Below are 70608 nucleotides of genomic sequence, written 5' to 3' on the forward strand. Positions count from 1 at the left end.
TACTTCACTGTAAACACCCACTTACATCCCATAACTTTCTTCTTGGGTGGTAAATCCGCAATTTCCCATGTCTGATTTTTTCTTAGTGCCTGCATCTCTTCAGTCATAGCATTTCTCCAATTCTCATTAGATAATGCCTGAGATAAAGTATTAAGAATAGGAATGGTATTTATGCTGACTAGAAAACTCCTATGTGATTGTGAGAATTTTCTAAATGACACAAAATTTGATAAAGGGTATAATGGGTGTTTAGTGCATTCTCTTGTGCCTTTCCTAATAGCAATAGGAATATCATGATCATGAGCTCATGGAGGAGAAATATCGGGACTTACCTCATTCTCAAGATCTGGAGTTGAAGCTGGAATTTGCTCAGGATTAGGGTTCAGATCTCTTCGTCTTGAGTAAACCTGCATAAATCTTCTAGAGTCATGAAATTCATCATTCTCTGTCACAATTTGAGATGGTTCAACAGGTATGGAAGTGGATTGGACAGATTCATGGGCTATGGAAGTGGATTGGACAGATTCAGGGGCTGAGTTTGAGGTTTGAGGAATTGAAGGATTCGATGGTAACTCAAGTAAAAACAAATCTCTATCCTTATCTTCAATGACCGACAATGTCTCCCCCTGAAGATAAGGCTGAGTAAAGTATGATTTTTGCTCCTCAAATGTGACATCAATAGAAACAAAGAACTTCCTGGTAGGTGGATGATAACACTTATACCCATTTTGGATTGATGAATACCCCACAAAAATACACTTAACTGCTCTTGGATCCAGTTTTCCTTTTTGATGGCTATGAATATGAACAATGGCCGTGCAACCAAAAATTCGTGGAATGAGATGATTTTTTATTCTTAGATCAGGATAAAACTGAGAAAGTGTCTCCATTGGTGTTTTAAACCCTAGCACCATTGATGGCAGTTGGTTGATGATATATGTAGCTGTGAGTACAGCCTCCCCCCAATAAGTTTTGGAACATTTTGATGGAAAAGGAAGGCTCGGGTTGTGGCTAGCAAATTATCATTCTTCCTTTCAGCATGCCATTTTGCTGTGGGGTATTAATGCAAGATGATTCATGGATAATACATTCTTTCTGAAAGTAAGGAGATAAGATACGATTGAAATAATCCTGTGCATTATCCGATCTAAATTTTTTTTATTTTAACACCAAACTGGTTTTGAACCATGTTATGAAAATTTGGGAGCACACTGCTTACATCAGATTTGGTTTTGAGGAGAAAGATCCAAGAGACTCTAGTGCAATCATCGATAAAAGAGACAAACCATCATGTACCTGAAACATTTGGAACTGTGGAGGGTCCCTATATGTCACTATGAATCAAAGCAAATGGAACTGAACTTCTCTCATTACTTATCGGAAAGGGTACACGTTTATGTTTCGCAAACTCACATACATCACAAAAAAAAGGTTCAGAATTCAGCCCTTTAAACAATGAAGAAACATAGTTTTTAAAACTCCAAATGATGGATGCCCTAGTCTAAAATGATGAAGCCAAATGGTGTCTCTATTGGATGATGATAACAGTGATAGAGATAATTTATTCCTGACAATATTTGATATGCCTGATTCCTCACGATAGTAGAGCCCGTCCTTCTCCCTAGCAAGTGCAGTCCTCTTCCCCGAATCCTGGTCCTAAAATACACAGTAAGAGGGATAGGAAACCACATTGCAATTAATATCTTGAGTTAGTTTTTGGATGGATACTAGGTTGGTGGATAATTTGGGGACATGAAGAACATTTTTTAGGATAAGAGATGGATTGACACGGATATCCCCTAGACCAGCTACTGTAGTGAGAGAACCATCGGCAATGGCTATTTTTCGATTGCTTGGGTATGGGGTATAAGTGTTAAAATGTCGTGAAGAGTGAGTCATATGATCTGTGGCTCCTAAGTCAATAACCCATAGATTCCTAATAGGTTTATCTAAGACATTTAACCCTTGGGAAATAGAGAACTCACCTGAGAGTGCAAGAGAACATGCACCAATAGGCTTCTCAAATGATCCCAAAAGTCCCCTGAATTTCTCAATCTCTTCCTTATTGAGCTCAACCAGATTTTGGGAATTTTCTTGATGTTGCTGATTTGTGGGTTGAGTCGTGGTGAAGTAGGCCTGGTTTGGATTCCTCTGTGATCCTCCTTGATAACCCCATTCTTTGCTTGGTGGTTTACCATTCAACTTCCAATAATTTTGTTTAGTATGTCGTGGTTTCTTGCAATAAGTGCACCAGAGGGCATCTTTGTTATCTCGTCCCGAGTTTCTCAATGGATCTCTCTTTATGTTCTCTCGTATTGGTTGCTGTTCTATTTTAGTCAACATGGTTGAACCTTCCAGAACTTGGGATTTCAGCATAACTCCCCTGCGACTTTCCTCAGCACGAATCAGAGAGATAGTCTCATTGAGAGATGGTACCTCTTCTTTGCCGAGAATTTGGACCCTGACCTGATTGAATTCTACGTTGAGTCCTGCGAGGAAGTCGTAGACTCGATCCTTTTCAATAAAACTTTTTAAGATGGCAGCATCTGATGCACATTTAGTCTCTATGCACCGGTAATGATCAAGTTCCTGCCACATATTTTTCAGCAAGTTGGCATATTCGGTTACAGTTTTACTTCCTTGTTTAGTTGCACTGGTCTTGACCTTGATCTTGTATACTTGAGTTGCATCACGGGCCTTCGAGTACGTCTGTTGAACTGCATCCCAGATTTCTTTAGTTGTGGATAAAAACATACAAGTGTAGCTAATCTCCGGGTTCATCGAATTCCATAACCATGACATAATCATGGAATCTGCTTCATCCCACGCATCATACCGTGGATTCCCTTCCTTTGGTCCAGTCCCTAGGAGATGGCTAAGCTTTCCCTTTCCCTTCAAATAGGTTCGAAAAAATTGAGATCACTTCAAGTAGTTCTTTCCGTTCAGCCTATATGCTGCCTGAATGTTTTGTAGGTCACCGGATGACTGATGTGAAAGGGCGTCCTCAAATTGTGCCATAGTATTGGATACTTTGATTTCAGACATTGATTCACGGCAATGAAAGCCAAGAATCCTAAAAAAGAGCCTAAAACTCTAATACCATGCGGGAAAAATGAATCAATCGTATTATTTTAATTGTAGCCTTTACACAGACTATATGTACTATTACATGGCTGATTTACAGAGCTAATTACAAGGAAATAAAATAGGAAACTTTCCTTCCTAAAACAGATTTCTATATCAGTGGGATTCCTTTATGGTTATCCCCTAATCCTAAGAAAGTCAAATATACAAATATATAGGTTTCCTAATATACCAAAGATTGAGGGAATCAATTATCTATTTTCAAACAAAAACTCATACCACAAATAAAAATTGGAGGACTCCAAAAAATTAGTAGTTAGTACTATTTGAAAGCCTTTACATCATATATTATCCATATGACATAACTTGATTTGAAAAATGTCATATGAATGGTGTGTGGTGTAAATATTTTTAAATACAATTATTCATGACTGGGAAATTAAACACGGAAGAAAAATAAACTACAACCTATTGGGCTTTCATTCAGATTGCTTTAAAAGATTTTTGAGGCGCCAAGTTGATTACTTTAAAAGGATAAAGCCCACTTGATGATTTAAACCCATCCCCAATCACTTATTTGGACATTTGGGACCAACCTATTGGTCCTTCATTCAAACCCAAAATACATGTTCGAGCAGGTTTCGTAACTGAGAGGGAGCTTCCATTAATGACCCAAACCCATATGGATTATGGACTAAGAAAGTTACCATGATTATTATTAGAAAAATACTATATAATATATTGTTTCGTCGATGAGACTTCAACCATTAACTCTTGGATTTACTATTTTAAAAAAATAATAGCTTATTTAATGGTTGATAGGCAAACTCTTGAATTTGTTATTTTAAAAAACCAAATAATTAAATGGTTGATGGACAGTATCATAACATTATAATGTTAAAAAAGAAGAAGATAAAATTGTAGTATATGTCATAATTTTTATTTTTACTTTTTCGTGAAAGTACTTGTTAGTACTGTTCATTCGGATTTCAGCCCGAGAACTCGATTATACCTGGACCGGAACTCGAGTTTCAAAACCAGACTGGAACCCAGACCGGGTTAGCTTAGGTCAAACCCGGATTGAAACTGGTTTTTAAAAACTTTTTTTTTTTTTTTGTTAAATCAAAGCCTACATGTTATGAATATGTTTTCATCAAAAAAATGTTAATGCAACATTCAAACTTTATTTATTTAATTTTTTAAATCAAAGCCTACACGTTCTTTGACCACCAATAAAAAGTCAAGTGGAGAAGAGAGTTAAAAAAAAAAAACCATAAAATGGAAGATTCATTAGATATAATATGTATTTTTCTTTTGAGTTTTTGTCCATTTAGTTGCTAGAAAGAAACAAAAAGAAAATCAAAACATTCAAATTGAGAAAAAAAAAAAAAAAACCGGTTACCAAGTGTATCCAAATTTTTCTATACAAGTACCGGCTTGGATTTGTTCCTGTCTGAAAAAAATCCGGTCTGGTTGAATAATACTCGTGCACATTTCACATATATGCACTTAAAAAAAATTAGGTAAAGACAATTGAGAGAGAGAGAGAGAGAGAGAGAGAGAGAGAGAGAGAGAGAGAGAGAGAGAGAGAGAGAGAGAGAGAGAGAGAGAGAGAGAGAGAGAGAGAGAGAGAGAGAGCATTAGAGAAGACATCTCATAACTCAAAAAACTTGAAGGTAAAAGATGGAAAAGAAGAGTTGGTAGAATGGGAAATGAATCATTAGTAGGTTGGTATCGCAAAAGCTTGTTTTGTTTTGGGGGAAGCATTAATGGATGGTGGTGGGCTCTAACCTCTAAAACATAGCCCAAAAAAATGTACCATTTTGAACAGTATAAACCATCTTTAACTTGAGAGGTCGATTGTGTTTGTCACTTCAAATGGACGAGTGTCCGATTGGGTTACTATTTGAGAGTCAACTAAATTTTCATATTTTTGAAGGCCATAATATTCTTATTTTCTTTGATTGCTAACAGTAGTTCCTAATTTCTTGACCCACACACTCAAAAACATGTTTGTCGTTATGGATGAATTTGGGAAATGAAGAGTTGGAAAAAGAAAAAGTATGTAAATTTGCTAGGAGTAGGTTGTATTTCTCATTTTTCAATGCATATTACATCATATATAATAAGTTTCGTTGTATTTGTAAGTAATTAGCGGCAACTTTGGGTACGTAGGTCCAAATGTATGATATGATCATGTTATTATAATTATAAGAGCACCTTGAAATCGATATAAAATATAAATTATGGCGGCCAATTGACTGTCATACTTTTTCCCATAAATTAGTGGATTAATGAATAATATATATTCATCCCAACATCCCCATAAATTAGTGGTCTGAAACCCTTCAAATTCTTCCAAAACTAGCAAAAAAACCTCAACTTCTAACTTAAACTAGCAAAAAAATCTCTACTTTAAACCCACACAAAGAGCAAGTCAAACGTTTCAAACAAACTCACACAAAGAGTCATACGGAGAGAACAATAGAAAAGGAGAAGACAAAACTTAGAGAAAGAGAAAGAGAAGACCAAACACAACGGACGGACGAAACATGAAAATGAAAAGCCACCCAGGCGTCCAAACAAACCCACGCCAGAGAAGGAGAAGACGAGAGAAAGAGAGAGAGAAGACCAAATGGAGAAAACGCAAAAATGAAAAGCACCCATCTAAACAAGCCCACCTAAATATCTACCTAATGAAAAGACAAAAAAACCCCCCATACACGGAAACAAACGGTAGAAATGCAAGGGTAAAAAAGACAAAACAGAACATGCACGGAAGGGAAAAAGGGAATGAAAAATTACTGTGGCACACTGTAGCACGCCAATTCCCACTTATATAATAACTATAGATATTAATTCACATGAAATATATAGATACTTCTAATTAAATATAAGAGTAATTCTACAGATCAGCTGCTGTAGACACCCCACATCCCACACCCCACACCTCCTACAAAACAATCCATCATTTCACTCTCTCTCCTCAACTCTCCTCAATCTCATGAGACCCCTCTCTCATCATGCGCTCTCTCTCTCCTCAAACTTTCTCTTATCTCATTGGACCCCTCATTCTCTCTCTTCAAATTCTTTTCAATTTTTTCTTTTCTCCTGGTAAGACTCCTCCTCTCTCTCTCATCATTTTTACCCATCATTTCACTCTATCTCATCTCATCGGACCCCCTATCTTCAAATTTTTTTCAATTTTTTCTTTTCTCCTCATCGGACCCCCTTCTCTTTCTCATCATTTCACTCTCTCTCATCTCATGGGACTCCTCTCTCTCATCAAGCTCTCTCTCATCTCATCGGATCCTTCTCTCATTTTTGTTAATAGGAAAATTAGATAGAAAGAAAAAAAAAAACAGAAAAAAAAAAAGGGAAGTCCACGAAAGGTGTGGGGGTATAGGAAGGGAATAGTGGCTAATCATGAGAGAGAATATTTCTTTGTTATCTGTAATGGCTTAATTTAGTACCGCTGGTCCTCTAGCGGGTGCAATTGCATGAGATGTTTTTTTATAGAATAATTATAACGAAACGACTTCAAATAATAATAAAAAAAAACATTAATAAAGAATATGGATGTGAAACTAATTAGTATAAGAACTTGATTTCTTCTTAGATGCCCATGATCATCATTTCTGAAACCTTATTCGTCCAAGTGTACTCTTTTTAGGATTTTCCGTCCACAGTCGGATCGATCTGAGGTCCAACGGCCTACGAGTGATGGATGAGTCAAATGTTTTCCTTCTGATCAACTCATGGCCATGGTGGATTGTCGTCCACAGGCAATCGGCCTGGAACTATGTCTGGGCCGGTGATCTGCAAAAAATCCAACTAATGACTCATACAAGATAATCTTGTAAAACTAAGAGACTGTTTTAGTAATCAATCCAAACATAAAAGAAAAGAAAGCACGCGTACAATTTGGTTTGTTTGTTTCGTTTTTATTTTTATTTTAATTAGTACCAGCTTCCACCGTAACTGCATGCTGGTTATAATTATAAGTCTTCCTGATCATGATGAAATATTAACATTTGTACGTAGATCGAAAGTCTAAAAACAGTGATTAGTAGTGGTGCAAACTCGGCCAAAACCAATTAGGCACAGGTCCTATCAATTATCTGTCATTGCTTGAGCCAGCTGCATGCTTTCGGGATATTCTTAGTAGCATGCAGGACGCACGAGGCTGATTACGACGGAGGAGGACCTACGCATGCAAAAGAATGGTGGAGAAAGGGATCAGCACTGACCATGGATGGAAATCAATAGTTTCAGTATGAACAGTGAGAAAATAGAGTACTGATGCTAGCCTGCTTGAGTGGGATACAACGTGTCTACATCATGATAAGAGATCGAACTTGAAAATTGGAGCACCTCCTGTACGTTTGCTTTAATAAGTCAGGAATTGCACTGTACGTGTAATATGGAGAAGTCCTTATACATTTCCCTTCTCTTTTCTGGCCTGAAAATACGTTCGACTTATCCATGGATTTTCACATTTTCTCGGAGAAAATCATGCATGGAAAATATTCAGTGGTTTGTGGGGGTGCATGACAGCTAGCTAGCTTGCTAACTTTTCAACTTTTAACTGATTAGTACCTTGTGTGCCCACATAATTAAGTCAATTTATTCCGATGTCTATATTCATGCACGATACGATCGATGTAATGATCTTTGACTGTGCAGATCTATATATATAATTAATATCAGTAGTACTGTCAGATCTGGGTTTGAATTTTTTCGTTCATCTATTAATTAATGATCAAAACTGAATTGAAAATGCAAATTAGAAAAGAAGGATGGCGCAGATTACAAATTGAAACTTTAATTTTGGCAGTCTGCTGGACTAATTTGGAGTAGCGCAAAGTAAAAAACAAGACTACGCGTACGTACGTACGTACGTACACGTTTGTGGGTGAAACCTATATTTTCCATCTAAAAATGGCTGGAATTAATTACTCTCTAAACTAATAGAAGCTTCAATTACGGTGTATATATATGACTCGTCTCATCGGGTACGCGCGCGGTAGATCTTAATTAAGTAAACGTACGTGTGAATTGAAAATTATAGATATATAGCTTAAATATTGCATGAGATCTTAATTGACAGATATATATATAGCTCGATACTAGCTGGGTGCTTTCTTAAATAAATATATTTAATTTCTCATGTATTTAAATGGAAATACATGATATTTTATTTATTGTTTCCTAATTTTTAATTGTTTAAGTAGTACTAGTACTATTAATTAATTTAATTTTTTCCGGCACTAGTCAATTAATTTGAGCTTCTCACTAGTTATATATACTTTATGTTAACGAATGTATAACTCATTTATATTTCAAGCGAATTCGAGCACGTTCTCGAACTAGTTAATTTTAACAAAATATTATATTCTAATAATTTATACTATACTTGTAATTTTATCTACAACATTTTACATAAAAATTATGAACTAATTTTGTAAATATGATGGATTGAAACAATATGAGGAATATGCTTTCCCGCTTTCTTTTTAAAAACGTGTTTTGAGTTTTTTTAAAAATATATTTATATAGTTTATAACAGATAGCTTATACGAGTTGAATCAAGCTAGCTTTAAACGCATTGTACCGTCCTTTAATAATTGATTATGATGAATTTGTATTCATAAACAACTCATTTAATATATGGATTACCCCGGTTTAGATTGAAAACTCACCTCAATTCATCTCATCTCATCATTACAACATTTTCAAATTTTCACACAAAATATAATAAACAATTCAATTTTTTCAAATCTCAAAACAATAATAATATTAAAAAATAATATTTTAATAATATTTTATTCTATAATTCAAAAACCATCTCAACTCATCTCAGAATCTAGACGGGGCCTAAAGTTTGATCGAGTTTGACTAATCATTTTATCTTGAGTTACTTATCGAGTAATCTTACTAATTTACCTTCACTTTATATGTGTCATGTGTGTATAATATCCTAGCTAGTTGAAGCATCGGATTTTTTTTTTCAAGGATAAAACGAATGGAATTAGGAATCTTCACTTTCAAAACGCAAATATACGTGCATTTTTATGGATCGATGTTTCTGCATGCAGAATGTACAAGATTACAATTTCACTCACATATTAACAAACCTAATTAAGAAAGTAACGCTCTAATTGGTGCATCCCCGTACATATGTGCAGGCACCACGAGCTAGCTAGCTTTGTGCATGGGTACGTAAAACTCTAAGAGAATAAAGAAGAAATTAAATTAACCAGTAAATTATGAACCTTATGATCTGATCCCTGTCAGCTGTACACCAAAGATCCTAATACCTTTTTCATCCATATTCAGACGTACCTTCTGATCATCTTCCTTCGAATATGATCCTTTGTCATCCTTATAATCTACTTTGTACCCAACATTTTTTCCCAAATTTAACTCTAATTCCACCTGCAATGATGACTGATCATCACCGATCATCCCCTGATATTCAGCCAAACAATTCTTGCTCTGATGATCACCCCCATTATAAATCACGTCTATAAAACAAAATGTCTCACCATCTTTTCCCTTTTCACCACTTTCACATGTGTAGAATGTGATAATATCAAGAGCATTCAATTTTTTTTCCTTCACAAATTTATTCCAACCTCTTGTGAATACGAAACTTTGGCTACTCCTCCAATAACAGTACCGGAATTTCCACTGCTTCATATGCTTGTCATAGAATACTAACTCAACGTCATCTACATGAGCGGTACCTGATAATCCAGTAGTAGTAGTACTTTTGCTTTCCAAACTTTCACAAATGTAAGGAAAATATCTGACGGCATATTTTTTCGGAATGACAAGTCTATTAAGCTTTCCTACGTCGCTTGGTGTCAACTCCTTTTGAAAAAGTTGGCTGCATGAAAAGTGTCCATCGCCATGCACTATCCTTGTTTGTTTCAGAATGCAGATTCCAATATTTTCGTTGTTTTGAGATTGTGTACGAAGAAAAGCAGCGAACTTTGATGGATAGGAGCCATCCCTAATCATGTTTAAGACAGCTTCTGTACTGTAATGGTTCTGGAATGTAGGCTCTTGAGCAGTCCGGTCTGTACTTGGAAAGTTTCTATATTGTGAATCCCCACTGCGAAGCTTGATTGCTGCGCTATCATAAGCCATGGCTGCTTCCTTTTCAGATCTGAATGTCCCAAGCCATATCCTCTGGTGGTTGGCATATATCTGTGAACCCCAATGTCCATTTTGCTGAGGCACAACCCCTTTGAATTTTGCCGTTGCTGTTGTTGAGGGGGCATTAATAGTAATGACCGCGTTGTCGTGTCTCATGCGCTTGCTTGCCGGCAACGTGTAGTAATTATTACTATTGTTAGAATCTGAAGTTTTTGCAGGCATATTCAATATCTTGGCACATGAAATCGTGCAGCTTGAAGCATCGTATTCCATTCAAAATGCAGAAAAACTTCGAATATGTACCGAAGAAAGAAATGGTAGATCGATCAGTACTGCAAAGGAAAAGTTTTGAAACTGGGAGAAGAGAATGACGAAGGTGCGATTTTAAAGAGAGGGTAAGAGAAGGATTTGAACATTCGACACGTTACCGTATTTTGGGAGAGATTGAAGGAAGCAATCTGCCAATAGAGGTATTCTGTTGCATGAAAATGGTAGGACGTTTTGTATTTGGAAGGTGGAAAAGTTTAAAAAATAAACTAAATCAGGTACAATTAACAGCCAAGTTAAAAAAACCAAATCATTCTAGAGAAAAAGGAAATATTCTACTATTGAACATATACGAAATATATATATATATATATATATATAGTTAGTAACAATCATGAAGTGGATTTTGCTTAATTAATATAGGCTAATTATAGTTAACATTATCGAGTCGATCATCAAGAAACTACATGGGATCATCGAGTAAACCCTAATTTCTTTCTGGCATTTTTCTTTTTAAATCCACGTATATCAGGTAAATATATATATATATATATATATATATATATATATGTTTGTTTTATCCTCATGCAGGGTTCATGTCACCCCTAACAAATTAAAATGCGTAATGGTGAAGTACTCATAGCTGAACTCAAAACTGATCATCAATCTCTTTTGGTGGTCGAGTTCTAGTACTGTCAACGTACGAGCCTTAAAGATTTTATTGACTCAAAAAAACATTACTGCACGTACATATTAATCTTATTGATCACGACAGTTTCATCATGTCCTACTAAACCTAATTACTAAGATTTTATCTTAGAAGCATATATCAAATCGAATAATGCTAAATATAGTCGTAAGGTATGTAATTTTCAAACATTTATTTTGAAGAAAAATGAAGTCCACTATTAAAAAAAACGATTGTTTCATTTGTACTCTTATTTATATAGGTCTCGGATTTATCAATTTTTTTAAAAAAAGAATATATGCAAGACTTTACACACTATAAAACTATAAGTATCATTTTTTAATCAAACCAAACACAAAAAGATGATTAATTATTGGCAATTAGAAGAAATGACATTATAATTATAAAGCGGTTACAATATTTTATTTAATATATACATTTGTTAAAAAAAAAAAAAGAGGAAATTTATAATTCAAATATAAATATAAATATATTATATTGTTGATCAAGATTCTTGGTTTAATTTAACTAATCTCACCTAATACAGGAAAGATGGAGTTATTGTTGGCATAAATTTCTCTATTACTTCAACTTCCTAACTGAGTAATAGATTTCTGCAGGCCTGCCATGATCACCATGAGTATGTTATACGTACTGTCTGACTGTCTGCCAAGTTGTGTACGCGGTGCGAGTGTATAGCGCTGCTCATTTAGATTTGGTTCGGAATTATCGATAAGCTATCCAGCCTGTCTACTCGTTCTAGCTTCTATCTTATGAATACCACGTCACGTCGCTAGAACCGCATGCAGAAGGTTCCCTGCTAAGCGCAGATAGTTGCCGAAAATCATGGCGCCATTTGATCAAGAGACAAAATTCTTGTTATCTAGGCATGCTGTTTTTCTTATATTTTAGAAGCAGAAGATCAATCCACGTTAATTTAAGGAAATTAATGCATTCCAAGAGATGAAATAGACCGATGAAAGCAACCGATGCTTTACTATTATTTTTTTAATTTTTTTAATGATTAAGTAATTATATTAGTGAGTTTGTATTTTTTTTTAAATGTTTCAAAATATTTTAAAAAAATTTAGAAGAATAAAAAATTGCAGTTACAATAATCGGTCCATTTTATCATTCCAGTAATTGCATGATCCTCTGCTTAATTTAAAGTTTTTCATTGCTTAATGAGTCTAAATAATTAAGGAGTACTACCTGCGTACTCCTGTTTACACACGGAAACTAAGGCATGAAAGACTCAATTTTCATTATCTTATATAAGATATAACATGATCACATGATTTTATATAATTCGTACGTGCAATATAAGGCATTATATATAGTTATAGAGATTTGGGTCATAGCATAATGAATTAATTAATTTGTAACGTATCTAGTCATGAGACAGGGACAATCAATAGGTACAGATAATATTGATCTCCTTATCTCCCTCTCATTGGGAAAAACTCAACTCACATAAATAAATACTTAGGGAGTTTTCAAGGCAATAAAATTCATGGAATGATAATTTATTTCGTTGATCTTTAGAAGATATATTATTATTTGAATATATAAATGTCAAGTTCTTGTGAGGGGAGTTTGGCCCACAAGGTCCGAGGGCAAGGGATGGGCTGGACCAGGAGGCTCGGGGGGAGAAGCAGGCAGACAACATGCACACGTAAGGTCAAGGACTGTCCCTGTCCCTGAACCCCGACGTCTGGACAAGTCCAAGGCTAGGCACGCCACGATGTGCCTCCTAGGTTGTCAGTGGTCGCTACGATCAAGTCTGGCAAGTTTGTTGCATGGTAAGGAGCTGACAGGGACACACTACCTGAGTATGGAGCGACACCTATAAGGATCGCTCCTGACCAAGTATATATACCTCCTCCCTCAACTAGGGGAGGGGTTCAAACACTTTTTTATACTTAAGATTGCATAATTCTCTCAAGGAAATCGCATACTGACTTTGGCATAAGAGGTGTCCCCCACCATCCCGAAATCCTCATTTATGATCCATAGCTGCAGGTGGACAAACTAGGCTCCCGTGGAGTTGGTTGGGCTGCGAAAAACGACATCAACAGTTCCTGCAACCTAAATAATTCTTATTACTTGATTCTAGAAAAAGGAAAAACCTTAAAATTAATACATGTTCTGATGGAAAATGGAAATTGCCATTTGGTTAACAATAATTTAATTGGCCGGGTTTACATTTCCCAGGTTCATCTTCTGCTAACTTAATGAAATTGTAGAAGTACTACAGCCTAAAGCGGAGAACGGGGAAAATCTTGTTTCTAAAATAAAATCCAAAGAAAAATAAAACTATTAATTGTGGTTATTTAACCTTAGTACTAGAGATCAGAGTATATATTGTCTCTAATTATAGAACGTACGGCCAGCTCCAGTCTAATTTATTTGGATCGATGGCATAGACCTTGTCAACATAATTAATAATATATAAAAGTTGGAAAAAATGTTATGTATATTTACATAATCATGTGTTGATATGTGATCAGCTATTGAAAATAATGAAAAAATTTGAAATTGAAATTAAAAAAAAAATACTGATGAAAAATGCATGCCACTATACACTATAAGAAAACTGCTTATTTGTAACCAGTTAATTTCAGCGAAATGATAGTTTACAGCTAAAATAAATCTGTTTTGATCACAAATAATCTTTTCGTCGCAAACAAATAGTCACAAATATCCGTTTTTCTTGTAGTAATATAAGATATATTTGATAGTTTAATTGTAAAAAGAAAAAAGAAAAGAAAAAACAAATATTTGATAGAAATAATTAAACCAAACTTCTAACCCTCATTAATCTCACTTGGACATGCATCGATAATGCATGCATGTACAGTAGAACATGATATATATAGTAGTGTGGATAAGTACTTACATTATGCATGCATGATCAGGACCGTGTAATTAGTTTGGACGTTGAGCAAAAGAAGGAGCGCTTAATTAGGAATTAGTTGTAATATAGAGCAGAATTAATGCATATATGGTTACTGACTGAGTAATATCAATTCTATCAGTCACTAAACTTTCGTTCTATCTGTCTTATATACATATATCGTTACAGTCTCACCGCATGCATGCATGCATGCTCTTTCTCTTCTCTTCATTTCTAGCCGGCCTGCCTGGAGCTAGCTTTTCGAATCGTAAGATCATATTCATGATCATCGATTTCTACGTGATCCTGTTATACGTACGTATCGTGTGTGATATTATTAATTAAGGGTTTGCAAAGGCGAACTCTCAAGGTTTTTGGGAACGAAGGACTTTTGATCTGGTGAAGTTTTGGTTCCCCTTTCCACCATAAATGACAAAAGGGTTCAACGGATCATCATCTTCTAGTTTTCCGGCAAAACGAGTGATTCCACGGGTTGCATTGCCTTTTGTGATTCTCATCAACACGTACTGTTCTCTACCTTCGCCGGAGTTTGGTAAATTCCGGAAGAAGTAACGTCTTATAAATTGGAAGCGACGACGTCCAAGTACTTGTTCTGTAAAAGGTTACTTAATTTGTGAGGTTTAGTAATTTAATTTATTTCGTATCGATCGCCTTTTTATGTCTTAATTATATGTCATATATAAATTACTGATCTGGTTGTTTTTTTACTTGGCCAGATAGATTAGGACAAAGGCAAATCGTGTACTAGGATCTTGTCACAGCTAGCTGTCATAATTTAGATCAGGAAAAAACAACAAAAAGAAAAGGAAAAAACACGAAATACATACGTACATATATACCTCATGATCAGCAGCCTACTCTAAATTTGTATTTATACATATAAAATGGGTACGACGTAGGATTAATATTATTCGTGAAACTATTTAATTACATCGATCCATGCCAAATTACTGGATAAGGGCTGGGACAGTTTTTCTTGGGCGTACCTAAAAATACTGTTCAGTGTTTAGTAAACTGCCCCTTGTGGCGTATTGATGAAATCATGTAGTACTGCACGTTCACAGTAAGAACAATTACCGAGTAAATTATCAAAAAGTGGCATTGAGGAATACTTATCAATATATATGAGTACTGAAAACCAGGCCAAGTAGTGATCGATCTTGGATAATATAGAAAGATAGATCGAGTCTTCGAGAGACAATCGATCATGTCATTGTCACGTCCACTGACAAAACATAATTCATGGAAAAAATGACCCAATTTGTGGCACATGCTCTTCCAAACTGACCTTTCTTTCTCCTTATTCCACTAGCTGATATATACTTTTACCCTTTTTTTTTTTTTCAAATAAAAGAGATAATTTCGTTTGCAGTGCCAATGACATATATAGTCAGGTTGAGAATCACATTTCCATCCCATCCATACGATTTCCTACTCTCTACTTTCCTATATATATTGAACTCTTTCAACCCCCACTCTATTCAATCCTCTCCTTGGCAACCACTTCTCCTATTTGGAAATTTCTCCTTCTTGTTCTTCTTCATATTTATATTTATCTGCTAATTACTATCTGGTAATTAAGATCATTCTCCTATGGGCATTCGTTTTTATAAGCTATACAGGGTTTGATACGTAATTTGCAAGTACTCTCGTATATATGTTTTTCACCATAATCCAATAGAAATGATTTTAGTAAAATGCTAAAATCATGGAAACCTTTTAAGTACGCTACCGAGTTCAATTGTTTAGTTCCAATAACTTTCTGATACTTATAGCCATCTGTAATTGTTTTTTGATATGTTGCAGGAGGAACCTCGAAAGGCCGGTATGGCTAATTCGCTGATCAACTTCTCCAACGAGATTGCAGTAAAGGTTAAGAAACTACTAAAGCAAGTTCAATTTTATTGAAGAACTACTTGACATTTTGACAGTGTTATATATATATAATGATCAAACTTTTAAAACAATAAATGGTTTTCTTTAATATAAAACAAGTGGCCGGATTCGTTAGATTATATATATGTCTGCCTGTTTTTGGGTCAAGTACTTACGGATAATTTCATAAGCTGCTTGGTCAAGTATGAAGATTTGTATCTTTTATAATCTTAACCTTTGAAATCCTGAGTTTTCATTCATTCATTCATCAAAATGAAAATGATTAATTATAATCATCATTAATTTCCCTCTAGCAGATCAGTGATGAAGATGCACAAGCTGAGAACAGAAACTGCAATAAGAATGGACTGGAGGCGACCAACCCAAGGATGGATTCCCGTATTAAAAAGGGCACAGGAGGATGGAAATATGCAACTTTCGTGCTAGGTACGAATGAATTAACCTTCATAGTTGTATTTATGTGGTACAACATCTCTCTCTCTCTCTCTCTCTCTGTTTTCTTCAGTTTTTATGATCGATGTGGCAGTTGATTATATTTGTTATTTTCCTTTTAATATTCCACCCCGTATTGGTACAGCAAATCAAGGCCTAGCAACACTATCTTTCTTCGGCGTTGCTGTGAACTTGGTTTTGTTCTTAACCAGAGTTCTTAATCAAGAAAGTGCGGTTGCAGCCAATAGTGTAAGCAAGTGGACTGGAACTGTTTATTTGTTCTCACTGGTTGGAGCATTCCTCAGCGATTCATACTGGGGCCGTTACTTAACCTGCGCAGTCTTTCAGCTAATTCTTGTTGCGGTAATTTACATACATACATATATATATATATGTTCAGATAATCTTCTGTTAGCTAACAAAGATACTTATATATTATATTATATTAGGGTTTGGGGCTATTGTCCATCACGTCTTGGCTCTTCCTGATCAAACCAACAAATTGTGGTGATGGAGAAATAGATTGCATGCCCACATCCTCAGTTGGGATAGCCATTTTTTACTTATCTATTTACTTGGTAGCCTTTGGATATGGTGGGCACCAGCCTGCTCTAGCCACGTTCGGAGCAGACCAATTTGATGATGCAAACCCTAAAGCAAACGGTTCGAAAGGAGCTTTCTTTGCCTATTTTTACTTTGCACTCAACGCAGGATGTCTTTTCTCAAACAGTATTTTGGTCTACTACGAGGATACTGGAAGATGGACTCTTGGATTTTTGGTGTCCTTAGGTTCTGCTGTTATTGCCCTACTATCATATCTCGTAGGGACTCGTGGATATCGGCACGTAAAGCCATGTGGCAACCCTTTGCCACGTGTTGCTCAGGTATTTACTGCTACTGCTAAGAAATGGAACGTTGTTCCAGCCCACCCGAATGACCTTTATGAAGTGGAAGGAACAGAATCTGCAATTAAAGGGAGCAGGAAGATTCTTCACAGCAACGAGTTAGAGTGAGTATTCCACACGCACACAGAGATATATGTATGTATGTATGTATTGAAAAGACAATTTATTATTATTATTATTTTCTCAATTATTAATTGCTAGCAAGGCAAATATTGTATATGACTACTATACCCTTGGCCATATTCATCTACGTACGTACGTACCATGTTGTCTGATCATTTTCACTTCAATGCATTTTGGTTTTCAGTACTGTGCACTTACATTAATATACATGTTCCTTGAAATTCTTCAGATTTTTGGACAAGGCAGCAACAATAACACAGACTGATCTCCATGGCCCAAAAAGTCCATGGAAGCTTTGCACCGTGACTCAAGTTGAAGAAGCCAAATGCGTTCTGAAAATGTTACCCATATGGCTATGCACAATAATCTACTCAGTCGTCTTCACGCAAATGGCTTCTCTCTTTGTAGAGCAAGGCGATGTGATGAACACCAAGATTGGAAACTTTCACCTTCCAGCTGCCAGCATGTCTGTCTTCGACATTCTCAGTGTCTTCATTTGCACTGGACTCTATCGCCAAGTTCTTGTTCCCCATGCAGGAAAATTAAGTGGGAATCCCAAGGGCATAACCGAGCTCCAAAGAATGGGTGTTGGGCTAGTTATTGGGATGTTATCGATGGTGGCAGCAGGTGCCACTGAGATTGAAAGGCTCAAACATACAAGGCCTGATCAAAAGAGTAGCTCCTTAAGCATTCTATGGCAAATTCCACAATATGTTCTTGTTGGTGCTTCTGAAGTGTTTATGTATGTTGGTCAATTGGAGTTCTTTAATGGACAAGCCCCTGATGGGATAAAAAGCTTCGGAAGTTCGCTTTGCATGGCTTCCATTTCTCTTGGAAATTATGTGAGTAGCTTGCTGGTTAATATGGTCACGGGGATTACTGCTAGAGGCAATAATCCGGGATGGATCCCAAATGACTTGAACTCTGGCCACATTGATAGGTTTTACTTCCTGATTGCAGTGCTAACAGCACTCGACTTTGTACTTTACTTGTTTTGTGCTAAATGGTACAAGGGCATCAACCTAATTGAGGACGGCGAGATGAAGGAAACTGGGAATAATAAGCAAGGACAAGATGATCAAGATGGAGTGCAGATGAACAGAGTCTAGTGATCTCGATCTTCTAGTACGACCTTTAGGTCAAATCTGCATAAGTTAAAACTTCCAGCCGCGGGCATGCAGCTATTGCAGTTGGTTTTATCAAGACTACTTTTAGAATGAACAAAAGCAAGAAGGAAGCCTGACCCTAAATTAAGTTGACCACATCAATAATTAGATGACGTGTGCCTAGCTTGATAAATTGTAAGGTTTTGGTAGAGATTAATGTAAATGCATGGTACTACTTACAAAATGCTATAGCTTGTTTTCGACGTTCCAATATTCCTTCTTCTCCTCTTCTTCTTGGTTGATTTTGGAGGTATTCCCTTTTTTTGTCCCTTTCTTTCTGTTAAGGATCATGCGTTGTAATTTGTGATAATTAAATGAACAAGAAGCTGAGTCCTCATCAACAAATTAAACTGTTCGTCATGTTATCTTGCAATCACGACAGCATCTATATTTCAGCACACGCACACATATATATGGAAAATCCTAAGTTGAAGGACGCTGGATAGATTAAGTCCGTTTGGATAGTAAAAGTATTTCTTTTTATCTCATCTTATATTTATAATTTTTTCAAATTTTTTTAAAAAATATTACACACATATATATGTATAATCTAATTAATTACTAAGTAGAAGTCCCGAGAGAATCACATTTGCAGGATGCTAATTAAATTGGCTGTCATGAGCTAAGAATCCTGTTCTCAGGAATAATATATACCAGTTTCTATGAGAAAATGGCCGTGGGTTGTTTTACTACTTTTCGTGTGATCATCTGGACCGCACAGAAGGTCTACCTTTCCCAGTTAAGAAATTCATGAATTGGCCGAAAGCTAATTACCATTCCACCTAGGAGCTAGCTAGTCAGCCACACGTGGAACCAGGAAAAGTCACAAATTACCTCATCATCATGCAGTGTGCGTCATGTTCTGTCCACCACTAGCTGCATGCCTCATGCATGGGTTTTCACATCATGTGATCGGAACTTAACTTCATAAATATTATTATATGAATAAAACTACTTTATCGGGTCACTCTTATGGTTGGTCATTTTTTTTTATTTAGTAATTAAAAAAATAATTTTTTTAAGATTATTTTTAAAAAATACTAAAAAAAAATTACTAACGGTACGCCTAGCGATAAGAGTGGAGCGGAGTCCCACTCTTATTATATATTGCTTCATTTCATCCAAACGAACAATATATGAAAAAGGAAATGAAATGAATATCATTACCTTTTCATATAGAATATATTCTTGCATGTTGAACCTAATCCAAATAAAGTTCATAACGAAAACAAACTAATTGGCTAGCATTTTTCTTATTGCCATAAAAAATCTTGGGTACTGATTTGTTTGTTTTTAACACCTTTTCAAAGATTTAGAGGAAGAGAAAGTTTCAAACTAACACTACAACAAATAGTAATTTTTTCCAAGAGTGACATTCGTGGAAAAAAACCTATCCTTAGTGGGAAAAAACCTTTCATTATAATGATCCCACAATTTTGCGAAACGTGTTGATCTCAATGATTATATATATGATCATGTTGTATCCTGCTGAATGATCAATCTATACATATCAAGTAAGAATCATCCCACTAAGGAGTAGTACTAGTGCTTTCTTATCGATCACAAGACTGTGTGGCAACGCAAAATTTTCAGAGTTTATGTTTCAGAATCTCTTTTGAAGTAGCTAAAATCATTTTCAGATCTTCCTAATGCTCCACTTTGGGTTATTAATATTGAAACAGAAAAGAACTTAAAAATGCAGATGAATAATTACTTTCCAACTTATAAACTATATACGTATATATGTTTTAAGCCTCTCTTATAGAGGATGTTCGGTCCTTTTTGGCATGTTTGAACCATAAACATAGTTCAACTTGATTATCATTGCCACCTTCCATTTCCATCGACCATTCTTCTCCAATTATAATTAACAGTCGAACTTCAAGCTAGTTTTACATATCAAGTTGATGGAATATATATTATCATAAATAACGTTTTGAGTTGTTAGCGTCGTGTTTCGTACGTCTTTGGGTCATGTTCTAACAACTCAAGTCTTCAGAAACTGAGAGAGGGTGATCTTGGAGCTGGAGAATCTCCGATGTCAAAGTTAGTAGAGTATTTTGAAAGTTTGTAAATAATAAAAGAGTCTAGGGATCAGAGAGATTTCTTGTATCTAAAAATTACTATTTATACCGGGAGCCTGGGGGGACAGATTGTGTCTGCCCCTGTAGAGTCCATGCTCTCTTTACTGTTCCTTTCATTAGAGCTCTTTAATGCAGTGTGCTTCTGCGACATTGTCATTGATGTGACGTGTAGCTCGAGTAGTTGTGCCATTAATGGGACAGAGTTCCCCGATTTGCTTTACCCTGCTAGTGTTCTTAGTGGTCCATTGATGTCACCTTGTCAGAGGATCGATGGTCCCCCTTACTTCACGCTCGTTTACGTGGACAGATGCTCAAGGGCTAGACGCTGCTCGAGGGATCTCCAGGATGACGAGTCTCATCCCCTTACAGTATGCTCCAACATAGGGGTTGCATTCTAGGGGAGTCTACCCGTGGGACGAGCCGATGAACCTATTTGTTCTGGACCGGGTCTTCGTTTCTTATTCTCTTAGTTGCTCCTCTCAGGCCAAATAAGAAAGGGGAAAAAACCCTTTATAGTTACCCCGCCAATTCTCATCAGACTCATACGGTGGAAATTTTTTAATTTTAAACTCGCCTTGATGTCGAGGCCAAGGGCTGCCCTGATGACGTGTGTTTGGCTCCAAAGTCTGAGGTGGCCTCCTGCTGCTTGGCATCCCTAGTAATGTTTCCCTTTCTGTCCTTGTTGGCACGTATCTCAATAACTATGCTTGTATTTGTTGACATCTTTTTAGTTGTGTCAGCATTGGGGGCGTCAGGCGGCTTTTCGCCTTCACGTCTCTTCGTGGTGCTTATTTTACAGGATTCGAAGCGTCCCGTACTCCTTCCATCTGCCACAGGTTGTGGGAGATTAACCGATGTCTTCTTCCTTTATAAGTGCGATTGGATCATGGTCTTGTCTCCTTTCTCCGCATCGTAATTTTCTTGCCCTTCTTTTCTTCATCTAACTCTCATTCTTTTCCCTTATACCACTTTCTTCTTTCTCTGTTACTTTCTTCCTCTTCGTCAATGTCCCTAGAGAAAATTAGAAATCCACCCAACCCACAGTTTCTAGTGGGGGAGATGCACCAAAAGTTGGCAACGCTGGATCGTCTTTATTGGGTAGCATTTGGCACTCAAGCATCCAGACTGTGACGTTGGCATCTCTGGCCCTTACCTATCTGGTCCTGGAAACAGTATGATCTTTGAGGTCCCTGGTCCATGTGAGGGTGTCGTCGACACCAAGGGTCACTCTTCCATAGTTGCTCTCTTTTCTTCCATGTTTACATGTGGCTTGAGGCTTCCTTTCCCTCACCCCGTTCGCGATTTTCTAGATTTCCTCGATCTGGCCCCATCCTAGCTTCACCCAACGCCGAGGGTCACCCGAATGTGTGCCTTGCTGGAGTAGGACTCGGAGTAGGCAGACCTCACTAGCCGTGAGTTCCTCCTTAATCACAAGGTTTTGCAGCATAATGGGAACATTTGCAACTTCAGGGTGACGCATGCCCTCATTAATCTGGAGCCACGATACCGCAAGATGAATGACTGGAGGAGTTCGACGGCTACCCTTGCCGAGTTGAGGCGTATCACCATTGTTAGGGAGTGGGTGAAAAAATATTCCAACAACGTCTTCTCAAAAGCCCATCTTTAAGAGGAGAGTCTGAGGGTCCTCCCTTCGACCATGTTCCTTTTGACGGCAAGGTGACTCTTGCCCAGCCTCAGGTCACCCTTGCTTGGAAGCGTCCCTTGAATCCTTATCCAGCGAGCAAAGGGAAGAAACCTCACTTGTATGGGGCTAGGGTCGACAACAAGCCCCTTTTTGGAGTCTCGATTCCTGATGGGAGGGTGTTGGCTACGCTTGAGGCCCATTGTCCCGTTGTCCTGGCAACGCCAGTGGAAACTGCCCGTTGTGTTGTTGGCGTGGAGGTGTTGGCAGAATCTTCTTCTTTGGAGCCCTTGGAGCCTTCGGCGAGAGGCCTCTCAGTAGAGATACCTGCAGTGCCACCCCCACAGATTGGAAGTCTGTGGTGTGCTCTCGAAAACTGATGACCTTGCTGCCCTACTTTGGTAAACCTTGGCGGTTAGGGTCCCCTAGCGAGCTAACCCAAGGCAACATACTCCGGTGGTCTCCTCCACTTCTTCTGCTCGTTCTGCTGTCGGCAGTTACTCATTTGAAAGTGAGGTTGAGGCTTGCTCAGGGGGCCTTGGCTCTGTGGCACCACCTTCTGCAATGTCTTCATCCGCTACCGTGGGATGGGAAGATCCAGTTTCTATGGCGGGTGGAGAGGAGCCCGAGTCGCTCGGAGGATTGGACTCCATTATTAAGAGAGCGACAGTCGCTACTTCCAACAATCGTGTCATAGAAATGGAGCACCAAGCGGAAGGTGGGCTCCTTTTGGATGTTGTAACGGGTGAGGGTTTGGTGGATCTGTGTGAAGATCCACTCGTCCAGGTGGGAACAGTTGCTGAAGAGATGGTCCTAACTTACATAGAAGGTGTCGAAGGTCAACCTCCGACCCTTGCTACCGAGGAGGTTGCCAATAGGGCCCGTCAAACCAAGGCATCCGCACAAGTGCCCGATATAGAGGGTTCAGTGGAGGTCATCCCCCGTTTGCCCGGCTGGAAACTAGGGGGTACCGCATTGAAGCCATCAGCCAGGTCATCAAGTGTTTATCTGGCTTCTTCCCCAAGGTTTTACAACAATTTTTTTCGTCTTTTTCCTTTCTTTTGTTGTTTTCTATATTCCTTTATGCATCGCTCTATGTTGGCCTTTCTTTTTTGTCAGAGTTCCCCTCATCTGGCAGCCTTCAGTGTGGACGGCCAAAATGCCATTGAGTAGGAAAATCAAGCCCTTCGCGCGATGACCCGAACTACCCTACAGTATGCTCGCGACGAGAGGGACGAGAGCGAGCGACTGGAGCAAGAGTTGAAAAGGGTACGGCTTGCCCTGGAGGAGGGTAGCGAGAAAATCGAGAAGCTTAGCCACCGTCTAAAGGAGAAGGTGAGGGAAGACGCCCAGCAGATGGGGGGCTTAGAGCGACTTGTCCTGAGTGCAAGACGTCGCCTCATGCCTGGACAACCAACTGAAGTTGGTCGTGGGCTTTTGTGATACCGCGCGGGGGCATAGATGTGTTGAGGGCATTAGGTCATTGCGGGACCACATTCTGGAGAGTTCGCAGCTATTTTCGCCGACCTTTGAGAAATATTTGCGGAACCTTGACCTTACACAGGTTGTCATTGACAGAAAAGCCTTTGAGTTCGGCTGTAAGTTAGGGAAGGACGTGATATTTGATGCTTTTACGGGTCTTGCCTTCCCGGCCCTTTCTTGCCCTAGCCGAAACACTCTACCCCTAATCCATCCCCTCCAATTTCGAAATCTCCCTTAGCCACCATCCAAATCCTAGTCTCACTTCACTTTACCAACCCTAATCATCACCGAAGTCGCGTCAACACCAAGGGTCATCATCAAGCCATGCCACACTGCATCAAACACACAAATTCATCACTTAGATCACCACAACTCATCATCATCATCAATTCAACGACTAAACCCCATACCTCTATCAACATAGGGACCCTCTATTGCCATAATTTATTCAAGGTCAAGCAAGTTGACAAGAGACATTCAGTCAACACAAGGCAAAGCAAACTAGCAGACCTTAATCTTTATGGACTAGACCAAGATCCCTAACAATGAAGCGTTGCGCGCTGCAAAGCATGGGCAAGCGTTAAGGGGGGTGCGCTCGAGGTGCTAGGCAACGTGTCATGAGGCGTTGCAACGCATGGGAAAAATTAATTTCCCAATTCGCGCACGCTATGATTTGAACTAGTGCCAACCGGCTGGAGGAGAAATGAGGTGACCATTGGGCGAAGTCCAGCTGTTGTGTCTTATGGCAACTGACACAGTATATATACATATTCTGAACAGCTTTTAGAAAAATAAAAAGTAATAACTTTTCGTTTGCATCCTTTGGCCATCTATAAATAGACCCATTGGCTTGCCATTTGAGTATCCCATAATTCAATTTTGAAATTCTCTCTCTCCCCCAAATTTTTCACTTCTTCAAAATTTGTTAGAATCTGTTTGTTCTCGAGAGAACAAATTTCTAATTTCTTAGTTGAATAGAAAAATCTGAGGGTATTTGGAATCTAATTTCGTATGCATAACGCAGTTAGACAAACACATTTGTCCTGGATTTCATTGTATTTTGGAGACAAATTCGCTTGTAACTCGTGTGCATACTATTATTAGTAAGGGCGAATATTGTTTTAAGGAAAGCGACATTGTAACGTGCATTGAAGAAAACGTTTCTCTCATTATTTTTTGTTTTGTAGCCCCTTTTAGACTAACATAGTTTGGATAGTGAAAGTATTTCATCTCATCTTATCTCATCATTACAACTTTCTAAATTTTCACACAAAATATAATAAATAATTCAATTTTTTCAAATCTCAAAATAATAATAATATTAAAAAATAATATTCTAACAATATTTTATTTAACTTTCATCTCAACTCACTATCCAAACGGTATCTTAATCATCAGTCGCATTTAGATGCTGCTTGGATAGTGAGTTGAGATGAGAGTTGAAAGTTGAATAAAATATTAGTAGAATATTATTTTTTAATATTATTATTATTTTAAAATTTAAAAAAATTAAATTATTTATTATATTTTATGTGAAAATTTAAGATGAGTCTTAGAGTTTCATTAATTCGGCTTTTTTCTTGATCTGACTCATCTAAGCCCCTCGGTTTTCCTGCACAGCCCTAAAGCTGCATACAATTTTGGATTTCAAATTTCAATCTTATGATGCAATCTTCGGCCCATTTTATATCCAACAGAATGGCCGATTTCGGCCCATTGAATCTACTATATGCTTTAGTTTTTTTTTTTCTTTTTTAATCCTTAGATTTTTCTTTTTATTTTAAAAATATATATATTTGTAAACATATTTTTTTTCACACTATTAAAATGACGCCCACGATGACGAAAAATACTAATTATTTAAATAATTTATAATTTAATGGATTTCCAACTTGTATTAATATCTAAAACTTATAAAGTTCTTTTAAATGATTTTAAGTTTGTTATTATTTCAAGATTTTTTTTTTTAATTAGGAACCATGATTCGTGTGTGACCAGTGAGTACTATTAAGTATTAACTTTTGAGAAGTGTTATTTGAAAACTTTTACAACATTTACGTAATATAATTTTATTTGTAAGATTTAAATTTTAAATTTTATTTTTTTAATTAAATTATGTCATGTAAATAATATATGTAGTGTAAAATTTTATAAATAAAATAGTTAATGAGTTGGCTTAGGTTGGGGTAAACCAACTAACAATAAGTGTAAAAACCTCATAAATATTTTGATAATTTATTTTTTCCTTAAAGTGAAATGCAGGGATAGATTGTTTTATTTTATTTTCTAGAATTAAAAAAATAAATAGAAGATTGATCATTGAATACATCTGACATACTTATAAGAGTATCCTTATGTATTACAAACTCGTGAATTTCTTTTTCAACTGTTTTTTTTAATATGAATAATACTACGTGTCGTGCTCCTATTCACTTTTATTTCATTACGATAAAATATTTTATTATTTTAAATTATATTTTATCTTTTTAAAATAAAACTAAAAAATCGGTCATTTTATATAAAAATAATCATTATTTAAAACATAATTTAAAAAACAGTTTCATCACATCTTATCATTATAATTTTTTTAAATTTTCATACAAAATATAATAAATAATTTAATTTTTTCAAATATCAAATAATAATAATATTAAAAAATAATATTATAATAATATTTATTTAATTTTCAACTTTCATTTAAAACTATCTCATTTAATTATCCGATTATAAGTAAAAAATAATTAATAGTTGCAGTCGTGAATATATAAGAGCCGTGTAATTATTTAAAAAAAAAGTAAATAAATATGAGACCAATATGAAAAAATAATAATTTTTTAATAATAAATCTTATTATTTTTTAAAACGACGGTATAATATTTATACATTCTACGATTGTATATAATATTTTTTTAAATAAAATGTGTTTAAAATATTGTATTTATATATTTTTTTTAATTTTTTTTGTCTATATATATATATTCTGCCGAGCTTCTCTATCCCATCCTGACGCAACCGCCCTTTCCTTTTCCGCCCGTACGATCCCTAGGGTTCCCTCTCTGTCTCTCTGGATTTTCCCCTTCTCTGAGCGTTCTCTCTATTATCTTCTCGCACTTTCTCGCGGATTCTTTCTATTTTCTGTGCTCGTCCCCTTCGTGCGTGGTTCTCCAGGATCCTTGTACTAAAATGGAGTTTGGCGCTGGCCGCAAAAGAGGGAGGCCCGAAGCTGCTTTGAATGGCAATGGCGGTTTCAAAAAATCTAAGCCAGGTTCGACCTTACGCTACTCTTATACGTTCGCGCACACTCTCATACGGACATTTCCGCTTCACTGTATGTATATTAGTACTCCTATCTATACTCTGTATGCATAGATTTTGGGTTTTAATGGTTTTTGTTTTTCTGATTCTTGTGCTCTGATGGGGAACGAGGGAAATTTTGAATCTTAAGCTCCGTTTTTGCAAAGGGGAAGGAAACAGGACATGAGAGTATTTATTCATGGTGTTTTTGTTACTTCAACCCAGCGGAAACAGAACTGAAGGCAAAAAAAAATAAATAAATAAAAAAATAAATAAAAGCTTTATTGGAACTATTATAGCTTTAGGCTTCCTTTGTGGTCTTCATGCTTTGGAACTTGAGCTGATTCTTTTATTTTATTGCCTTTTGAAGAAACCAAGTTGGGATTTTTCAGTCGTTTGATTAAAAGTATTGTGGGTTCTTGTGTCTTTGTTTTATCATGTTTATGGCTATAAAAATGAAGTTGCAGTATTCATGATGGATTGTGTTTGTGAAATCTATTGATTGTGCTTTCTATGTTGTCGAGCTTAAATTCTCTAGTCTATTTACTCCTTTTTGCTGTTAACTGGCTGCTTTGTTAGCCCATCTTTTTGTTGCATATTGCTTCTTTTAACTTGCCCTGTCGATGGTGATGTACGTGTCTTCCGCATTTCTGTATTGTAGTCAGTAATCTATGATAACATGTAGGTGGTGGGATATTTCTTAGGCTGTTTCAGTATGTTTTATTGCTATCTGTTCATTATTTTATTTTATGTATAGTTACACGTATTATGCTTAAAATTGTTGAGGTGGCTTCTTCTTTATCTACAGGCAGAATTTAAACTTTCCCGGACTGGTTATTTCCTCTAATGATTATATTTAAGAGCTTTGGTCTTGTTGTGCAAGCTATAGGCTTATTTTTTTCCGGATGGGAAAAATGTTAAAATGTGATAGAAAAGAAATGTAAAGTCTTAAACTCTTTACAATTTAGTTCTTGGGAAAGCGGAAATTCAACTTTGATATGACAAAACTGCTTTAAAAGATTTAGTTGATTATTATTACCCCGTTTTCTTGATAAGCTAAAACTAAAAATTTAAAACCATGAGGTTTACATTTTCTTCTCCTTTTACGTCCTTAGTGACCGTCTTGTAGTTTGGATAATATGGAGGTCTTCCTCTATTGGATTTTCTCCTCCACTATCTGAATTTTCAATGAGATTGGTACTAAATCTATTATATATCGAATAATTTCTCCCCTCATAAAGCATCAACCGGTCTATATTGATTAAAAAAGGGTAATGTGATGCTACATATTCTTTAAAATTAGAAAATTGATTTACTCACATAAATTTTAACTGAGGAAAATTAATTAATGTCTGCAACAGAAGTGGAGTCCTTTACAACTGGTATAGGAAGCAAATCGAAGCCATGCACAAAGTTTTTCAGGTTCTAATCTTAACCTATCTAAAATAAATAGTCGAAATGCAATTTCATCTACTGCTAATTTTTCTAAGTTATAAGAAACATCTTTTACACAGTTTTTATAAGTTAATTTATCTTATTTGGACTAATAATTGGGCAGTTAAAGTTGTGATACAGGTTGCACTCTTTGTTCTAACCATGTTAAGAAAGACATATGAACAGAAACAGTTGGTTCACAAGCATACCGTTCGATTAACAACTTGCTGGGCTATATGTAAATTGAAAGCTATTGTTGGATCTGTAACTCATCCTCCATATTATTGTTTTATATAATTTGGTATATAAAGATTGCAAGTAAATCTTGTGTAATATGGACCGGTGAATCAGAACCTAAGGCCATCATACAGGTTATCATATTCACTCGAACTCTCGAAGAGAAATAACTAAACTAGTATGCGATGCGCAAATGGGCATTTGATTTTCCATGTTTCAGGTTGAATATATGACTCAAGGATATGTGTCAGCACGTGAAACTTGCTCACAATATAATGATTATGACTTGGTTTTTTATTTCTATTTGTGTTAAAGCTTAATTACTTTGCAAGTGGTTGCACTCATCTTTTACTCGGTTACTTTCCTGCTGAACTGTGTAATGCAGTGAGCTCTAAGTCAAGGTAGCTGTGAGTTTTAAAGGTCTAGAATGTGGACCTACTGGTGCAATATTTTCAGTAAAAATGATGTCCCTATTTTATGATTTATTGTAGAGAAGAAAAAGTGGCCTTTCTTTGCAATCTTGCTTCATCTTCAGCTCTTGGTTTCTTCTTTGTACATTGTCATCTCGGCTGGTCATTGATACAAGTCTCGTTGGATTTTATTCCTATCTTTTTTTGTAGGTGCATCTTGGTTCTATAAAATATTTTTATTATTTGAAATGACGGACCTTATTCAGATAACATTCTGTTTTCCCTGCTCATTGCCAATCAAATGAAAATTTGGATTCATGCTCTATGTTGATTAGATACAATCTATACTTCTAAACACTCTTGAGTGTCTATTTATTGTGCTTACTAATTGATTGTTTGATAACCTGGACGATATATGACATTGATTATATATGCATGATTAAGGCATGTTTATTAATACATAGTTGTTAATTGATGGATAGGAAATCTTCCCTTGTTACTCTTATTTAAAAAAAAAAAAAAAATCTTTCCTTGTTTGTAAATTTAATTTGTGGAAGCTCTTTGTATTTTAGTTGATTATATTTTTGTACTCATGTCTATATTATAAAGTTTACAGTGTGGCTGTTATATCAATGTTTGGCATGTCTTGGACATTTTAATGCAGTGTAGTCATTTTGCAGTTCTTGTTTATGGTTTCATCTTAACATAGTGGGGAGGGTTGTTGAGGGTTTTTTTTTTTAAAAAAAATAAATAAATAAACTTATTCTTTTGATGGTTTAGTGTGGAAGATTGACTGACTAGGTGATGAAGTGAGAAAAGCAAGTATGAAGTCTTTGAGTGTTGGTTTGATTCTCTTTTGTCATGTTTATGCATATATATTTTAATCATCCCGGTCTTGTTCCCATCATATCTCTACATAATCTTTTGGACCAGCTGTTTTTGTATCAATAATGTATTTTGCCTGTGTCATGCTTCTTGTCAGAGATTTTGGTCTATGCTTTTGATGGATGAACAGTTGAATAGCAAATTAGGTGGGATAATTTATATGGGATGCATGATTTGTATAGGGAATAAGGCACTAATTCCTGTGTACTGTTTGAGAAATTTATGTTGCCCCACTGTTTTAGTGAGTATGCTCTTCAAGTTAAGAAACCTAATATGGATCTCCTTCCTGATATTGCCATGATATGATGTGCTTATGCAAATGGATTGTATTGTTAGTTATCCTTAGACTCTAATTTGAGTTTTCTTGAAAATGCAAAATCCTTTGTGATGTTGACTTGGGTTCCTGCTACTTGGAGTTTGCATGTGTTATTGTGCATATATGCGTGAACATTAAGCTTGCTATGAATCTAAAAGATTATAGGAGTTCAAAATTATATTATTTAAATAGATAGCTTTTATTTTACACTCTGAATTAAGAGCCCATTTATAATAAATTACCATAACATAATTAATCAAAAATAATAAATAAATCGCCATAATGTTGATAGTTTTGTGTGTATAGATAAAAAAAAAAATGCTTGTTTGTTCTTGTGTTTTTTTATGGATAAAATTTGATATTTAGTATTGTAGATTGTTCTTTGGCCTTGTTTGTTTTCAGAGATGAGATGAGTTAGATTAAAGTTAAAAAGTTGAATAAAATATTGTTAGAATATATTTTTTAATATTATTTTTGTTTTGAAATTTGAAAAAGTTGAATTTTTTATTTTATTTTGTATGGAAATTTGAAAAAGTTGTAATGAAAAGATGAGAGGTTTTCAAAGTTTTGGGTTTTAGTCTTGAAAGCAAATTAAGCGTAAGATTTTAATAGCATGTTACCCCTTTTTATGCAAACAACAACGAACTTACACTCCAAGAACGAATGCATGTCCCTGGTAGGGAATGCAAAAGGGTAGGCACCTGGGTGCTTTGCTGTCCTGCAGTAAGACCGTTCATTGATTGGAGCCTAAAGTTGGGCCATAGAAAATTGCCTTTTTCCCCATATGAAAAATGCTTATTTTGCATGCTTTTTCATTTTTCCTTTGTCACATTTCCTTTCTACTACTGTTGAAATTTTGATATTTCATTTTTTTTTCTTTTGTACTGCTGTTGAAATTTTGATATTTCATTTTTTTTCTTTTGTACTGATGTTGAAATTATGATATTTCATTTTCCTTCTGTACTTCTGTTGAAATCATGGGTACTAAAGTACGGTCGCCTCTACCTTGATGAGGATTTGCCCCGAAAGGGACCGGATATTTTAGCTTTCTTTATAAAGCTTAACTTAGCATTAATCCTAACCAAATTAAGGTTCATTCCGTTTCATTGTTTTCAATTAATTGTGGTTTGAGCTTCTTCATATGTTACAATTAAATAAACTTCTGTAAAATTTCTAGACATTCTAAACTTTAGCAGTGTTTACTTGATGTCTTGCCACATTCTGTCTCTAATATCTTTGTGATTAATGTGGTCTCCTAGTCGCAGTGCCCTCTTATTGTGTATATATCAGGCTTGTTTTTTAACACGTTTGATTTTCTTTGCTATGCAGTACTTCTGGGTGCCCATTTGGTGAGGGATGTCACTTCTTGCATTATGTTCCTGGTGGCATCAAAGTTGCATCTCAGATGATGAATCTTGGTGGCAACCAAGCTCATCCACCAGCTGCTAGAAGTTCGGCTCTTCCACCATTGTTTCCAGACAGTTCATCTCCTACAACTGTCAAAACCCGTTTATGCAACAAGTATAAGACAGCGGAAGGTTGCAAGTTTGGTGATAAATGCCATTTTGCCCATGGTGAGTGGGAGCTTGGCAAGCCAACTGCTACATCCTATGAAGATCCTCGTGCAATGGGACCGATTCCAGGCAGGATGGGTGGGCGGGTAGAACCTCCCCCACAAAGTCATCCGGCTGCGGCTAGTTTTGGAGCCTTTGCCACTACTAAGCTCAGTGTTGATGCCTCGCTTAGTGGAGCCATCATTGGGAAGAATGGTGTGAACTCAAAGCATATCTGTCGCGTAACAGGAGCCAAGCTTTCGATCAGAGAGCATGAGTCAGATCCCACCAAAAGGAACATTGAGCTTGAGGGTACTTTTGATCAGATCAATCAAGCCACCACCATGGTTCAAGAGCTTATTTCAAATGTTCGATCAACATCTGGACCTCCCGGGAGGAACCCTGCAGGGACAACTCCGTCAGGCAACTTGAAGACAAAGCTTTGTGACAACTTTACCAAAGGTACCTGCACCTTTGGGGAAAGATGCCACTTTGCTCATGGAGCTGAGGAATTGCGCAGGCCAGGGATGTGACCGCCATCACAACTTGTTTTGTTTTAAGATTGTCATTTTAGATTTTCTAGGTTATGATGCCTTTGGTGGGATTTTATCATATTTACTCATTTGCTCACTTCGTCAGCCTGGATAGAATCATTATTTCTGTTACCTGTGACGTGTGTAAGAACCCCCAGCCTCCAAACACGCACTAGGTTTTTGTTTTTCCACGTAGTTTAACCAAAATAGATATGCTTGGATTAATTTAGTTAAATAGAAACATGTCTAAATTTTGGTTAATATTATATGATCTATATTTATTATTTATGTCAAAGCTGACTGTATTACTATTTTTTGGCCCATGAAGTATAACTAGGAAAGGAAAAACTATAACAGGTCTAACTCCCTATATCAATCAAGAAAAATTATATTTATCATTTTTACATTATACATGATTTTTTTAATTTTTTCTTTCTTATTAAATGTGTGGTGTATGAATGATGAGCATAAAAATTTAATTAGTTTAAGAGAAATAAAATCAAAAAAATTAACAATAAATGGAAATAAGTCTGGTGAATGGGACTATGAGAAGCAAGGTTCAATAATTTCTTCACAATTTGTAATATATAATAATAGCCTTAGGGCCGATGGAAGGGAGCTATGAGCCACATGGGGTTGGTATTAGTTGCACATTATTGTTGATGCGGCAAAAATTGCACAACAGATTGGAAGGAAAAAAATAGTCATTCTTGACCTATTGGTCAACTTGGGCCTTAATCGATGTTGTTTGGAGCCCTCGACAATGTTCTGGTATGGTTGTACGATGTCGATGTATACGTCTATGATTGTGAATGAAAAATAAGTGTAGAGAAAGTAAGAGAAAGTGATACACAGATTTACATGGTTCGGCATGTTGCATATGTTCACGGGCGTTTAGGGAGGAAAAATTCATTGTAATATACTTATTTACAGTATTTCATGACCTCTCATTTCTTACTGTACAAAGAAAGCTGAAGATCTTCTTGCTGGAGAAGATGTCTCCTTGGAGCTCTCCCTCGAGAGGTTGAGTTGAAGAAGAAGATGACCCGGGTGGTCATCTAGCCCCTTCCTTTTATCTGACTCTACATTGCGCGTGCCTGCTTGCCAAAAGGTGACTGGTTTTTTTGCGTGTCTAAGCATGCCCCCATTTTCCCCCATTTTTTTGCACTCCTAACCCATGGTCCTCTCTTGTCTCCCACTCCCCTCATCTCTATTTTGTCTTCTAGTTTGGCCTGGTGGGTTGGGTTCTAGCCATGTGCTGTATATTTTATCCCCCCACAGATGCCCACGATTCTTAAGAGCAACTTATTCAAACAAAAGACCTTGAAGATCTTTAGATAAAATATGCAACATAGCTCGTTAGTAAGAAAACAAATTTAAAAAACTGGTTCTCCATTCTCCATTCCGCTTGTGTAAAACGATAAATGCCTCCAGGGGCGAATTTAGGTGAGAGGTGCATACGACTGTGTAATGTGCGAGCGCGGATGTGGTTGGAGGTATACTTGATTGCGTATGATGCGAGTGTGGAGCTCGGATGTGACGGGAGGTGTACTCGACCGCATATGAGGCGAGCGCGGAGCTCGGATGTGGTGGGACGTGTACTCAAATGCGTATGATGCTAGTGCGGAGCTCGGATGTGGCGGGAGGTGTACTTGACCACGTATGATGCGAGCGCGGAGCTCAGATGTGGCAGGAGATGTACTCGACCGTGTATGATGCGTAGTTTGGTGGTGTGTCGTTTGTATGTTTATCGTCATTGAAAAGTGTATGTTTGTTTAATATTTTTGTTTACGATTTACTGTTAGTGTTGGAGTTTGTATGAAGTAACCCACGTAAAGCGTTCAGAGGGCCCTTTGACCCCCTGGGTCCACCTTAGGCGGTTGCCAAGCCCGTCAGTTTGTTCTCAAAGGTAACCCGCGCAAGGTGGTTGTGGAGCTCGGAGACCCGTTAACTCGCTCGTTCCCGGAGGTAACCCGCTGGCAGCGATTATGCATCGTGGCGAATTTAGAGATTCAACTTGTAGCACGAAGGTATGCAACTCAAGGGACTTGTGTTTGACTGGCTATCGATGGGGTAGAGCTCGGAAGGCTCTGGCCCTAGCCAATGCATCGTGGCGAATCTAAAGACTCGGCTTGTAGCACGAAGATTGCAAATTAAGGGACTTGTGTCCAACTGCTGTCGATAGGGCAGAGCCAATGATTGTGGCGAATCAGAGACTCGACTTGTAGTACGAAGGTCTGCAAATTAAGGGACTTGTGTCCAATTGGCTGTCGATAGGGCAAAGCTCGGAAGGCTCTGTCCTTAGCTAATGCATCATGGCGAATCTAGAGACTTGACTTATAGCGCGAGGGTCGACAAGTCGAGGGACTTGGGTTCGACCATTGGGTCGTGGTGAGTCCAGTGACTCGGTTTGTAGCACGAGGGTTGACAAGTAGAGGGACTTGTGTTCGATCATTATGTCGCGGCGAGTCTAGAGACTCGGCTTTGTTGGGCGAGAGTCGACAAATCTATGGATTTGTATTCTACCTTTGTGTTGCGGCGAGTCTTGGGACTTGGCCTTGCTGGCATGAGGCGCTTGTCCGTGCTAAATTGTTCTGTCGGAGCACTGTGAAGGTTGGAGACTGCAATGTGCGGGCCGATGAGTCTCGTGTGGCGCGGTATAACTTTGGCCACGTGAGTGATTGCAATGTGTGGCCCGATGAGTCTCGTGCAGCCGAGGTACTGCACCTGATCAGATGGGTCCCGATTAGATGAGATCCTGTGCAGATGAGCCTCGAGTAGAGGAAAACCTGTGCAATTCAATCCCGAGCAGAGGAGATCCTGTGCAGTTGAGGTACTGCACTTGATCAGATGGGTCCTGTGCAAAGGAGATCCAGAGCTAGTACAACCCCGAGTAGGGGAGAGCCTGATGTAGGTTGAGGTGTGCGTGCCCGCTGCTGGGTGGCGAGCTGAGTGCCTTCCATGGTGGTCGGTTGAGTCCTGTGCAGGAGGAGAGACCGAGCTAGTACAACCCCAAGCAGAGGAGGGCTTGTGCAGTCCAATCCCGAGTATAAGAGAGCCCTGTGTGGTTGAGGTGTTTCCTGGTAGGGGGTGGCTGAGGAGGGCTGTGAGTAGAGGAGGGCCCTGTGAGCCTCTCGGGTGCACGTTGTCGTGCACTCGTTGGGCGCACCATGCTCAGTCCTCGGTAGCGAGGATGAGCTGGTCCAAGACAGAAACTGCCGACGGACCACTTGGTGGCTGCCGACAGGTTCGTTGGACTCGCGGTTGCTCTTTGCGCACCTCAGCTCTTGTGTCGCTACGAGCACAGCACAACATTGTGCTCAGCATGCTCCAGTTTCCAACCGCGTTGAGCATGGTGCAATATCGTGCTCGGAGTGCTCATCCTTCATGGGGGATGCCCCGTTGGGAACAAAATCCTTCGGCAGCCCAAGTGCTCGCTACCGAAGGGTTAGACAGGCTCATGGCTGGCTATCATGAGCCTCTTGAGTGCACGTTGATGTGCACCCGTTTTGGCGCATTGCGCTCGATTTCCGATGGCTGGGGTGACTCGGTCGGTGATTACCTAGCGCACCGGGAAATCCTTCTCCTACCTCTGGTTTAGAAAGTAAAGCAAATCCCACAGACAACGCCACTGTTGATGTAGGAAACATTGCAGAACAGGTCGGAAGGTGAAAATGAGTCATTCCCGGTCCACTAGTCAACTTGGGCCTTGATCGGTGTTGTTTGGAGCTCTTGACAGTGTTTCGGTGCGACTGTACGGTGTCGATACATACGTCCATGGCGGTGAATGGAAAATAAGTGCAAACAAAGGAAGAGAAAGGGATACACAGATTTACATGGTTCGACATGTTGCCTACATCCACGGGCGTTTGAGGAGGAAAAATCTACTATAATATACTTGTTTATAGTCTCTCATGACATTTTATTTCTCACTGTACAGAGAAGACTGGAGATCTTCTTGCTGGAGAAGATGTCTCCCTAGAGCTCTCCCTCGAGAGGTTAAAGAAGAAGAGGACCCCAGTTGGTCATCTGGCTCTTTGCTTTTATCTGACTCTCCATTGCACCTGTCTGCCAGGAGGTGACTGGTCCCTTTGCGTGTTTGAGCATGCCTCCCTTTTCCCACTTTTTCCTGACACCCTTCTCTTACACTCCTGACCCATGGTCCTCTCTTGTCTCTTACTTCTCTCCTCTCTAGTTTATCTTCTAGTTTTGCCTTGTGGGCTGGGTTCTAGCCATGAGCTGTATATTTTATCCCCCGAGTTATACTTTGTGCACCTCGTATATATTTGGGTCGTTGCAATTTGCAATTGCATTAATGCATTGACGCCTCGAGCTTTTCCTATCACTTGAAGACAAGCTGAAGCTGCTGCCATCGCCATCGCCATCGCCATCGTGAGGTCTCTGAGGGAGGGTTTGAGAAGTGTGTACTCATTCATTGGAGGGATACTGTAGCTGTAGGCCTGCCCTATTCCAATTGAAGTAATATATATTCCTATAATGGTTTGCTGACCATTAATTATTGTTGGTGCCATAGGTGCATGGGTACGTATTAATTAAATTAATTAATAAAATAGGGTAAAACGTCGTGGTTATGAACTTTCTCTTTTCTAATTTGCCATTTAGCGATCGATGCTTATTTTTTTTTATTCTTTTTTTTTATTCGGGGAGGGGGTCGAATCCAAAACCTTCATTTTGAAAATTTGAATGTTATGCCATCAGGTCATATGCTTTTGATACAATCAATGCTACTTAAAAAATCTGAATTGACCACTTTTTTTAAACCTTCAGTATTTTAACTTATATATATATTTGAGATGAAACAATCTAGTCATACATTTAGATGTTCGTTTGGATATTAAAAATATTTATAAATAGTAATAAAATAATTTGTAAAGAATATCTGTAAACAGTAGTAACATAATCTGTAAAAAGTTATGAATAATAATAAAATAATTTGAGAATATTTGAAAACAAACGTGTTTGGAAACATACTCTTCTAGTAATGCTATCTTTTCATTATTCATGTGGTACTATTAAATGTCCACGCTACACCATGAAATAGGAAGAAGATGGTGTACTTAAAATGGAAGATTATAATAAGTATACGTGTGTATATATTGAGGATTGTTATATCCACACAAGAGTTATATAAAAATAATTTTATAAATTGATGTGATTTTATTTGATCTGTTAGATATATTTTATAATAAAAATAAATTTTTAATCTAACAAATCATATCAAATTACGTCAATTTATAAAATTATTTTTTTATAATTATTTTGTGACTAAAATATTTCCGGTATATATAATGCACGAAAGAAATATCAAATTTTTTTTTCAAAAACAACAAAAAAGTCGTTCTCAATGTCTGATCGATAACCAAAAACCATTTATATGGAGGTGGTGAAACCTAGAGAAGGGGAGAAGATCCCACTGTGAGAACAAATATTCCAAGCAGGCCTCGAAAACCGATGCAATATTCCAACAAGTAATGACGTCCTGTGGCTGGAAATGTTTGACGAGTGTGTGGTGATGCCCGCACTTCTCTTTAAGCAGCCCGTACGTGCTGACTGCAGATGAACCCAGATGCCTTTCCATCGATGCACCTACCTCCAACATCACCACCACCTCTCTGCTTATCGATTTTTAACTTTTCGGTCCTTGATTTCAACGGTTAAAGTCGATACACTTCAACTTTTTTACATTCTTTTCTATAATCATATTTTAAATTAAAATAATTCTATAAAAGAATTGAAAAGTTGGTACCTTTGTCTCAATCTATCTATCATTTCTCAAATCATTTTGTTAAGAATTATTGATATTTACAGGTGTTAATAGTTTCAGAGAGTTTTTAACAGTCACAACACCACTCCCAAAAAGAGATATATATATATATATATTTATATATATAATAAATGAGTAGTAGGGTGGGGTCCCTAATCAGCTACGAGCGGGAGCATGAACCTAATTTCCTGGTGAAGCAAGATCAAGAGTCCAAGACCTCGTTTGCGTGTCAGTATGATCCAATCAAGCGTTGACGCGTATAAAAAATTGTCAGATAATCGCCTCCAAGCGTGCATGTTTGGATCTCGTGGGACCCCAGGCGAGTGCTTATAAATGGCGACCCTCTGTGCGTGAGGGAGACACTACTTGCCAAATCATATTGCAGAGACTAAACACAAGCCTCAGGAACCCTGCGCTTGTGTGAGAGAAAAGAGAGTGAGAGAGAGCAGTTCCCTGCCAGAATTGCTTTCTGGTGAAGAGCTTCTATATCTCCCGGTACCTCTGTCTCTGTCTCTCTGTCTCTGTTGAATGCGTTTCTACAGACATGCATTTGTCTAGTAGGGGTGGATCTATGCAATGTCATGTCTATGTGTGTGTTGATATTTTCCGATGAAGATTATAATTTGCAAAGAATCCTAGCTTGATCCTTTTCTCAAGCAATGCAGCTTAAACTGCTTGTTTTTCTGATTGGTTTGAGATTTTCTTGTCCCATTAGTTGAAAAGGTTTTCATTTCTGAAAGCTCAGGTTATTGTTTTCATGTTTCAGCCACTGGATCTAATTTTTACATGCAGATCATGAGATGCCAGAACTATTATTTTTGTTAAAATTTCAGATCATTTATTTTCATATCCATGCATTGCATTTTTCTGTTTGGTTGAATAAAAATAATTATCATTGCAAGTAAATCGGCCGGCCGGTTGCTTCGCTTCTCTGCAATTTGCAAGTAAAGGTTTCATGATAACTGCTACCTACGCAAAAAAATTATATAAAATTAAATTTATAAACTAATATGATATTATGACATCCCTTAAATCTACTCTACAATATAAATTTTTATAATCTCCGCTTTATAATCTGTCATAATTTTTCCTCGTATACCGTGCTGTTCCGTTTAATTATTGTATTGGTTTCTTGGAAACAACGCTTACAGATTATAGATTTAATTTTTTTTTATAAATTAATTATATATTTTTTAATTTTGTAAAAAGATATCACAATCGGCACTCACAGAGAATTCATGAAATGGGTTGCTTTGCCATTCTCGCATTCTGTAATCGGATAAAAAACAACAATTATTTCCTTCAAACTATTTTCCACTTTAGAAATAGATGAAATGTTAATCGTATATCTTCAGTGTTTAATCGTATAGGATATTACCATAAAAGGTTGATATTGTCTGTAATGCATTCCCTTTTGATCTGGTTTTTATGAGAAAGAGTATAATCTCATCACTTTTCATAAGAAAAAAGATAATAATAATAATAATTTTATAACTCTTCAATTATTTTAAGACTATTCAAAATTAGATGGAGGAGGGTAGTTAATTAGAATTGAAATTATTTTTAATGAGGATTATTTTAAGACTATTTGAAATTGGATGGTGCTAGCAGGCCTTCCGGCTTATACCGTGGGCATACCGCGGGTTATAAATTTGTAGTTATTTTTCTTTTTATTTTATTTTTCAAATATTTTAACATAAGAAAAAAATTAAAAAATTAAAAAAATTAAAATGTATGAACGGGAAGATTGAGCGGTAAGTTTGAGGAGCTCCACTAGAATTTTTCTTTGAAATTATAAGCTAGCTAGCTATGCACGTACATTAATGGAACAGGAATCTTGTACTCTTCTAAATGTGGCAAGCAGTTAATTAAGGTGAGTAAATAAATATATCAGTTCATTATTTTCACATTCTATCACCAAAAATGGCCACATTTTGATTGTGGAGATCATTAGTGATTAAATTTCAGTTATGACTCATACATGTTGGGAAAGAAATTCCACTTGCTCTAGAGTTCATTGGCTGCAATTGCCTGTTATATCGCTTATCTTGTTGTGGTGTTGAGAATTCCTCAATAAATTTGTATGCCACTCAATTTCTATCTACATATATCAGTTAGTAAACCCGACTCTGAAACTGTCTTTCAGCCACACCATCTTGAAGATCGATTTTGTTTTTCATCTGTGTCTCGGCGTTTTACCTAGATAGCATCTTAATTTGTCGCATTGACTGTTTTCAGGATTGCACATAGGCAGGCATTATTAGAAAACCAGCAATGGGTGCCGGAGCCCGAATGTCTGTTGTCAACAAGAGTGAAGAACAGAAAGCCACTCTCCAGCGAGTGCCACACACAAAGCCTCCATTCACACTTAGCCAACTTAAGAAAGCCATCCCACCACATTGTTTCCAACGTTCCCTCTTCCGCTCATTCTCCTATGTTGCTTACGACCTCTTCTTCGCCTTCCTCTTCTACCACATTGCTACCTCTTACTTCCACCTCCTCCCTCACCCACTTTCCTACTTTGCATGGCCAATCTATTGGACTCTCCAAGGCTGCATTCTCACTGGTGTTTGGGTCATTGCTCATGAGTGTGGTCACCATGCCTTCAGTGACTACCAATGGGTCGATGACACGGTTGGCCTAGTCCTCCACTCTGCTCTTTTGGTGCCCTACTTCTCATGGAAAATTAGTCACCGTCGTCACCACTCAAACACAGGGTCGTTAGAGCGAGATGAAGTGTTTGTTCCCAAGCCTAAATCCAAAATGCCATGGTATTCCAAGTACTTCAACAACCCACCAGGCAGGGTCCTTACCCTTTTGGTCACTCTCATTCTAGGTTGGCCCTTGTACTTGGCCTTCAATGTTTCAGGCCGTCCCTATGACCGATTTGCATGCCACTATGATCCCTATGGCCCCATTTATTCTGTTCGGGAAAGACTTCAAATATATATCTCAGATGCTGGTATCTTTGCCGTCGCTTACGTGCTTTACAGTGCTGCAATAGCTAAAGGACTGGCTTCGCTCGTATGTGTTTATGGGGTGCCATTGCTCATAGTCAATGGCTTTCTTGTAACGATCACATACTTGCAGCATACTCACCCTTCATTGCCACACTACGACTCATCGGAGTGGGACTGGCTGAAGGGAGCATTGGCAACAGCAGACAGAGATTATGGGGTGCTGAATAAGGTTTTCCACAACATCACAGACACGCATGTTGCTCACCATCTCTTCTCTACAATGCCTCATTACCATGCAATGGAGGCCACCAAAGCAATCAAGCCAATACTGGGTGAGTACTACCGGTTTGATGGCACATCATTTTACAAAGCAATGTGGAGGGAGGCTAAAGAGTGCATTTATGTTGAGCCGGACGAGGGGGCCCCTAGCAAAGGAGTTTTCTGGTACCAGAAAAAGCTGTGATGCTGGATGCAATATTGGGGCAAAAGAAAATGTTGTTAGCTGGTAAGTGTCTTTAGTTTGTTGAAGGACGTCAGTAATGAAAAGTGTGTTAAATCTGTCTTAGCAATGAAAAAAGAAGTTTCAGTGTTGTTGGGTTTAGTAAAGTGTCAGTAATGTACCTTTCCAAACGTAATTTATGTTGTGTTGGGTGAAAGCTGTGGTTCTTATGAATTACTATATGGTTCCAGAGACTTCACTGAAAAGAATGGTACCTTTTGTTTGTTTAAGAATGTCAATTATCAGTAGTATGATTAGGAATGAAAAAGAATGACAAAAGAGAAAAGAACATATAAGTTTATAACATAAAAAATCCTATTATGGTTCTTTGATCTAATCCTGTATTTAAGACAAAAGGGTAGAGATTCCATATCAGTGAAACACAAACACGTCATTCTTCAAAACTTCTCGCTGCTCTCAAGACAAGAAGACCAGAATTACAAGGATTTTATTTTGTTTTGTAAGAGAGAGGAAAATATTTATCTCTTTATACAGCCTGCTGTCATCTACAATATGGCCTGCAACGCGTTAATTCACCAATGCTCTCTTGAGCATTCCTAACCAAATAAGAACTTTCAAAACTGTAAATTTTTAAACAGAGAAATAAATTTACAAATGATACTCCTTAAAATTATTTTTACAGGTTCTTAGGAAAAATATCACTCTCACCTTAATGTTCTGATAATAGCAAAGACACCAGCGCCCCTGTCCAAAGTGTGACTCTTTAGCTTCAAAACTTTGTGGACACCAATGACAAATTGAGCAGACCTTAAGCAACATAAATCGGAGCTTTAAATTGCTTTTGAGACGTTTGAAGCAGTGAAACTTTTGTAGGGGGTGATATATTATGCTGGAACCTCAGAAGTTGCTGATATTTGCCCAACAGAAATCAATGCCTGAAATGCTTTCTATTGGCTTACGGATCTCCACCAGAAACAATGGCATATAGCTGCTTTGCAGTCCATGTTACTTTAGTTAGACTTTCTAGAGAAGCTGCAATCTCTTCCGCAATTGCCATTAAAAGAACTCTGCATTCTGCAACAGATAGGAAATTTCACGACTTCAGTGACTGATCAAAAGTTCTATGTATTGACTAAAGCTGCAAAACATGCTGCAAATTGGTCCAACCATGCTATATGTTCCTTTTCAGCTAGAAGTCTGGGACCTCACTATCCACCACTGAGGAGACATTAGTGGTAAAAAATGATATGATATACTCGTTAAAATCTAGTATAGAGTATGTAGTATTTATTTCTATAAATTTTCATGGGCACATTTAATGATTCAGATAATCCCCCAAATGTGTCCTTTGAATTTGGATTATCCACAAGTTAAAACACCACGTTTCCTATGGCAAGAGTTTGAATACTGACAGTTGAGGTTAGAGACGCGGATATGGATACATGCATTATGCAATGATATGGATAATGGATGAAACAAACACAAGAAAATGAGGAACCCACCACAAACATCTGTAAATTCTAAATCACCATACATCAAGATCCTAAAAAACTTGAACCTATGGACAAACTATATGACTGTAAAAGAAAGGAAAGCATATCCATTGTTTCTTCCCTACAAATGGATTATAAGAATTACTTTTCAAAAAAAAAAAAAATGGAATAATGTTAAGAACCAACTTTGCTCTCATGCATACTAATGTTGTATGTGAAATGATATTTTTTCTGTTTTGAAGTCAACTTTAAATACAAAAATGTTTTGCCAGTATAAGCGGCTGACCTGAGATTTTGCTGAAATTGAGCAGAGACATCGAGGCAAGGATCTTGTGCTCCATCTGCACACCATTCTCTAGGTTTTCTTTCAGCCCAGAGATGACGGCTGAGAAGGCAGAGAGCTGGAACTCAGCATTGGATTGTAAACAAAGTGCGCAACTCAACCATGCCACGGTCGTTAGGCAGACCCTCACCACGTCCAAGTTACCAGCACCAAGACACTTAGAAATGGTATCTAAGAATGACTTTTTCCCATTAGTAAGCAATGCTGCTGACAAGTTACTCAACCACTCTTCATTTGCCTGCTCTTCATCATCCTATATTTTATTCACAACACCCAAGAAGTACTTTCAGTGACTCCATTAAAAGTGACCAAATTCAAACTTGCATGTTTATTGCGATTTAATTATGCACCAAGTCTCAAGTTTCGTGCGAAATTTGATTTCCACTCCCATTTTAAGAGTAAGGTTTCTTTCAATTTCGACTTTAGGTTCAATTTAATTATAGATCGTCAAAACAATTTTGTACTGGTGGGCTTATTTTCAATACGAGAATTGGTAAACAACTTAGATAATGCTTAACCATACAAAAAGAGGAATCTTGAGGGAAGGCATATCTATTTTTATGGTCAAATTGCCTTCAACAGCAAAGAATACTAGAGATCTTATAAGAAAACCTGGACAAGTATCTTGTGCAATGAAAGCTAAAATGTGAGAGACAGAGGTCAAAAGAAAATGGAAACAACTGTACCAATGAGATAGTGTCATCAACTAATAAATTTTCATCTTCATTTTCAAGAGAATTCCCACCACATATATCTTTAAATCCTGCTTGCTTTAGGGTCCAACTCCCTGTCAATAACTTCCCAGAGAAAGAGAAACGCCCTCCCAAGATGAGAAGTGCTTGGCAACACTTTTCTTGGACCTTCTCATCCACCAAGCTGTCCTCAAGAGCCACTGTAATGGCATCAATTGCCTTCTCTCTGTATATGCTGTATTTTTTAGGTTCTACCTGCAACCAGATGAGTGTCTCAGCCCACATATCTTGGAAGCTCTCACACACAGACAAGATCCACTAATTAGCAGAGGCATTATTTCCAGGAGCTAGTTTCTAATCTTCAATTGTCAAAAGCGGCCTTCAAATGTGTAGTGAAAATACAAAACATATGAAGAAAAACCATGGTCTTCAAATATGTTATTTCGAATAGGCAACAATCAGAGCCCCTTTCTGAATGAAATTATTCATTAGTTGCTCCCGATAGAAACTGGCCATAAGTTTGTTCCAATAATGTATATGTTCATGAATACAGATTTATTATAGTAGGGATCTTGTCTGTAACGTGGACATCATTAGAGTCCAACTATAAATAAATTAGTTTTAGAAATGTATTGTTGTCAAGTTTCATAATAGCTTGGACAAAGTTTTTAGTTCGGGATCCAAAGAACTGAAATGGAAATTAAAAAAAAAATGGTGAGAACCAAGATCAAAATTTAAAACACCTGTGTGAACTATAGGAGCATACCAGAAGGTCTAAGTGTAACAGAAGGACAGCAGCTAGGGGTCTGTGATCCTTTGGAGAACTCTGGAGATACTCTAGCAGAACAGGCATCATATTCACTATCCCTTCATTCAGCAAGCCTCTTACAAATAAAGTGACGTCTTTCCACCTGCGATGACAACGACAACATTTATGGGTGCAAGACACTGTTGTAATGGAATTTTTTCTGATAGCTTTTTCCATTGGTAGTTGATGTCGATATTTCTAAGTAAATGGCTTTGTAATTGCGGGGTGACTTAGAAACAGAGGCAAAATTAGAACCAGAGGCAGCACTGACAGCAAAAATTAGAATTTACCTTTTCAGGAAAATCAGTTCACTCAACAACAACATTGCATTTCTTCTCGACTTAATCTGCTTGCTCTGGAGTAGCTGAAGAAGACAACGTTTGTTGATATTTCTTGCAATCTGATTTCTGCATGTTGCATCTGCTTCAATGCAACAGGACAAGAGTACCACCACTTGTGACTTCTCTTCTAACTTTCCCAATTCAAGCCTTTGAAGAAGAAAATGCAAGCCACCATGAGATATAAGAAGTTTGGCATTTTCTCTTTTTTCCTGTTCACTGAAAGCAGTGAGAAGCTGCTTTAACATGAAAACAACAGATTCATCCAAGTGTTTGAGACCATGTCTGCCTGAGTTTTCCATTACTTGAAATGCGAAAACCAAGAGGTTCCTACAATGTTCTGATCTCCAATTGTCAATTACACTCTTCAAAACAAAATTGGTAAGGGGCACCGCAAGAGATTCCAAAGGTTTTCCTGTTACTGGACATGTTTTGTTTCCCTGATCAAACCATACCTTGATGGCCACCCGTTCAAAGGTTTGACCTGTCTCTATGGTCACTGGATCTTCAAACAACTTTCCAGTTAGTGGGCAAATAAATCCTTGAAGAATGCTCGGGAAAAAAGAATGTTCACCAGAGTATTCATCTCTTCCACGTAACTCTATGCAAAGAAAATGTAAAATTAGCAGTGGATCAAAATGTTCTGCATATAAAGAGTTCATTGCTAATCACCTTCAACAGAAGACCCTATTTTGATCGGATGCGCCTAAAAGACAAGAAAGTTAAATAAGTAGCTATCAGAAACTATGGACAGAACACACTAGCTTAGAGTAAGTAAATAGTCAAGAATTGAGTACATTGTGTGGCTGATCTAAAATAGATTGTTCTAGGCTTCTGATCGTAAGCTCGTCATTTTCTTTTGCTTGTGCTGCTGCATCGGGCATGTTGCTATTCCCTGTGGCTTCATGCCATATAATAGCGTCACCAATGCCACAATTAAGATTACTTTCAGGCCAAGTACTCACGCCATACAACCTCCACTCTTTGTCATCTATAAATGAGAGCTCATTTCCCTACATTTCAAGATTATTGTCAGCGTTAACTAGCATAAAAGAGAGTATTAGAGATGGACTCTTACGTAGCATATAAGAGAGTATTAAAGATGGACTCTTTCCAGAAAACTTAACGTTACCGATCATCATTAAGGAGAAAGTTGTATGGTTAAGGAAAGAAGTGACATATAATTAGCTGATCATCATTTTGTTCCATCCATATGCAAAGATTTTTGAAATCCCGAGTTACAAAATTAAGAAAGAGAGTAATGAATCACAGTCGAAGCCTTATAAATGTATGTAAGCACTAATGTTAAGGGTTGGTGGCTTTGGTCCAAATAGGAGCTTTGGCTGCAGAGGGGGATTCATCGCTAGGTGATCCTCCCATATGGAGCGTAAGATTGTAGTTCTTCCAAGACTGAAAATTATCTGCTTAAGATTTTTAGATAAGGATTGCTATCAGAAGTTACGCTATCAGAACAAACTGCTATCAGAGCATAGTATCTACTGTAATAGAGAGAAAAAGATTCAATCCTTCACGTGTGTCAATGTTAAGGAGTCTGGCATTGGTTGGGTAAGTGCTTGGTTCTGGGTATTATTTATTTGTTTAGCCGCTCCATTGTACTTAAAGCTTTTATGTAGGATACTCTTAACAGTGTATATATATATATATATATATATATATATATGTATGTATGTATGTATGTATGTGACATATGGCTAATTGACCATCGCTTTGTTCCGGAAAAAAGATGATAATACTGCAAATAATGGCCCTCACAATCATCTCATTTGGAAATTATTTTCAGGTTGCTCCAGATCTAGTAAGGATATTTCTTGTACGAAATAAATCCTCCAGAAATAACATGAAGAAACAAGTAATATCAGAAGCCAAAAAAAACTTACAGGAAATAATGCATCATCCATCACACTCTTGATCGAATCTTCTTCAACGGCAAAATTCATATATTTGACCGTCTCCGAAGAGTATGCTAATGTTCCTTTAACAACAGCAGAACCGCCGGAGCTTCTCATACAATCATTGAAGCCGTCTGCCTCCCCCCATTCTTCAGCTTTGTCGATTCCTGGTTCATTTGAGCGGCCAATCACAGCATCATATAGTTTTTTACTGATCGCAGGTTGAGGTGAGGAAGAACCCATTGAACTAGATAGCTCTGGGAAGTGGATGATTGGAATGGGAGGTGCTTGAACCCCTTCCGTGAGCCAATCATTGTAGTAAACCGCAAACTGGTTAGTACCAGAATCAAGAATCTCATTATACACTTCTTCAAGAAACTTCAGTTTCCTTGACCTGCTTGGTGTATCTGCTAGAGAAGCAGCTTGCTGGTTGTACCATGCCTTCAAATGTGAGAGATGCGGAGAAAATAGATAGTCCCATAGTTCAGGTAACAAAATTGTTCGTGCCTGAAAAGGTACAATGCAAAATACTTGCAAAAGATGCTTTGCTGAAGTCCTCTGTTTTTCCTGTAGTTTATATACCACGCCGAGGTAGAGATGAGCACAAGCTGACAACTTTAAATTAGGAATTCCAGATGTGAACCCATCCTTCAAACCATTCGAATATAACCCTGTAATTACACTCAGCTTCAAAGAAGCCTTTTTCAATTCGTTAGCCTTTGAGGAGTTCTCAGCAGCCATTTCTACTGCTTCAATGGCTTGTTCAAGGGTGGCCATGACCTTGCTCTCAGTACTATGCCCTTCTTCAAGTCCAGTAAGGGAAGAAAAGCAGTTGTGATGCAGTGTAGTACGAAATTCCTCATCGTTTAGAAAGCGTTTAATATATCCATTTAGGATGGAGACTATGGCTTGGATAGCAACTTTGTCAAGAGCAGGCTCTGAAATTACTTGTTCAACTTTGTCACGTTTTTTACTCTGGTTATCTTCGAAGCTGCTTTTGCTATTCCATGAATGTCTCTTAGACGTTTCATTCGAGTTTATGGGCTTTTTCATGCTCTTCCTATTTGTGGCATTAAAACTCAAACGTCCGAGCATCTGTTCTGCCAAGTTTTTCCCATTCAACTTATCCAATCTTGTATCCCTCCCCGACCTCTCTTTGTATGCTTCCTTTTCCCTAGCTCCATTTGAATACTTACCATTCTCTCTCTCTGAGCTATAAAATTTATTTGAATATCTATTCCTGAATCTCTCATCATCTTGCCTATGATCCTCCTCTATTTCATTTTGTAGGTTTTTTGATAAGTTGGGACGGAAGCTTTTACCTTCCTTAAGATAGCTAAAACGCCTCTCCCTACTTTCTTTCTTCAAGCCTTCGTATTTTTTCTCTGTTCCAAAAACATTATCCCTTGATCTCCTACCCCTGTTGTCATTTGGTGGTAATTCATTTCTCAAACTGTGTCGAGCTACATCGGACCTTGCCCTCTCCGTCTTATATCTATGTCCCAGTACAGAATCATTCATGTGTTGATCTCGGAAAGTGTAAGAAGACATTCTTGCAGCATCTGCTTTAAAGGACGATCTAGCTGATGATCTTACTTTAAAACCTTCCTCCACAAGAAGCTCCTCCAAAGATAACGCCATTTCTGCTGTCTGCTGATATTAGAAACGCCACCACACTAGAATAAAGGATATCACAGTGAAAAATGGTTTAGACACACATGAATTGAAATAAATAATCATTAGGAAGCCAGGAAGACCGTATGTACAAGTGATTACGACATTGCCTCCTGAAGATTATTATAGAGGAAATTTTCTTTCCGTGAGTTTCTTCTTGTTCTCTGACTGTAAGGAAGGAGAATATTGGGAATTACCCACCTTTATGAGTTCCATATCAGAAATGAAAGCAGAATATCCTCATGACTCATGAGAAGCTTATAATTTAGAAATCTCAGCTTTTGAACACTAAAAGTATGTCTCTTAAACATATTTTTTTCTCGAGAATTGCTACGTTCATAGATCTCACAAAAATAAATTCACAAACTGATATAATTTCTTATCATACTCAATCTTTACAATAAAAATAACTTTACAATTTAACGTAACACCAACCCCGCAAATTTTAAGTTTTACAGGTTCAAAACATTTCTCTTTTTCTTATCCAAATATACAGCATACAAACACCATTATGCTAAAAAGTATCAGTTGGTGTACCTTGCAGCTCCTTTATGCAAAGCACCAGAGACCACGAAACTTCAAGCAAAAACCAATTCTTCAGAAGCCCCATACATTATTCCGGATATATTTCGCCAATTCAATGACGTTTGCTCTTCTTAATATCATCAGCTCAAACCGGATTTTCACAGCTTTAAATTTGCGTGAAAGAAAATGCTTCGGTCTTCAATCGACGAGGTTTCTTAGAGCAGATAGATACTAGGAATGTGAAGGAATCGCGGGATACAGAAGGAATTGCGGGATACAAAAAGAAGGGAATGTTGGAGATGCGGAGTGAGGAAACGACACGAGGAGAAGTATATAATGAAAGTACTCGAAAGAAATGAAGGGGCAAAACTCAAATGGAGCAGAAAACGAGTGATAGAGATGGGGAAGTTTGTGAAGTGGCAATGCAAGTAATGCTAGATTGGGGGAGACAATGAAAGTTGACAACAAATGCACCCTGGGTTTGCGTAATGGAAGTTTCCTGTCAGTTTTATGACCGTTTCATTGGGCCGGAGGGGTCTCCAATAGTTTATTTGTCTGTCCGTCCAGAAGTCTTGGACCGTTTCCAACTGCCGCCCTTGCTGTTGTGGGAATTTTATCCTTTTTGTGGTCATCTTGTGAAAGCTTTCCAATTCAGCATGAGAATAAAGTTGCTGTCTTGGATTGGAACAACAAACTTTGAAATTGCCGAATTAACGCACATCAATGCCGTGAGAAGAAAGCTAACTCCTTAATTAATAGCGACAGATGGAGTAGAATGATTGAATATCGATCATAGTATGTATGTAGTAGGAAGAAAACCATTAATAAGCATAGGATGTATTATTTTAGCTGAGAAAAATGGCAATGGAGCTAATTTACTAAGATGATGATCCTAAAAGAATCTGTGGATTTCATGGAAACCATGGCCGGGTTTCTTAACTTGTGCTCAAAAAGTTTGAATTCGTCAAGAGTTGTTGGAATGCTGCCAGCCGAGTCAGCCAAATTAGTGTTGATACGGGAAGGATATAACTTCAGAATTTTTTAAGTAATTTTGTATGATAATTGTTGTTGTTATTCGCTTTAATATATATATATATATACACTAGCAGTTGGGCAATGTGCAAGGCACATTTTCCTGGTTGAACGAAAAATAAGTTATTTTGTAAAATATAAACATGCTTTGTGTTAAAAAAAAGAAAAAAAAAAACTTATTCATAAGCAAAATAAGTGGTCTATGAAGAATCTTTTATGAACTCAGTTTCTGCACCTAACAAGTGAAAAGAGATGCGGAGAATCTATGTGATGATGACAGTACTTCACTGCATAAATCAAAGCAATCCAACCGAAGAAAAAAAAATGAGAAGTGGTAAAATGAAATTTAAAATTAGCAAAACTAAAACATAATCTTGGTCACAGAATATAAAATTCTGAATCAATTTTATTGGAGTGCAAAAGAATATGTATCAATAGAGAAAAACACATTATAGTTAGGAAACGAAAAAGAACCCAACCGTAAAATTCTGAGTCAATTCCTCCAAAGTAGCAGTCTATATGTAAAGCCACAAAAACTCCTACGAAAATTGCAAAAATAAATGTTACAGTAATATGAGTAATATGAAAATTAAAAGATTTTAGATATTCTAGTAATAGTTTTCTTAGCAAAATATATGAATTGTAGAATTCAAACATACTACTCAATGACCCAGGAAGCACTAAAAAAATATAGTCTTTTATTTCTATATTGTTCTCACCGCCCCTTCCACCGGTACCACCTCACTCCGGCGAGTCCCCCACACCGGTCTCCCTCTCTCTCCTTCTCCACGCACGTTTGCCTAATTTAGTTAATTAAGAATATTATCATATTTAAATTATGTTAAAACTCTAATTATTTATATAGTTTTAATTTCTTAAAAATATTTAGTAAAATTTCATCATTTATTTAATGATGGAAGATTAGTATTTTATAAATTAAATTTGATAGTTTATGCATGATATGCTATTTATTTAGTTAATTAAGGATATTATCATATTTAAATTATGTTAAAACTCTAATTATTTATATGGTTTGAATTTCTTAAAAATATTTAATAAAATTTCATCATTTATTTAATGATGAAAGATTAGTATTTTATAAATTAAATTTGATAGTTTATGTATGATATCCTATTTATATATTAATTATTTAAATTTTAAATTAGTTTAAATCAATATTTAAGTTTTTATTGTTAGATCAAATCTAAAGACTTAAAATGAAGAGTCGAAATTAATTTCTTAACAATATTTAATAAAATTTCATCATTTATTTAATTTATTTTAATATTTTTAATTAAGTTAATGTTTACGTATTTTTAAATCAGTATTTTAATTTTTCACCGTTAGATCGTTTTGAAAACCCCAAGACGAAAGACTTGAGTAAATACCCAGTCCCTCTTCCTTCTCCTTCACTTTTCCCTCCCCTCTCTCTCTCCTCCCTCAGCTCACATGTACGCGGTACGCTGCCCCTCTCCAAGCCTAATCTTCCTCTGCCCAGCCCGGCGTCGCAGTGCGTCGGTAAGCCTCACCGCCCCTTCCACCGGCACCACCTCACTCCGGCGAGTCCCCCCACACCGGTCTCCCTCTCTCACGCTCTCTGTTCATCTCTCTCGGTTGTGCACTGCCGGAATGGGCTTGATGTTACTGCACCGCCGTGCGCCATCCTCCGGAGCCACCACCTCCACGGTAGCCTCCTCTCCCATCGGTCATCCCCCTCCAGCGAGCTCGGCCTCCATCTCCCTGCCGTTTGCCCCCACGAAGTCTACCTCCCTCACGCACGGGTTCTCCCACTTCCACCGTCGTGCGCTGCCATCCACGGTGTCCAGCCACCGTCATGAGCTTCATCTGGCCACCATCGACCTACCCCAACCACTTATGGCCCCAATCTACCCCTCATGCATGCCCACTCTCTCTCTCTCTCTCACGGACTCTCCCTCCTTCCCAAGCTCCAGACGATGACCCTGATTTGTGATTTGCATGGAAACCAGTGTATTGATTTGATGAGTTGTATGGTGATTTGTGTGATGATTTTTTTATTTTGTGGTATTTTTTGTGGTGATTTTGTTGTGGTTTTGCTGTGGTTTTGCTGTGATGATGTAGAGAGGGACGCGGATTGTGGTATTACGTTGCACACTGGCATTCACTCGATTTTGTGGTGAATTGTGATTTGTGTGGAAATTTGTTTGGTAATTTTGTGATTTGTGTGGTTATTTTCTGATGAATTTGTGGTGAATTTGCAGAGAGGGACGAAGGGGAAATGATGATTTTGCTGTGAGGTAGAGAGGGATGTGAGGGGAGGAAGAAAACGTAAAATAAATTACTGTTCATTATTGTTCATCTCACTATTCATAGGATGATAGGCTCTTTTAAGTATAATGAGATGTGTATTTATATATATATATATATATATATATATAAAATTGCCATATGCCCTCGAAGAACCTAACATAATTAGCATTAAAAATAAATATGAGGAAAATAAATAATAAAATCCTAGGAGTAAGTCTCCCTCATCCAGTTCAAATCAACGAAATGCAGCAAAAAATATTTTATTGTGACTTTTAGTTGTACTAGTACTAGAGTCCATTTATCAGATTGTATCAAAATTATTTCATGCGACTTCATTTTGTAGAAAATGGGTAGGATCAAGTCATTGGCCCCATTTTTTTTTATTTTTTTTTTCTCTTTATTGTGTTATATTTATTAGTTTTGAATGAATGTTGGGATCTCTTACCTTGTTTACTCTTGTATCCTTAACTATTAAATATATCTATAATACACTTGTCTAAGAAAATAAATCTTAGGAAGAAAAACAGGGTAAAAAAAGATAATTAAAATTAACAAAGTAATAGGGAAACTACAAAGAAATAAACTCATGACTTTCATAAGTGGAGACTATAAACACAACTCGAGCTCTTTTTTTTTTTTCAAAAAAATGAACTCGAGCTTTGAATAGCAACTGGGAGTCATTGAATCCTTTGAATAGCGAAAATCAAACGAATATAGCTCGAAACTTGAGAATCAAACTGAAAATCTGAAGGAATTTCAACGACAAAATGATTATTCATTAAAAACTTCCACTCTTGGTAAATAAATTCGTAGCTTAAATTCACATTTGTTGTAGCCTTGATAAGAAGATTTTAAGAGAGATGAGGAGGTTTACTGCATGGCGGGTGATATGGATATTTGCTCCTACTACTTATGTTTCGTTGGAGTATAGCTACATGTCGGAATGAATTTTAAAAGTTCTTTTAATTATAGTTATTTTCTTATTTCTCATAAAAATTATTAAAAAATTATTTATTATGTTTTATTTATTTATCAATTATTTAATACCAATGATGATTAAAACACAAATTAAATTTGCATGCATTGTAGCATGTTTCCCCAGCAAGCAAGCAATATTGAAAACATAGTTAAACTTGAGCTCTAATTAAGATAGTGAGATAAGATAAAATGAGATGAGATGGTTTTAGATGAGAGCTCTTTTGTGTGTATTGCTGCATCAGGCATGTTGCTATTCCTTGTGGCTTCATGCCATATAGTAGAGTCACCAATGCCACAATTAAGATTACTTTCAGGCCAAGTGTAAGAATATCAAAAGGTAAAGAGAGCAGAGGAAAATGGATGAAAGGATGCTACGGCATTCAATTGATTCAAAGAAAACTTTGCAGAGTGTTGCTGCTTTATACTAAAAATAGACCAACGAACCTAACAAACTAAAGAATCTTTACAGCATTGTACCAGCGTTGTACAACTAAGAATAATAGCTTCTAAAATTACAAAATAATACATTACAACTCAGCTGGAAGAAGGACCATCTAGTAATTTAACTACAGATTTATTACAAGAGGCAAGTCCATTTGATGAAGGGCGTGGCTGCATATTAGAGTCATCCATGTTGCCACGAGCAGCTGCATCCACATCTGAAGGCTTGAGTGTGCTGATGCCATGCTACTTTAATACCCCCTCACAAGATGGAGAATAGATGTTGACTATTCTCATCTTGGACAGATGTGAGTAAAGGAGATAAGATGGAAGGGATTTAGTGAAGATGTCAGCAAGCTGTGACTTTGTATTAGCATGAGCAGTGTGAATGCTGCCTTCTTATATTTTATCTCGTATTAGATGACAATCCACTTCAATGTGTTTTTTCCTTTCATGAAAAACTAGGTTAGTTGCTATATGTAAGGCAACTTGGTTGTCACAAAATAAGTCTGCAGCTTGTGGAGGAGAAATGGAAAGATCCTTGAGCAATTGTCAAAGCCAAGTGAACTCAGTACAAATAGATGTCATTGCACGATATTCTGCCTCAGCAGAAGACCTTGAGACAATTGTTTGTTTCTTGGATCTCCAAGAAATAGGTGATTGACCCAAGAAAATGCAAAAACCAGTGACCGACTTCCGTTTGTCTGGGCATGAAGCCCAATCTGAATCACAATATCCTCTAAGATGGATTGAAGAATAGGAGTATTCCTTAGCCAGGTGCATTTTTAAGGTATCTTAATACCTTGTGGGCTGCAGCAAGATGGGATGTAGAAGGGTGGTCCAGAATTGACTTAGCACTTGGATATGATAACTAATGTCTGGTCTGGTTAAAGTTAGGTAAAGTAAACGACCAATGAGTTGTCTATAAGAGGTGGGGTCAGCTAGAGGTATCCCAAAAGACTTGCTTAATTTATGGTTTTGATCCATTGGAAGCTTGAGAGGTTTAGAAGCTAATTGCCCTGATTCAGCAAGAATATCTAAAGTATATTTCCTTTGGCAGAGGTGAATACCAGTGGGGGATCGAGCAACCTCAATGCCAAGGAAATATCTTAAGGATCCAAGATCTTTAATTCTGAAGTTGGCATTCAAAAAGGTTTTGAGGTCTAAAATTGAGTCAAGTGAATTACTAGCAACTACTATGTCATCAACATATACTAGTAGTGCTGTAAAACTTGTATTAGTGATATGAGTAAAAAAAACTGTAATCAGACTTGGATTGGGTGAAACCAAATTTAATCAAGGAAGTAGAGAACTTGTCATACCATTGGCGTGAAGCCTGTTTGAGTCCATAGAGGCTTCTGAGTAGCTTACAGACCTGTCCAGGTTGACCTTTGGTGTAGCCAAGTGGTGTTTGCATGTATATCTCTTCATTGAGTTCACCATTGAGGAAAGCATTGTTAACATCAAACTGTTGCAAGTGCCACCCTTTGATTGCAGCTAAGGCAAGTATGGTTCTGACAGTGACAATTTTCACTACAGGTGAGAAAGTTTTATGATAGTCCACCCCTTCCTGCTGTGTGAAATCTTTAGCAACTAACCTTGCTTTCTTTCTCTCAATAGTACCATTAGAATGGTACTTAGTTTTATAAATATATTTGCATGCAATGGGAGTTTTGCTAGGGGGTAAGTCAGTAAGGACCCATGTATTGTTAAGCTTTAAAGCTTCATTTTCAGTATCCATTGCCTTACACTAGTCGGGGTCCTTGGCAACTTGTTTGTAAGTGAGTGGATCATGGTGTGAGGAAATAGTAGCAAAAAATAAAGAGAATGTAGGTGACAAATTGGCATAAGAAAGTCAGGAAGAAATGGGGAAATGAATACCTAAAGAAGTTGTTGCCATGCTCATTGATTGAATGGATGAGATGAAGGCTGCTTGCTGGCAATGGAAGTCTTTGAGATATTGAGGAGCTCTTCTTGTTTGAGTAGATCTCTTAAGGAGAGGTGGAGATGAAGAATCTGTGATGGATGAGTTGGGAGATTCTGGTGAGGGGTTAGGGAGAGTAAAAGGGGTAGATGATGGAGATGATGTGTTTGAAGGGATGGGCAAGGAAGTGTTTATTAGGTGTGAAGGAGAAGAAATAGAGGAACGTAGAATTGGATGAAATGAAGCAGAAGGTAACAAGTTGGGAGATGATGGGATATTAGATTGATTATGGAAGGGAAAAATATTTTCATGAAAGGTAACATCCCGAGAGATAAAAATGACTTGGTGTTTAGATCAAGTAACTTGTACCCTTTTATTATATAATTCTTTTTTCAAACCTAGATAGAAGTTTTAAAGAGAGAAGGTCTGGGGCAATTTTTTTACGCAATTTCTTTTGCTCTATTTTGGAAAGTTCGAGGATCTCGGGTTTCCTATTCTGGACGTTTACGCTCCTAGGGTTGTTCGTTGACGGCGTACAGGGCCCTCTGATGGCCTTGCCGTTGGCGAGGAACGTCGTTCCTGAAGTTTCACTGAATCTTATGCCCAGGCGGTTTCAAAACATGCAGAAAATACATATTTCAGGTTACCTATGCGTTTTCCAGTAAATATTGATGGGGAGTTGGGCTTCACATTCTCGGAACCAGAGATGGTAAAGGCTGCAGAAGATTTTAAGTTTGCTTTGGTGATAAAATTCATGCGAGTTAGACCGTCCATCGATAATATACGTCTGCATGTGGTGAAAAAATTAGGCCTTTTAGAGATTCCACAGATCAATTTCATGGACGACTACCATGTTTTGATTCACATGAAAAATGAACGTGATTTTGTGCATGGTTGGGCACGTGAAGGAAGAACTTTGTAGGGGAACTCTTTTCAGTTATTCAAATAGTCCAGAGATTTTGATCTTAGGAAAGAGTCCTCTTTGGCTCCTCAATGGATTGTCTTGCCAGGATAACCATTGCACTTATATAGAAGGGATTGTCTTCAAATTCTTGCAACTCGATTTGGCCGCTTCCTAGGAACTGACAATGCGACATTGAATAAAACGAGGGCTACGGGTGCACATATGTGTGTTGAAGTGGATCTAAAGGAGGAACCAATAAAAGGATTTCCGATCGTAGTTTCGGCAAACAAGACTATATGGCAGGAAGTACGATATAAAAAACTTGGTTTTTACTGCACTAAGTGTTGTAGACAAGGGCACACAAATGTGGTTTGTCGTATGGGGGAGAATCAGCGTAAGGTAGGAGGGGAGACAAGTAACCGTGCTTTGTTCAAGAACTAGCAAGTGTGGAAAGCAAAACTGAGTGATAAAGAAAAAACAGGTGAGAAAGAGGGGAGATAGAGCAAGTGGTGGACGGTGCGGTGCAAGAAGATTTACCAGTGATTGAACAAAATTTGGCTTTGGTTACAGTTGGGGTCTCGGAGAAACAAGGAAAGGAAATGTCGATGATAGAGCAGCCAGAACCAATGTGCATGGCAACTGTCCTTGGGCAAACAGAGCCTGTCACAAAGGAACCAATGGTGGAAGAGGAACCTGCGGATACAGTGAACATACATGAATTGGTTCCTATGCATGAAAAAATAGAAGGGAGTAGTGCTGTCCAGGTTGAAGCTGGTAGTCCTACTGTGGAGTTGTTGGTGATGGAAGATGTTCCGAATAGAGGTTTCTTTAAGGGGGGCCACACAGCTCTGGTCTCCGAAATATTAGAGATGGAATGCCGGACTCAAATAGCAGTTGAAAATGATGATGACATGGGGAAGAACTGAATGTCTCATTATCAAACCTAGAGGATGAAGATGTTCCTGGCGCACTGGCTCGACAAAAGAGATATAATTCGGACCCTAAGAGTGATCAGCCGAGTCACACAACTAAATCAAAGAAACACACTGTGAGACAATCCCAACGTGTTTTATCCCGACCTTCTAAACTCAATTTATGATTGATAAAATTTTAGTTTAGAACTTGAGAGGGTTAGGTAGTTCCCGAAGTCGTTTAAAAAGTCTAGTAAAGAAGTATGGTGTGCCTATTGTCGGGGTCTTGGAACCTTTTGCTGAGGTTGATAAAATGACTAGTTTGGCTTGTTCGTTGGGGTTACTGAATTTTTATAGTAATGCGGAAGTTGGCAGTAAAATTTGGATTTTCTGGAGTGACGATTGTGAGTGAGAGGTTTTATCTATGACTAATCAAGTCATTTCCAGGAGGTTTTAGTTTGGTGAAGAGAAGCTCTTAATTTCTTTTATATACGTAAAGTGCAATAGCATAGAGCGTCGTGAATTATGGCAAAGTTTAGAGGTGATAGATGCCAATGAGATTTCATGGCTAGTGGTAGGGGATTTCAATATTATTCTGGAAGATAGTGAAAGAGTTGGTGGTCATCCTAGATCGATTGCGTCGATAGAAGATTTTAATAATTGTATTGATCACTGTGGTTTATTGGACCTCCAAGTTGTGGGTCGCCGCCTTTCAAGGTGTAATGGCCATGAGGGGCATACTCGAAGCTGGGCACGCCTTGATAGAGTGTTGATTAATATCGATTTTGCAAACAGGTTTCCTCAAGCTTTCTTTGAATATCTTAAACGGAAGATTTCGGATCACTGTCCAATGCTCATTCAATTTCAAAAACAAGTGGTAGGCTACGGCCCTCGCCCTTTTCGATTTCAAAATAAGTGGGTTTCGCATGTAGATTTTAAGAGATGTGTTGAAGAAGTTTGGAAGTATCCTACTACTTCTGTGGGTCTGATTCGGTTGGCAGAAAAATTGAAGAAAACGAAGCTTGCGTTACGAGCTTGGAATAATCAGGTCTTTGGGCATGTTGGGCAAAATATCAAAGAATTAGAATAAAGATTGGAGGTTCTAGAGAGTCGGTTACAAGGTGGTTAAGATCAGGAAGTAGAATGTGATTTCTTGGTCACAAAACTTGAGCTAGATACATGGGAACAACGTGAAGAACTCAGGCTTTCGCAATTGGCAAAGAAGAAATGGCTTTCTAAAGGCGATCATAATGCAAAATTTTTCCATGCAGTTGTTAACCAACGGAGGAAAACTAAAGTATCTCTAATATGCGGCTAGCGAATGGAGATATTTTGAATTCGCCGGAACAGGTTCATCAAGGTGTTTTAAATTATTTTCAAGATTATCTTACTAATCCTTCTATTGTTGAAAAGGTGGATCTTGCATCTCTAATACAATGCTCTATTTCTGCGGAAAATAATTTGGCTCTTGCTATAGCCTCGTCTAAGACCGAGATTTTGGCTGCATTGAAATCCATCCCAAAAGAAAGCTCATCTGGACCTGATGGTTTTGGCTCGGGTTTCTATCTAAGCTGTTGGGATTTGATCAAAGAGGATGTCATTGAGGTAGCCAAGGATTTCTTTTCGGGTTCTACTTTACCGAGATTTTATACGGCATCGTATCTGGTGTTGATTCTGAAGGTGGAGGATCCCAAGAGTTTTGACAAGTTCCTGCCTATCAGCCTTTGTTCTGTCGCTTACAAAATTTTTTCAAAGGTTCTTGTACAAAGGATGACCTCTTTGTTATCTCAGTTAATTTCTCATGAACAAGGGCTTTTATTCATGGCTGCAGCATTTTTGAAAATATCACTCTGGCACAGGAAATGGTTCATTCTCTGAATAAGAAAACAAAATGCGGCAACATTATAGTGAAGATTGATATGGCCAAAGCCTATGATCACGTAGACTGGCAATTTTTGCTAAATGTGATGACTTCATTTGGTTTTTCTTCTCAGGTTTGTAATCTTGTAAAGGAATGTGTTCAGTCCCATTGGTTCTCTATTATGATGAATGGGACATTCAAGGGTTTCTTCCAACCTCTCGGGATCTTAGACAAGGTGATCCACTGTCTCCATATTTATTTATTATTATGGAGGAGGTGCTATCAAGATTACTTTGTAAGAATTTTGAAAAGGGTTATATTGGATGTTTTTCACATCCAGTGGGTGCGCCTCTAGTCTCACATTTACTTTATGCTGATGATCTTCTAGTTTTTGTGAATGGTGGCAAACGCTCGGTTCTAAAGCTTATGAAAACATTGGAAGTTTATGAAAAGTGGTCAGGGCAGTTAATCAACAAGGAAAAATCGGCCTTCTTTTTCTCAAATTCCATTACTTTGGCACGGCGTCGTAATCTCATGAGATCAACGGGTTTCGTGGAAGGCAAGTTCCCGGTCACCTACTTGGGTGTCCCTCTGGTGTCAGGACGTCTTACATCTAGAGACTTGAAACCCCTCATTGAGAAGATTCGGAGAAAAATAGCTGGATGGAAATTAAATTTACTTTCGCAAGGAGGTAGGCTTACACTCATGAAACATGTTTTAGCATGTATAACAACTCACCTGTTAGCAGTCTTAAATGTGCCTTTGAAGGTTTTCAAAAAACTCAACTTTTTACTTTCTACATTTTTTTTGGGAGAATTGAATGGGAGACCAAGGATGAAATGGTGTTCTTGGGATAGGATATGCAAGCCATACAAGGAAGGAGGATTTGGCATGAGAAATTTCGATGAAGTTCAGCGGTCCCTACAAATGAAGATCGCTTGGAGATTGTTAATTGTTGATAACCTTTGGACCAAGTTCTTCCGTGTAAAATATGTGAAACATGGCCACATTTTCATGGCTAAGACTAGAAGGAATGCTTCCCGATTCTGGAAGTCTATTATGAATGTGTTTCCTGAGGTGACAAAGAATGTTATAGTAAAGGTGAGAGAGGGCAGGTCTTCCTTTTGGTTTGATCGGTGGCTGGCAAGTGGGCCTTTATGTGCCAGTAGGGATTTTGGGCATTCTGAGATTAGAATTAAAGATGTATGGGTTGATGGTTCCTGGGATGAGAATTATTTGTTAAAGCTGGTTGGATTAGAGAAAACAGAGGAGATCATGAACGGTATTGTGGCTGGTAAGGTGGGCAGTGATATTACCATTTGGAAATCAGAAGTTAAGGGAGAGTTTACGTCGGCATCAGCTTGGGATCTTATCCGTGTAAAAGGAACTAAATATCTGGGCATGGATTGGATTTAGCATCACCCCCTCCCGAAGAAGATTTTTGTGTGCATGTGGAAAGCTAGATTTAATGGGCTGGCGTTGGATTCTCGGGTGCAATCACTAGGAATACCGTTGGCATCTCGGTGTAACTATTGTTTTAAAGGTCACACAAAAAGTTTAAATCATGTGCTCTGTAATGGGAGTATTGCTATGGCAGTATGGAAGTGGGCAGCCATAATGCTGGGTATTAATCACGTTTCTGGTATGCCTTGGCGGGCGACGGTAATGCAGTGGTTTAATGTTTCGAAGAAGTCGTCTCACAGAGGGATTTTTATAGGCATCATACCGTCTGTTATCACTTGGAGGCTTTGGATGCAGTGTTGTAAGGCCAGAATGGAAAGTTCATTTGAATCGTCGTCAGGTGTTTGTTTGGCAGTGAAAGTTTGGATTCGGAAGATTTCTTCTCTGATGGTGAAACATTGGCCTATCTCGGCCAGGGATGAAGCTATTCTTCGCGCTCTTGAAGTTCCTTACGTTAATCATGCAAGGCCTATTCCGAAATTGGTTTATTGGAGGAAACTGACTGAAGGGTGGATTAAATTGAATGTAGATGGGTGTTGTCGTGGCAACCCGGGCAGCTGTGGTGGAGGAGGAGTCGTTCGAGATGAAAGAGGTATTTTCAAAGGAGCTTTCTCTTCTTCTTTTGGTCATGGTACGAATAATGAAGCTGAATTGAGAGCTTTAATAGCTAGGCTATCTTTATGTAAAGAGTTGGGTTTTAATCAAATTATTATTGAGAGCGACTCCAGTTTAATTGTCTCTTGGTTGAATACTCGCAAGTGTACGGCTTGGTATTTATAGGACTATTGGGATTAACTTTTGATGTTATTAAGAGACATGCATTTCTCCATTGGTCATCAATTTCATGAGGGGAATAATGCCGCAGATTTCCTCGCTAGACGGGGCGAGGAAGGTTATAATAACATCTTTTATAATTTTATTTCGTTGCCACGTAAGTTGAAAGGCATGCTTCGGTTGGATAAGGCGGGCTTGCCCCATGTTAGATTTTAAGTGGGTTTTTTTTGGGCGTTTTATTTAGGCTTCTTTAGTTTGATTATGGTAACGTTTTTTATTTTCATTTATTTTTTAGATTTGGGATGTTTTCTTTGGATATATGTAAATCCCAAATGTCATGCATGTTACCACGATTTTCCTCTACCATAAGTGAGGGCTTTTAATAAAATTGGGAGGGGATCACTCATGGACAGACGATCTTCGTCTCTTCTTTAAACAAAAAAAAAAAAAAAAAAAAAGGTAACTTGTACCCTTTTACCCCAAAAGGATAACCAAGGAAGATGCAATGTCTACCTCGAGGGTCAAATTTTTGCCTGTGTTGAGATATTGTAGAGGAAAAACAGAGACATCCAAAAATTCTCATGTGAGAATATGTGGGGGATTTGTTAAAGAGAAGCTCAAAAGGTGTTTTATTAGAAAGCAAGGGGCTGGGAACTCGATTAATGATGTAAGCTGTAGTGAGGATGCAGTCATTCCAGTATAAATTTGGAAGATTAGATTGAAATTTGAGAGCTCTAGCTATGTTCAAAAGATGTTGATGCTTCCTTTCTACAATCCTATTTTGTTGTGGGGTTTCCACACAAGTTCTACGGTGAATGATTCCCTTTTTATTGAAGAATTCTGTCATTTGAAACTCAATGTTATTGTCACTTCTACGGGTTTGCACTTTGGTGTGAAATTGAGTTTCAACCAGGTTACAAAAAGCTTCAATGCATGATCTGGTATTAGATTTGGCCTTTAGTAAATAGATCCAAGTACTCCTAGAGTAATCATCTATAATGGTCAAAAAGTATTTTGTTCCATCATATGTTGTTACTGAGTTGGATCCCCAAATATCACAGTGAATGAGTTGAAAATTTGTGTTGCTTTTATGTGAGCCAACTGGAAATGGCAATTTATGGTGCTTTGCAAGTGGACATACGAGACATGGATTGGTATGGGTAATAGTGGAAACGTGATTCTGAATAAGAGGATCTTTGATTACATTGAGTCTAGAAATAGGTGTATGGCCCATCTACAATGCCAGAGATTAGAAATTAGATCAACATCTTTGAAAGTAGCTGAAACAGAAATATTTTTATGTAATGAAGTAGAGAAATGATCTAAAAGGGCTGTTGGGGACACTTGTGCAGCAAGCAAATGGTAAAGTCCATTCTTCATCTCACCCATACCAATCATGGTCCATGACAAAAGGTCCTGTATGAAACAAAATTGTGAAAGAAAAATAAAATAGCAAAAGAGTGAGTTGATTAATTGTTTGGTAGAAAGCAAATTAAAATGGAAAGAGGGAACACATAAAACATTATTTGATGTTAATGTTGTGCTGATATGAACATTACCAATATGAGTGATAGGTGCAGTGTGATTATTTGGGAGTTCAACAACAAAAGAGACTTGAGATGTGATAGAGGAAAAAAAGGAGGTGCTGCATACCATGTGGCCTGTAGCACTAGTGTCAATGATCCAAGGCAAGTGTGTGTTAGTGTGATGTGTGGAAATGGAGGAGGTGAAGCAAGAAGTGATACCATTCATGGTGGAGGAAGGAGTACAATCTGCCTGGAAATTATTGATTGAGTGACTAGCAATGGAAACCTCTTTTGTATGCAATAGGGATAACAGTTGCTGATATTGGTCCTTAGTGAAAGTGAAGTTGTCATCTGGTGAATCGTTGGATTCAAGTGAAGTCATATTGGCAGAAGAGATGCCATGCTGCTTAGCCTTGCCATGTAGTTTATGCCCAGGTGGATAGCCATGTAATTTATAGCATTTGTCTACTATGTGACCTATCATATGACGGTGAGTACAAATGGGGGCTTGGGCATTCCCTGCCTTGAAGCATGTATCTAGAACATGCCCTTGAATTTTACAATGGCTGCAAAAAAGTCTGTCACGTTTTGGTTGCTGGGATGATTTGAAATTGGTTTATATGAAGAATATGGTTGTTTGACAGCAAGAGCCATCGAGTCAAGTGAAGGAAGGCCAAACAACATGAGGTGTGCATTTCTTACTGATGGATCAGGGAGAAAATTTTATTTATGGGAGGTAAGGGATCTAAAAGCATGATTTGGTCACGGGTGACAAGGAATGAATCATTCAAACCCATGAGGAATTGAATGACACAATCCCTTTGGTATCTATCAAGTAGGACATCAAGTTTTCCACAGGTGCAATCAGGCATAGGATCATATATGACAAGTTCATCCCACAGTGTTTTAAGTTTGCCAAAATAAACACTAACAAAATCATTATCTTATTGCAAACCTGATACAACCCTTTTGAGCTGAAAAATTATGTGACCATTTTGTTGGGTGAACCTATCTTTGAGTTCATTCCAGATTTGTGCAGCATTATCCACCAAGGCAATACTAGATTTAAGAGAAGGGTTGATTGAGTTGTGAAGCCAAGACACAACCAAGTCATTGCATCGTTCCCATGCATCATAAAGGGGGTCAGTGGTCCTTTTTGGTTTTAGCAAGGTTCCATTGATGAAACCAAGCTTGTTCTTGGCACGAAGAGCTCGGGACATAGCTCTTGACCAGATTGTATAATTCTCAGTGGTGAGAAGGTCAAGTACCAAGAGTAGTGAGGGGTTGTCTCCATGGTCGAGTCTGTAGGGATTGGTAATGTTGATGAAATCCCAAGAAAAAGATTTGTTTTGATCAAGAGCCATTCGAAAAATATCCTTACTCTCAGTGGCTCTGTGATACCATGTAAGCATAGCAAAAGATAAAGAGAGCAGAGAAAAATGGATGAAAGGATGCTACTGCATTCGATTGATTCAGAGAAAACTTTATAGAGTGTTGCTGCTTTATACTAAAAATAGACCAACAAACCTAACAAACTAAAGAATCTTTACAACATTGTACCAGCATTGTACAACTAGGAATAACAGCTTCTAAAATTACAAAATAATACATTACAACTCAGTTGGAAGAAGGACCATCTAGTAATTTAACTACAATTTATAACAAGAAGCAAGTCCATTTGATGAAGGGCGTGGCTGCATATCAGAGTCATCCATGTTGCCATGAGCAGCTGCATCCACATCTGAAGGCTTGAGTGTGCTGATGCCATGCTGCTCTAATACCAAGTACTCACGCCATACAACCTCCACTCTTAGTCATCTAAAGATGAGAGCTCATTTCCCTACATTTCAAGATTATTGTCAGCGTTAACTAGCATAAAAGAGAGTATTAGAGATGGACTCTTACCTAGCATATAAGAGAGTATTAAAGATCGACTCTTTCCAGAAAACTTAACGTCACCGATCATCATTAAGGAGGAAGTTGTATGGTTAAGGAAAGAAGTGACATATAATTAGCTGATCATCGTTTTGTTCCATCCATATGCAAAGATTTTTGAAATCCCGAGTAACAAAATTAAGAAAGAGAGTAATGAATCACAGTCGAAGCCTTATATATGTATGGAAGCACTAATGTTAAGGGTTGGTGGCTTTGGTCCAAATAGGAGCTTTGGCAGCAGAGGGGGTTTCATCGCTAGGTGATTCTCCCATATGGAGCGTAAGATTGTAGTTCTTTCAAGGCTGAAAATTATCTGCTTAAGAATTTTAGATAAGGATTGCTATCAGAAGTTACGCTATCAGAACAAACTGCTATCAGAGCATAGTATCTACTGTAATAGAGAGAAAAAAGATTCAATCCTTCACGTGTGTCAATGTTAAGGAGTCTGGCATTGGTTGGGTAAGTGCTTGGTTCTGGCCCCTGGGTATTATATATTTGTTTAGCCGCTCCATTGTACTTGAAGCTTTTATGTAGGATACTCTTAACAGTATATATATATATATATATATATATATATATATGTATATATATATATGTATATGTCACATATGGCTAATTGACCATCGCTTTGTTCCAGAAAAAAGATGATAATACTGCAAATAATGGCCCTCACAATCATCTCATTTGGAAATTATTTTCAGGTTGCTCCAGATCTAGTAAGGATATTTCTTGTACGAAATAAATACTCCAGAAATAACATGAAGAAACAAGTAATATCAGAAGCCAAAAAAAACTTACAGGAAATAATGCATCATCCATCACACTCTTGATCGAATCTTCTTCAACGGCAAAATTCATATATTTGACCGTCTCCGAAGAGTATGCTAATGTTCCTTTAACAACAGCAGAACCGCCGGAGCTTCTCATACAATCGAAGCCGTCTGCCTCCCCCCATTCTTCAGCTTTGTCGATTCCTGGTTCATTTGAGCGGCCAATCACAGCATCATATAGTTTTTTACTGATCGCAGGTTGAGGTGAGGAAGAACCCATTGAACTAGATAGCTCTGGGAGGTGGATGATTGGAATGGGAGGAGCTTGAACCCCTTCCGTGAGCCAATCATTGTAGTAAACCGCAAACTGGTTAGTACCAGAATCAAGAATCTCATTATACACTTCTTCAAGAAACTTCAGTTTCCTTGGCCTGCTTGGTGTATCTGCTAGAGAAGCAGCTTGCTGGTTGTACCATGCCTTCAAATGTGAGAGATGCGGAGAAAATAGATAGTCCCATAGTTCAGGGAACAAAATTGTTCGTGCCTGAAAAGGTACAATGCAAAATACTTGCAAAAGATGCTTTGCTGAAGTCCTCTGTTTTTCCTGTAGTTTATATACCACGCTGAGGTAGAGATGAGCACAAGCTGACAACTTTAAATTAGGAATTCCAGATGTGAACCCATCCTTCAAACCATTCGAATATAACCCTGTAATTACACTCAGCTTCAAAGAAGCCTTTTTCAATTCGTTAACCTTTGAGGAGTTCTCAGCAGCTATTTCTACTGCTTCAATGGCTTGTTCAAGGGTGGCCATGACCTTGCTCTCAGTACTATGCCCTTCTTCAAGTCCAGTAAGGGAAGAAGAGCAGTTGTGATGCAGTGTAGTACGAAATTCCTCATCGTTTAGAAAGCGTTTAATATATCCATTTAGGATGGAGACTATGGCTTGGATAGCAACTTTGTCAAGAGCAGGCTCTGAAATTACTTGTTCAACTTTGTCACGTTTTTTACTCTGGTTATCTTCGAAGCTGCTTTTGCTATTCCATGAATGTCTCTTAGACGTTTCATCCGAGTTTATGGGCTTTTTCATGCTCTTCCTAGTTGTGGCATTTAAACTCAAACGTCCAAGCATCTGTTCTGCCAAGTTTTTCCCATTCAACTTATCCAATCTTGTATCCCTCCCTGACCTCTCTTTGTATGCTTCCTTTTCCCCAGCTCCATTTGAATACTTACCATTCTCTCTCTCTGAGCTATAAAATTTATTTGAATATCTATTCCTAAATCTCTCATCATCTTGCCTATGATCCTCCTCTATTTCATTTTGTAGGTTTTTGGATAAGTTGGGACGAAAACTTCCACCTTCCTTAAGATAGCTAAAACGCCTCTCTCTACTTTCTTTCTTCAAGCCTTCGTATTTTTTCTCTGTTCCAAAAACATTATCCCTTGATCTCCTACCCCTATTGTCATTTGGTGGTAATTCACTTCTCAAACTGTGTCGAGCTACATCGGACCTTGCCCTCTCCGTCTTATATCTATGACGTCCCAGTACAGAATCATTCTTGTGTTGATCTCGGAAAATGTAAGAAGACATTCTTGCAGCATCTGCTTTAAAGGATGATCTAGCCGATGATCTTACTTTAAACCCTTCCTCCACAAGAAGCTCCTCCAAAGATAACGCCATTTCTGCTGTCTGCTGAAAAAAGGTTTAGACACACATGGATTGACATGAACAATAAATCATTAGTAAGTCAGGAAGACCGTATGTACAAGTGATTACGACATTGCCTCCTGAAGATTATTATAGAGGAAATTTTCTTTCCGAGAGTTTCTTCTTGTTCTCTGACTGTAAGGAAGGAGAATATTGGGAATTACCCACCTTTATGAGTTCCATATCAGAAATGAAAGCAGAATATCCTCATGACTCATGAGAAGCTTATAATTTAGAAATCTCAACTTTTGAACACTAGAAGTATGTCTCTTAAACTTATTTTTTCCTAGAGAATTGTTATTACATTCACAAAGATCCCATAAAAATAAACTCATAAACTGATATAATTTCGTATGATACGTTAAATATACTTTACAATAAAACTTTATAATCTAACGTACCACGTCAACTTATATCAAATTTTAAGTTTTACAGGTTCAAAACATCTCTTTTTCTTATCCAAATATACAGCATACAAACACCATTATGCTAAAAAAGTATCAGTTGGTGTACCTTGCTGCTCCTTTATGCAAAGCACCAGAGACCACGAAACTTCAAGCAAAGACCAATTCTTCAGAAGCCCCATACATCATTCCGGATATATTTCGCCTATTCAATGAAGTTTGCTCTTCTTAATATCATCAGCCCAAACCGGATTTTCACAGCTTTAAATTTGCGTGAAAGAAAATGCATCGGTCTTCGATCGACGAGGTAATTTCTTAGAGCAGATAGATACTAGGAATGTGAAGGAATCGCGGGATACAAAAAGAAGGGAATGTTGGAGATGCGGTGAGGAAACGACAGGAGGAGAAGAATATAATGAAAGTACTTGAAAGAAATGAAGGGAAAAAACTCAAATGGAGCAGAAAACGAGTGATAGAGATGGGGAAGTTTGTGAAGTGGCAAATGGCAATGCAAGTAATGCTAGATTGGTGGAGACAAATGAAAGTTGACAACAAATGCACCCTGGGTTTGCAAAATGGAAGTTTCCTGTCAGTTTTATGACCGTTTCATTGGGCCGGAGGGGTCTCCAATAGTTTATTTTTGTGTCTGTTCCTTTGCATGCATGCCAAGCCAAAACAAAACGCTCTTTTGGTGGCCGTTCCAGAAGTCATGGACCGATTCCAACTGCCGCCCTTGCTGTTGTGGGAATTTTATCCTTTTTGTAGTCATCTTGCGAAAGCTTTCCGATTCAGCATGAGAATAAAGTTGCTGTCTTGGATTGGAACAAACTCTGAAATTGCCAAATTAACGCACATCAACTCCGTGGGAAGAAAGCCAACTCCTTAATTAATAGCAACAGATGGAGTTGAATGATTGAATATCGATCATAGTATGTATGTAGTAGGAAGAAAACCATCCAATAAGCATAGGATGTATTATTTTAGCTGAGAAAAATGGCAATGGAGCTAATTTACTAAGATGATCCTAAAAGAATCTGTGGATTTCTTGGAAACCATGGCCGGGTTTCTTAACTTCTTTAAAAGTTTGAATTGGTCGAGAGTTGTTGGAATGCTGCCAGCCGAGTCAGCCAAATTAGTGTTGATACGGGAAGAATATAACTTCAGAATTTTTTAAGTCATTTTGTATGATAATTGTTGCTGTTATTCGCTTTAATATATATATAAAATTGCCATATGCCCTCGAAGAACCTAACATAATTAGCATTATAAATATGATGAAAATAAATAATAAAATCTTAGGAGTAAGTCTCCCTCATCCAGTTCAAATCAACAAAATGCAGCAAAATACATTTTATTGTGACTTTCAATCGTAGTATTAGAGTCTGTTTATCGAACTGTATTAAAATTGTTTCATGCGACTTTTCTTTGTAGAAAATGGGTGAGTCAAGTCATTGGCTCTATATCTTTATTTTATTTTTCTCTTTATTGTGTTGTATTTGTTAGTTTTGAATGAATGTTAGGATCTCTCACCTTGTTGACTCTTGTATCCTTAATTATTAAATATATCTATAATATACTTGTCTAAGAAAATAAATCTTAGAAAGAAAAACAGGGAAAAAAAAGAAATTTAAAATTAATAAAGTAATAGGGAACCTGTAAAGAAATAAACTCATCACTTTGAGACTATAAACACAACTCAAGCTTCTTCTTTTTTTTAATGAACTCGAGCTTTGAATAGCAACAGGTAGCCATTGAATCCTTTCAATAGCAAAAATCAAACGAATATAGCTCGAAACTTGAGAATCAAGCTGAAAATATGAAGGAATTTCAACGACAAAATGATTATTCATTAAAAACTTCCACTCTTGGTAAATAAATTCGTAGCTTAAATTCACATTTGTTGTAGCCTTGATAAGAAGATTTTAAGAGAGATGGGGAGGTTTACTGCATGAGGGGTAATATGGATATTTGCTCCTACTACTTATATTTCGTTGGAGTATAACTACATGTCGGAATGAATTTTAAAAGTTCTTTTAATTATAGTTATTTTCTTATTTCTCATAAAAATTATTAAAAAATTATTTATTATGTTTTATTTATTTATCAATTATTTAATACCAATGATGATTAAAACACAAATTAAATTTGCATGCATTGTAGCATGTTTCCCCAGCAAGCAAGCAATATTGA

At 37.6% G+C, this 70608-nt stretch overlaps 7 protein-coding genes across 9 annotated transcripts; 4 read left to right on the forward strand and 3 right to left on the reverse strand.

Annotated features, from left to right (window-relative positions):
• Positions 1–1440: 1440 nt before the first annotated feature.
• LOC121238249 lies at positions 1441–2325 on the reverse strand. The gene is made up of 2 exons (XM_041135077.1): positions 1986–2325; positions 1441–1656 (listed from the first exon to the last, which is right to left on the reverse strand). The coding sequence occupies exons 1-2, from the start codon at positions 2196–2198 to the stop codon at positions 1441–1443; spliced, it is 429 nt and encodes a 142-aa protein (XP_040991011.1). The 5' UTR covers positions 2199–2325.
• A 7-nt stretch (positions 2326–2332) lies between these two features.
• Positions 2333–10521, reverse strand: LOC121238250 (AP2/ERF and B3 domain-containing transcription factor At1g51120-like). The gene is made up of 3 exons (XM_041135078.1): positions 9430–10521; positions 2467–2892; positions 2333–2383 (listed from the first exon to the last, which is right to left on the reverse strand). The coding sequence occupies exons 1-3, from the start codon at positions 10519–10521 to the stop codon at positions 2333–2335; spliced, it is 1569 nt and encodes a 522-aa protein (XP_040991012.1).
• A 5025-nt stretch (positions 10522–15546) lies between these two features.
• Positions 15547–18845, forward strand: LOC121240015 (protein NRT1/ PTR FAMILY 7.1-like). The gene is made up of 6 exons (XM_041137448.1): positions 15547–15693; positions 15927–15992; positions 16313–16442; positions 16594–16811; positions 16898–17457; positions 17706–18845. The coding sequence occupies exons 2-6, from the start codon at positions 15948–15950 to the stop codon at positions 18583–18585; spliced, it is 1833 nt and encodes a 610-aa protein (XP_040993382.1). The 5' UTR covers positions 15547–15693; positions 15927–15947; the 3' UTR covers positions 18586–18845.
• A 7994-nt stretch (positions 18846–26839) lies between these two features.
• Positions 26840–32644, forward strand: LOC121239707 (zinc finger CCCH domain-containing protein 14-like). The gene is made up of 3 exons (XM_041137006.1): positions 26840–27115; positions 28506–28566; positions 31756–32644. The coding sequence occupies exons 1-3, from the start codon at positions 27034–27036 to the stop codon at positions 32510–32512; spliced, it is 900 nt and encodes a 299-aa protein (XP_040992940.1). The 5' UTR covers positions 26840–27033; the 3' UTR covers positions 32513–32644.
• Positions 32645–38456: 5812 nt separating this feature from the next.
• Positions 38457–41962, forward strand: LOC121239723 (delta(12)-acyl-lipid-desaturase-like). Of its 3 annotated transcripts, none has more exons than XM_041137025.1 (2): positions 38457–38792; positions 40536–41962. In XM_041137025.1, the coding sequence occupies exon 2, from the start codon at positions 40572–40574 to the stop codon at positions 41718–41720; it is 1149 nt and encodes a 382-aa protein (XP_040992959.1). In that variant the 5' UTR covers positions 38457–38792; positions 40536–40571; the 3' UTR covers positions 41721–41962. The 3 variants fall into 3 exon arrangements, with proteins under 3 accessions (XP_040992959.1, XP_040992961.1, XP_040992962.1); XM_041137027.1 differs by having other exon boundaries at positions 38645–38800; XM_041137028.1 differs by having other exon boundaries at positions 38664–38792; positions 40444–41962.
• Positions 41963–42258: 296 nt separating this feature from the next.
• On the reverse strand, positions 42259–48942 carry LOC121238251 (putative E3 ubiquitin-protein ligase LIN). The gene is made up of 10 exons (XM_041135079.1): positions 47290–48942; positions 46189–46404; positions 46064–46097; positions 45344–45992; positions 45012–45156; positions 44240–44500; positions 43497–43806; positions 42677–42791; positions 42426–42524; positions 42259–42337 (listed from the first exon to the last, which is right to left on the reverse strand). The coding sequence occupies exons 1-10, from the start codon at positions 48940–48942 to the stop codon at positions 42259–42261; spliced, it is 3561 nt and encodes a 1186-aa protein (XP_040991013.1).
• A 10345-nt stretch (positions 48943–59287) lies between these two features.
• Positions 59288–61256, forward strand: LOC121238253. The gene is made up of 4 exons (XM_041135080.1): positions 59288–59734; positions 59839–59919; positions 59974–60085; positions 60181–61256. The coding sequence occupies exons 1-4, from the start codon at positions 59288–59290 to the stop codon at positions 61254–61256; spliced, it is 1716 nt and encodes a 571-aa protein (XP_040991014.1).
• Positions 61257–70608: the final 9352 nt, after the last annotated feature.

Source organism: Juglans microcarpa x Juglans regia, chromosome 7D (genome assembly GCF_004785595.1).
Source record: "Juglans microcarpa x Juglans regia isolate MS1-56 chromosome 7D, Jm3101_v1.0, whole genome shotgun sequence".
NCBI lineage: Eukaryota > Viridiplantae > Streptophyta > Magnoliopsida > Fagales > Juglandaceae > Juglans > Juglans microcarpa x Juglans regia.

Excerpts from the sequence above, each read along its gene's own strand:
- LOC121238250 (XM_041135078.1), bottom strand. The coding sequence starts at position 10,521 with ATGGAATACGATGCTTCAAGCTGCACGATTTCATGTGCCAAGATATTG. Across the intron at positions 2,893-9,429 it reads CGAAGGAAGATGATCAGAAG|GGAAAGGGAAAGCTTAGCCA; the intron begins GTACGTCTGAAT and ends ACCTATTTGAAG. Across the intron at positions 2,384-2,466 it reads TCAACGTAGAATTCAATCAG|GGGAGTTATGCTGAAATCCC; the intron begins GTCAGGGTCCAA and ends GGAAAGTCGCAG.
- LOC121240015 (XM_041137448.1), top strand. The coding sequence starts at position 15,948 with ATGGCTAATTCGCTGATCAACTTCTCCAACGAGATTGCAGTAAAG. Across the intron at positions 16,812-16,897 it reads TTCAGCTAATTCTTGTTGCG|GGTTTGGGGCTATTGTCCAT; the intron begins GTAATTTACATA and ends ATATTATATTAG. Across the intron at positions 17,458-17,705 it reads CTTCACAGCAACGAGTTAGA|ATTTTTGGACAAGGCAGCAA; the intron begins GTGAGTATTCCA and ends GAAATTCTTCAG.
- LOC121238251 (XM_041135079.1), bottom strand. The coding sequence starts at position 48,942 with ATGGCGTTATCTTTGGAGGAGCTTCTTGTGGAGGAAGGTTTTAAAGTA. Across the intron at positions 45,157-45,343 it reads GAACTGATTTTCCTGAAAAG|GTGGAAAGACGTCACTTTAT; the intron begins GTAAATTCTAAT and ends TTGTCATCGCAG. Across the intron at positions 44,501-45,011 it reads TGTTACACTTAGACCTTCTG|GTAGAACCTAAAAAATACAG; the intron begins GTATGCTCCTAT and ends ATCTGGTTGCAG.
- LOC121239723 (XM_041137025.1), top strand. The coding sequence starts at position 40,572 with ATGGGTGCCGGAGCCCGAATGTCTGTTGTCAACAAGAGTGAAGAACAG.
- LOC121238253 (XM_041135080.1), top strand. The coding sequence starts at position 59,288 with ATGCGGCTAGCGAATGGAGATATTTTGAATTCGCCGGAACAGGTTCAT. Across the intron at positions 59,735-59,838 it reads CTTACAAAATTTTTTCAAAG|GAAATGGTTCATTCTCTGAA; the intron begins GTTCTTGTACAA and ends ACTCTGGCACAG. Across the intron at positions 60,086-60,180 it reads CTTAGACAAGGTGATCCACT|TGGGTGCGCCTCTAGTCTCA; the intron begins GTCTCCATATTT and ends TTTCACATCCAG.
- LOC121239707 (XM_041137006.1), top strand. The coding sequence starts at position 27,034 with ATGGAGTTTGGCGCTGGCCGCAAAAGAGGGAGGCCCGAAGCTGCTTTG. Across the intron at positions 27,116-28,505 it reads TTTCAAAAAATCTAAGCCAG|AAGTGGAGTCCTTTACAACT; the intron begins GTTCGACCTTAC and ends TGTCTGCAACAG. Across the intron at positions 28,567-31,755 it reads CCATGCACAAAGTTTTTCAG|TACTTCTGGGTGCCCATTTG; the intron begins GTTCTAATCTTA and ends TTTGCTATGCAG.
- LOC121238249 (XM_041135077.1), bottom strand. The coding sequence starts at position 2,198 with ATGGTAAACCACCAAGCAAAGAATGGGGTTATCAAGGAGGATCACAGA. Across the intron at positions 1,657-1,985 it reads ATGTTCTCTTGCACTCTCAG|GACCAGGATTCGGGGAAGAG; the intron begins GTGAGTTCTCTA and ends TGTGTATTTTAG.